The sequence below is a fragment of the Lepus europaeus genome, unplaced genomic scaffold (assembly GCF_033115175.1).
Source record: "Lepus europaeus isolate LE1 unplaced genomic scaffold, mLepTim1.pri SCAFFOLD_138, whole genome shotgun sequence".
NCBI lineage: Eukaryota > Metazoa > Chordata > Mammalia > Lagomorpha > Leporidae > Lepus > Lepus europaeus.
This window is the reverse complement of record NW_026909042.1, coordinates 31628-103716: the sequence shown is the minus strand read 5'-3', so window position 1 is coordinate 103716 and position 72089 is coordinate 31628. Positions and strand designations below refer to the sequence as shown.

The following is a 72089-nucleotide window of genomic DNA, read 5'->3' as shown; positions in this document are numbered from 1 at the left end:
AAAGCAGTAGGAGATGGTTCAAGTCCCTGGGCCTCTGAACCCATGTGGGAGACCCAGAAGAAGCTCCTGGATCCTGGCTTCTGATTGGCACAGCTCCAGCCATTGTGGCCATCTGGGGAGTGAGCCAGCAGATGTAAATCCTCTCTCTCTCTCTCTCTCTCTCTCTCTCTCTCCCCCTCTCCCTCTCTCCCTCTCTCCCTCTCTCCCTCTCTCCCTCCCTCCTCTCTCCCTCTCTCCCTCTCTGCCTCTTCTTCACTGTGTAACTCTGACCTTCAATAAATAAATAAATCTTTTTTTTTAAAAAAAAGGCTGGGTTTATTCCATTACAAAAAGGGATTAAAAGATAATGTGAATTCTCCATAACTTTTCAAAAGGCCCCAACATATCAAAATATCAGGTTGCATACCTTGAATATGCACAAATTTTGTCAACCAAACTCCAACAATATTTGAAAATTTTAGAACAAGCAAAAGTAAACAAGCTCCTATATTAAAATATAATCTCCAAATAACTTAGTAAACTAGATATATCTTTGGGATTGAGAAGGCTTTCATGGAACAGAAATAATTTTTAAAACACTCATAAATTTGAATAGCCAAAATTTCTATTTTGAAAGTACAAAGGCAGATGGCAGCTGGTTGACAGAACAGTAAGGGTTAAGGTGATACCCAAGTGCCAAAGTACAGTATCCTCCTGCCTGTCTAAACCCTGGACAAAAACCCAAAGCTACTGGAAACAGAAAACAGAGCAAGACCTTCCAGAAAGATCTGTGCTGAGAGGTCAGCATCCTGGAGGAGCCCCTGCTGCCCACATATTTAGAACCTCAGGGGAATCAGGTCCTGGCATAGAAGGAAGGAGGAGCCGAGGAAGGAGGAGGACACAGGGCTGCCTCCACACAGCTGCCCAGGGATGGCTCCAGGGCCACGAAGTCACTGCAAGCAGGTAAGGGGCCAGGTGGCGGGGGTCCCAGGTGCCAGGGAGGTGTCTGGGCTTCAGGGCTCCTGGGTGCCATGAGGGGGCTGGGTGGCGAGGGTCCCCATGCCAGGGTTGGAACTGGGTGTCGGGGGTCCCGGGTGCCAGGAAGAGGGCTGAATGATGGGGGTTCCAGGTGTCAAGGATGGGGCCAGGAGTCAGGGATCCTAGGGCCCAGGAGGGAGCTGGGTGATGGGGGTCCCAGGTACCAGGGAAGGGGCTGGGTTCAGGGGGTCCCGGGTGCCAGGGAGGGGGCCAGATGTTGGGGTACTGGGTGCCAGGGAGGGGGCTGGGCATCTGAGGGCCCAAGTGACAGCGATGGGCCAGGCCTTGGGGGTCTCGGGTGCCAAGGAGGGGGCCAGGCATCAGGGATCCTGGTGCCCAAAAGGGAGCCAGGCAATGGGGTCCCAGGTACCAGAGAAGAGGCTGGGTGTCTGGGGTCTGGGGTGCCAGGGAGGGGGCCAGTTGTTGGGCATCCTGGGTGCCAAGGAAGAGGCCAGACGTTGGGGTCCCAGGTGCCAGGGAAGGGGTCAGGCATCAGGGGTCCTGGGTAGCAGGGAGGGGGCATTGCATTAGAGGTCTTGAATGACAGGAAGGGGCCAGGCATCGGGGGTCATGGGTGCCAGGGAGGGGGTCGGGATTCTTGGGTGCCAGGGAGGAGTCAGGCATTGTGGACCAGTTGACAGGGAGGGTCCAGGTGTCGAGGGTCCCGGGTGCCAGGGAAGAGGCCGGGCTTTGGGGTCCCAGGTGTCAGGGAAGGGACCTGGGGTCATGAGTCCTGGGTGCCAGTAAGGGGGCCAGGCATCTGGGATCCTGAGTTACAGGGAGGGGCTAGGCGTTGGGAGTCCTGGGTGCCCAGGAAGGGGCCGGGCAGTGGGGCTGGGCGTCAGGGGTCCAGGGTACCAGGGAGGGGGCTGGATTTTGGGGGTCATGGGAGCCAGGGTGGAGACCGGACATTAGGGTCACGGGTGCCAGGGAGTGGGTCAGGGGTCCTGGGTGCTAGGGAGGGGCTGGCCATTGAGGTCCCAGGAGCAGGGAGGGGATGGGCCTCAAGGGTCCTGGGTACCAGGGAAGGGGCTGGGCGGTGGGAGTCCTTGGTGCCAGGGAGGTGGCCAGGCCTTGGATGTCCTGGGGGCCACAGAAGGGGCTGGGTGTCAGGGTTCCTGGGTGCCAGGGAGGGGGCCGGGCGGCGGGTGTCCTGGGCATCAGGAAGGGGGCCGGAAATCGGGGGTCATGGGTGCCAGAGAGGGGGCCGGGTGCCTGCAGTCCCAATTGACAGGGAGGGGCTGGGCGTCGGGGTCCTGGGTGCCAGGGAAAGGCTGGGTGGCAGGGGTCCCAGTTGCCAGGGAAGAGCCAGGCATTGAGGATCCTGGGTTCAGAGGGGTCCGGGCATCAGGGGTCACGGGTATCAAGGAGGGGGCAAGGCGTCGGGGATCCCAGGGCCCAATAGGGAGCTGGCATTGGGGTTCCCGGGTACCAGAGAAGGGGCTGGGCATCGGGGGTCATGGGTGCCAGGGAGGGGGCTGGGCATCAGGGGTCCTGGGTGTTAAGGAGGGGCTGGGCATCGAAGGTCCTGGGTGCCAGGGAAGGGGCCATGCATCAGGGGTCCCAGGTACCAGGGAGGGGGCAGGGCGTCATGGGTCCCAAGTGACAGGGAGGGGCTGGGCGCTGGTGGTCATGGGTGCCAGGGAGGGGTTCGGGGGTCCTGGGTGCCAGGAAGGGGCCGGGCATTGAGGGTCCTGGATGCCAGTGAAGGGGCCAAGTGTCATGGGTCCCAGGTACCAGGGAGGGGGCTGGGCATCTGGGGCCCCAAGTGACAGGGAGGGGCTGGGCATCAGGAAGGGGCCAGGCATCTGGGATCAGGGGTGCCAGGTAGGGGCCAGATGTCAGGTGTCTCAAGAGACAGGGAGGCCCAACGTCTGGGGTCACAGGTGTGAGGAAGAAGGCCAGGAGTCAGGGGTCCTTGGGTGTCAAGGAGGGGCCAGGCATTGGGGATTTTGGGGCCCAAGAGGGAGCCAGACGATGGAGGTCCCAGGTACCACGGAAGGGGTTGGGCATTGGGGGTCCAGGGTGCAGGGAGAGGCTGAGTGTCAGGGTTCTGGGGTGACAAGGAGGGGGCCAGGTGTCAGGGTTCATGGGTGCCATGGAGGGGGTCGGACATTGGGCATCACGGGTGTCAGGGAGGAGGCCAGATGTCAGGGGTCTTGGGTGTCAAGGAGGGTCCAGGTATTGGGGATCCTTGGGCCCAGGAGGGAGCCAGGCTATGGGGTCCCAGGTACCAGGGAAGGGGCTGGGTGTTGGGAGTGCAGGGTGCATGGGGAGGCTGAGTGTCAGGGTTCTGGGGTGACAAGGAGGGGGCCAGGTGTCAGGGTTCATGGGTGCCATGGAGGGGGCCAGATGTCAGGGGTCACAGGTGTGAGGAAGAAGGCCAGGAGTCAGGGGTCCTTGGGTGTCAAGGAGGGGCCAGGCATTGGGGATTTTGGGGCCCAAGAGGGAGCCAGGCGATGGAGGTCCCGGGTGCCAAGGAAGGGGTTGGGCATCAGGGATCCCGGGTACCAGGGAGGGTTGGGTGTCAGGGGTCCCAGGGGCTGGGGGAGGCTGGGTGTCTAGGGTCCTGGGTGCCAGGAAAGGGACCGGGCATTGGGAGTCCTGGATACCAGGGAAGGGGTTGGAGGCTCCAGGTGCCAGGGAGGGAGCTGAGCATCTGGGGTCCGAAGTGACAGGGAGGGGCTGGGAGTCGGGGGTCAAGGATGCCAGGGAGGTTGTTGAGGGTCCTGGGTGCCAGGGAGGTGTTGAGCATTGAGGTCCAGGTATCATAGAGGGGCCAGCATCAGGGGTCCTGATGACAGGGAAGTGGTCAAGCATCTCAGTTGCCAGAGAGGGCACTGGGAATCTGGGGTCCTAAGAGACAGGGAGGGACCTGGCATCAGGGCCATGGGTGCCAGGGAGTGGGTTGGGGGACACGGGTGCCAGGGATGGCTGGGCGTTGGGGGTCACGGGTTTCAAGGATGGATCCAGGTGTCAGAGATCCCTGGGCCCAGGAGGGAGCTGGGCAATTTGGGTCCCAGGTACCAGGGAAGGGGCTTGGCATCGGAGGACCAGCATGCCAGAGAAGATGCTGGGCATCTGGGGTCCTGAGTGACAAGGAGGGTCCAGGCTTTGGGGGTCACCAGTGCCAGGGAGGGGGTCAGGAGTTTTGGGTGACAGGGAGGGTTTGGGCATCAGGGGTCCCGGGTGCCAGGGAGGGGCCTGGCAACAGGGGTCCTGGGTGCCAGGGAGGGACCTGGCATCTAGGGTCCTAATTGCAAGGGAAGAGTGTTCCAGGGATATACTGGGTGTCGGGGAAGGGGCTGGGTGTCTGGTGTCATGGGTGCCAAGAAGGGGGTCAGGCATCCTAGGTAACAGGGAGGGGCTGGGCGTCTGGGGTCCCGAGTGACATGGAGGGGCTGGATGTTGGGTGCACCAGATGCCCAGGAGAGGCCCGGGCTTCTGCAGTCTCAAGAAACAGGGAGAAGGCCAGACAATGGGGGTCCTGGGTACCAGGGAAGGGCTGGGCATCAGGGAAGGGGTTGGATGTCAGGGATCCCGGGTGCCTGGGAGGGGGCCAGAAGTTGGGGATCCCAAGTGGCATGGAGGGTCAAGCATCAGGAATCACAGGTGCCAGGGAGGCCTGGGTGTCAAGGGTCCTGGGTGCCAGGGAAAGGGCCAGGCGTCATTGGTCCCCGGTGCCAGTAAGGGGGCCTGGCATCTGGGGTCCCCAGTGACAGTGAGGTGCCAGGCATCAGGAGTCCCAGGTGCCCTGTAAGGAGCCAGATGGGTGGGTCCCAGGTACCAGGGGAGGAGTTGGGCATTGGGGAAGTGGCCGGGTGTTGGGGGTCTGGGATGCCAGGGAAGGGGCCAGACTTTGGGGGTCACGGGGGCCAGGGTGGAGGATGGGCTTCGAGGTCATGGGTGCCAGGAAGGGGGTTAGTGGTCCCTGGTGCCAGGGAGGGACCCAGCATCGGGATCCCAGGTGCAGGGAAGGGGCTGTGCGGTGGGAGTCCTGGGTGCCAGGGAGGCGGCTGAACCTCGTGGGTCCTGGGTGCCACGGAAGAGGCCGGGCGACAGGGTTCCTGGGTGCCAGGGAGGGGGCCAGACATTGGGTGTCCCAGGTGTCAGGGAAGGGGTTTGGGGTCCCGGGTGCAATGGAGGGGTCAGGCATCAAGGGTCCTGGGTGCCAGAGAGGGACCATGCGTTGAGGGTCCTGGGTGCCAGGGAGGGGGCCTGGCATCAGGGATCCCATGTGTCAGGGAAGGGGTCAGGTTTCCTGGTTCCAGGGAAGAGGCTGGGAGTCAACATTCCAGGTGCCATGGAGGGCCTGGGCATTGAAGGTCCTGGGTACTAGGGAGTGGGCTGGGTGACACGGGTCACAGGTGTCAAGGAGGGAGCCAGGCTTCGGGGATCCCAGGGCCCAGTAGGGAGCTGGGTGATGGGGGTCCGGGGTAACAGGGAAGGGGCTTGGCATCAGGGGTGCAGTGTGCCAGGGTGGGCAAGTGTCAGCATTCCCGGGTGACAAGAAGGGGGCCAGGTGTTGGGGATCATGGGTGCCAGGGAGGGGGCCAGACTTTGGGGGTCCTAGGTGTTAAGGAGGTGCCAGGTGTTGGGGATCCTGAAGCCCAGTAGGGAGCCAGGTGATAGGGGTCCCAGGTAACAGGAAAGGGGCCTGGCCTCAGGGTCCTGGGTGCCAGGGAAGGGGCCGGACATCAGGGGTCCCATGTGTGAGGGAGGGGCTGGGCATTGGGGGTACCACGTGTCAGGGAAGGGGTCATGGTCCCAGGCATAGGGAAGAGGCCAGGAGTCAATGTTCCGGGTGCTAGGGAGAGGGCTGGGCATCTGGGGTCCTGAGAGACAGTGAGGGGCTGGGCATCATGGTTCGCTGGTGTGAGGGAGGGGTTTGGGGGTCCGAGGTGCCAGGGAAGCATCGGGCTCAGGGGTCCAGGTACGAAGGACAGCTGGGTGTCGGGGGTCATGGGTTTCAATGAGGGGTCCAGGCGTCAGGGATCTCTGGGCCCAGTTGGTAGCCGGGCGATGGGGGTCCTGGGTACCAGGGAAGGGGCTAGGCATCATGAGTCCAGGGTGCCAGGGAAGAGGTAGTGCGTCTGGGTTCCCGAGTACAGGGAGGGGCTGGGCCTCTTGGTTCATGGGTGCCAGGTATGGGGTCGGGTGTCCTGGGTGTCAGGGAGAGGTCAGGCGGCAGGGGTCCCGGGTGTCAGAGAGGGGCCGGGCATTGAGGGCTTTTGGTGCCAGGGAAGGGACTGGGCGTCAGGGGTCCTGGGTGCAAGGGAGGAGGCCAGGCGTCAGGGGTCCCAAGTGAAAAGGAGGGGCTGGACATCAGGTGTCCTGGATGCCCAGGAGGGGCCAGGTCTTTTGGGGTCCCCTGAGATAGGGAGAGGCCAGGCAATGAGGGTCCCGGGTACCAGGGGAGGGCTGGGTGTCAGAGAAGGGGCCGGGTGTCAGGGATCCTGGGTGCCTGGGAGTGAGCCGGAAGTCGGGGGTCCCAAGTGACAATGAGGGTCAGGCGTCAGAAGTTACAGGTGCCAGGGAGGGCTGTGTGCCAAGGGTCCTGGGTGCCAGGGAAGGGGCCAGGTGTCATGGGTCCCCAGTACCAGTAAGGGGGCCTGGCGTCTGGGGTCCCCAGTGACAGTGAGGGGCCGGGCGTCGGGAGTCCCGGGTGCCCAGGAAGGGGCCATATGGTGAGTCCCGGGTACCAGGGAATGGGTTGGGCATCAGGGAATGGGCTGGGCATTGGGGGTCTGGGGTGCCAGGGAGGGTGCCAGATGTCAGGGGTCTTTAGTGACAGGGCGGGCCAGGCGACAGGGTCATGGTTGCCAGGGAGGGGCCAGGCATCAAGGGTCCAGGGTGCCAGGGAAGGGCTGGGTGTCTGGGTCTGAGTGCCAGAGAGGGAGCCAGACCTCGGGGGTCCCGGGTGACAGGGAAGGGGTCGAGGGTCCTCGGTGCCAGGGAGGTGCTGGGCGTTGGGGTCTCAAGTACAGGGAGGGGGCCAGGTGTTGGGGGGCCAGGGTGCCAGGGAAGAGGCTGGGTGTCTGCGATTCTAAGTAACAGGGAGGGGCTGGGCTTCCGGGTTCCTGGGTGCCAGGAAGGGACTGGGTGTCGAGGGTCCTGGGTGCCAGAGAGGGGGCTGGGTGTCAGGGGTACCGTGGGTCAGGGATGGGGTCATGGGTCCCAGGTACCAGGGAAGAGGCTGGGAGTCAATGTTCTGGGTGCCAGGGAGGGGGCTGGGCATCTAGGGTCCTGAGAGACAGGGAGGGGCTGGGCATTGTGGGTCATGGGTGCCAGGGATGGGCTTGGGGGTCCCAGGTGCCAGGGAGGGGTCGGGCGTCAGGGGTCTGGGTGCCAGGGACGGCCAGGCTTCGGGGGTCACGGGTTTGAAGGAGGGTTCCACGCATCAGTGATCCTGGGGCCCAATAGGGAGCCAGGCGTCTAGGGTCCCAAGAGACAGGGAGGGGCCAGGCATTGGGAGTCACGGGTACCCAGGAGGGGGTTGGGGGTCCCGGGTGCCAGGGAGGGGTCGGGCTTCAGGGGTCTGGGTGCCAGGTAGGGCTGGGTATCAGGTGTCACAGGTGCCATGGAGGCGGCTGGTTGTCGGGTTTCATGGGTTTCAAGGAGAGGTCCAGGTGTTGGACCCCTGGGCCCATGAGGGAGCCTGGTGATTTGGGTCTTGGGTACCAGGGAAGGGTCTGGGCATCAGGGGTTCAGGGTGCCAGGGAGGGGCCAGGCGTTGGAGGTCATGGGTGCCAGGGAAGGGGTCGGGGGTCTTGGGTGCCAGGGAGTGTTTGGGCATCAGGGGTCCCAGGTGTCAGGGAGAGGCCGGGCTCTGGGGATCCGGGGTTTCAGGGAGGGGGCCAAATGTCAGAGGTCATGGGTAACAGGGAACGGGGTCAGTGTTCTTGGGTGCCAGGGAGGGACCTAGCATCAATGGTCCCAGGTGCCAGGGAAGAGACTGGGCGTTGTGGGTCCCATGTGTCCAGGTATGGCCTGGCGTCGAGGGTTCCAGGTGCCAGGGAAGAGGCTAGGCGTCATGGGTCCCAGGTGTCCTGGTATGGCCTGCCGTCGAGGGTCCCAGGTGCCAGGAAGGTTGTTGGGTGTCCCGGGTGCCAGGGAGGTGTTGGGCCTTCAGGTCTGGGTGCCAGAGAGGGGCCAGGCATCAGGGGTCCTGGTAACAGGGAAGTGGTCAGGCATCTCGGTTGCCAGGATGGGGCTGGCGTCTGGGGTCCTGAGACGCAGTGAGGGGCCTGGCATTGGGGCCATGGATACCAGGGAGGTATTTGGGGGTTCTGGGTGCCAGGGAGGGGTTGGGCATCAGGTTTCTGAGTGCCACGGACAGCCAGGATTCGGGGGTCGTGGGTTCAAGGAGGGGTCCACACATCAGGGATCCTGGGGCCCAATAAGAAGCCGGGCGATTTGGGTCCCAGGTACCAGGGAAAGGACTGGGCATCTGGGGTCCAGGGTGCCAGAAAAGAGGCTGGGCGTCGGGGGTCACAGATGCCAGGGAGGGCCTGGGCATTGAGAGTTCTGGTTGCCAGGGAAGAGGCCAGGTGTCAGGGTCCCAGGTGCCAGGGAGGGGCCTTGTGTCGAGGATCCTAGTTGCAAGGGAAGAGGCCTGGAGTCAGATTCATGGGTTCTAGGGAGATGCTGTGTTTCGGAGAAGGGGCTGGGTATCTGGGGCATGGGTGCCAGGGAGGGGGTCAGGCGTACCAGGTAACAAGGAGGGGCCCGGGCTTCTGGGGTCCCCAGAGACAGGGAGAGGGCCAGGCGATGGGGGTCCCAGGTACCAGGGAAGGTCTGGGTGTCAGGGAAGTGGCAGGGTGTCAGGGATCCCAGATGCCTGGGAGGGGGCTGGAAGTCGGGGATCCCAAGTGACATGGAGGGCCAGGCATCGGGAGTCACAGGTGCCAGGCAGGGCCGGGCATCAATGGTCCCGGGTGCCAGGGAAGGGGCTGGGCATCACGGGTCCCTGGTGCCAGTAAGGGGGCCTGGTGTCTGGGGTCCCCAGTGATAGTGAGGGGCCAGCCATTGGGAGTCCCGGGTGCCTGGTAAGGGGCCAGATGGTGTGTGTCCCGGGTACCAGGGAACGTGTTGGGCATAGGGGAAGTGGCCGGGTGTTGGGGGTCTGGCATGCCAGGGAGGGGCCAGACTTCGGGGGTCACGGGATCCAGGGTGGAGGCCGGATATTGAGGTCATGGGTGCCAGAGAGGGGACAGGCATCAAGGGTCCCGGGTGCCAGGGAAGAGGCGGGGCGTCAACTTCTAGGGTGTCAGGGAGGGGACCAGATGTCTGAGGTCACGGGTGCCAGGGAGGGTGTCACGGGTCCCAGGTTCTGGGAGGGGCTAGGCATTGGTGTCCTGGTGCCAGGGAGGGGGCCAGACTTCAGGGGTCCTGAGTAACAGGAAGGAGTCAAGGGTCCCAAGTGTCAGGGAAGAGACCAGGAGTCAATGTTCAGGGTGCCAGGGAGGGGGCTGGGCATCTGGGGTCCTGAGACACATTGAGGGGCTGGGCGTTGTGGGTTATAGGTGCCAGGGAGGGGGTTGGGGTTTCTGGGTGCCAGGGAGTGTTCGGGCATCAGGGGTCCAGGTGCCAGGGATGGCCGGGCTTTGGGCATCATGGGTTTCAAGGAGGTGTCCACTTGTCAGGGATCCTGGGACCCAATAGGGAGCTGGGAAATGGGGGTCCCTGGTAATAGGGTAGGGGCTGGGTGTTGTGGTTCCAGTGTGCCTTCGGGGAGGCTGGGCATCAGGGTTCTGGGGTGTCAAGGAGGGGGCAGGTGTCAGTGGTCATGGGTGTCAGGGAGGGGGCCGGATGTTCAGGGTAATGGGTGTCAGGGAAGTTTTCAGGTGTCCCCTGGCCAAGAGGGAGCTGAGTGAGGGGGGTCCCAGGTACCTGGAAAGGGGCCTGGCATCAGGGGTTCCGGTTGCCAGGGAAGGGTCTGGGCCCAGTGTTCCTGAGTGCCAGGGAGGGGGCCAGGCGATGTGCGTCCCGGGTGCCAGGAAGTGATCAGGGGTCCTGGGTGCCAGGGAGGGGATGGCCATGAAGCGTCCTGGGTGCCAGGGAGGGGACAGGCGTCGAGGGTCCTTGGTGCCATGGAAGGCGCCAGGCATCAGGGGTCCAGGGTATCAGGGAGGAGGCCAGGAATCAGGGGTCCAGAGAGACAGGGAGGGGGCTGGGTGATGGGGGTCCTGGGTACAAGGGAGGAGCTGGGCATTGGGGAAGGAGCTGGGTGACGGGGATCAGGGGTGCCAGGGAGGGGGCTGGATGCCTGGGATCTTGAGTGACAGGGCAGGCCGGGTGACGGGGGCGTCGTGGGTCCTGGGTGCCAGGGAAGAGGTGGGGCATCAACATTTAGGGTGTCAGGGAGGATGCCGGATGTCTAGGGTCACGGGTGCCATGGAGGGTGTCGAGGGTCCCAGGTGCCAGGGAGGGGCTGGGCATTGGGGTCCGGGTGCCAGGGAAGAGTCCGGGCAGTGGGAGTCCTGGGTGCCAGGAAGGGGGCCAGACATAGGGGGTAACGGGTGTCAGGGAGGGGGCCGGGTGACTGTGGTTCCAAGTAACAGGGAGGGGCCAGGCTTCCGGGTTCCTGGGTGCCAGGGAAGGGGCCGGGTGCCGAGGGTCTTGGGTGCCAGGGCAGGGCCGGGCATTGGGGTTACCATGTGTCAGGGAAGGGGTCATGGTCCCGGGTACCAGGGAAGAGGCCGGGAGTCAATGTTCCGGGTGCCAGGGAGGAGGCTGGGCGTCTGGGGTCCTGAGAGACAGGGAGGGGCCGGGTGTCATGGGTCATGGGTGCCAGGGAGGGGGTTGGGGTTCCCAGGTGCCAGGGAGGGTTGGGCATCAGAGGTCTGGGTGCCAGGGATGGCCGGGCTTCAGGGGTCACGGGTTTGAAGGAGGGTTCCACGTCTCAGTGAATCTGGGGCCCAATATGGTGCTGGGCGATTTGGGTCTTGGTACCAGGGGAGCTGCTGGGCATTGGAATCCAGGGTGCCAGAAAAGTGGCCAGGCGTCGGGGGTCACGGGTACCAGGGAGGGACCGGGCATCAGTGGTCCTGGGTGGCAGGGAGGGGCCAAGTGTCAGGTGTCCTGGGTGCCAGGTAGGGGCTGGTCGTCAAGGGTCCCAGTTGCCAGGAAAGAGGCCAGGTGTCAGGGTCCCAGGTGCCAGGGAGGTGCCTTGCACCAAGGACCCTAGTTGCAAGGGAAGAGGACTGGCGACAGATTCTTGGGTTCCAGGGAGATGCTGGGTTTCGGGGAAGGGGCTGGGCATCTGGGGTCATGGGTGCCAGGGAGGGGGTCTGGTGTAGGGGAAAGAGGGTGGGGGTTGGGCATCCCAGGTAACAAGGAGGGGACCAGGTGTCTGGGGTCCCAAGTGACAGGGAGGGGCTGGATGTCGGGTGTCAGATGCCCAGGATGGGCCTGGGTTTTGGGGTCCCCAGAGACAGGGAGAGGGCCAGGCGATGGGGGTCCCAGGTACCAGGGAATGGCTGGGCATCAGGGAAGGGGCCGGGTGTCAGGGATCCCAGGTGCCTGGGAGGGGGCTGGAAGTCGGGGATCCCAAGTGACATGGAGGGCCAGGCATCGGGAGTCACAGGTGCCAGGTAGGGCTGGGCATCAACGGTCCCGGGTGCCAGGGAAGGGGCTGGGCATCACGGGTCCCTGGTGCCAGTAAGGGGGCCTGGTGTCTGGGGTCCCCAGTGATAGTGAGGGACCAGGCATTGGGAGTCCCAGGTGCCTGATAATGTGCTGGATGGTGTGGGTCCCGGGTACCAGGGAATGTGTTGGGCATAGGGGAAGTGGCCAGGTGTTGGGGGTCTGACATGCCAGGGAGGGGGCCAGACTTCAGGGGTCACAGGAGCTAGGGTGGAGGCCGGACTTCGAGGTCATTGTGCCAGGAGGGGACGGGCATCAAGGGACCGGGATGTAAGGGATGAGGTGGGGCGTCAATGTCTAGGGTGCCAGGGAGTGGACCAGATGTCTGGCGTCACGGGTGCCAGGGAGGGTGTCGCGGGTCCCAGGTGCTGGGAGGGGCTGGGCATTGGTGTCCTGGTGCCAGGGAGGGGGCCAGACCTCGGGGGTCCTAAGTAACAGGAAGGGGTGAGTGTCCCCGGTGTCAGGGAGGTGCTGGGTGTCAGGATCCCAGGTGCAGAGAGGGGGCCGGCTGTTGGGGATCCTGGGTGCCAGAGAAGGGGCCAGGCAGTGGGAGTCCTGGGTGCCAGGAAGAGGGCTGGACATAGAGGGTCACAGGTGTCAAGGAGTGGGCCGAGTTTCTATGGTCCCAAGTCACAGGGAGGGGCTGAGTTTCGGGGGTCCCATGTGCCAGGGAGGGGCTGGTTGTCAGGGGTCTTGGGTGCCAGGGAAGGGGCTGGGCATCGAGAGTCCTGGGTGCCGGAAAGGGGGCTGGGCTTCTGGGGTCCTGAGACACATTGAGGGGCCAGGTGTCATGGGTTATGGGTGCCAGGGAGGGGATTGGGGTTTCTGGGTGCCAGGGAAGGGTCGGGCATCAGGGGTCCGGATGCCAGGGATGGCCAGGCTTTGGGCATCACAGGTTTCAAGGAGGGGTCCACCCATCAGGGATCCTGGGGCCCAATATGGAGCCGGGCAATAGGGGTCCCAGGTACCAGGGAAGGGGCTGGGTGTTGGGGTTCCAGTGTGCCTTCAGGGAGGCTGGGCATCAGGGTTCCAGGGTGTCAAGGAGGGGGCAGGTGTCAGTGGTCATGGTGCCAGGGAGGGTTCCGGACGTTGGGGGTAATGGGTGTCAGGGAAGTTTTCAGGTGTCCCCTGGCCCAGAGGGAGCTGGGTGATGGGGGACCTGGGTTCCTGGAAAGGGCCTGGCATCAGGGGTCCCAGGTGCCAGAGAAGGATCTGGGCCCAGTGTTCCTGAGTGCCAGTAAGGGGGCCTGGCATCTGGGGTCCCCAGTGACAGTGAAGGGTCGGGCGTCAGGAGTCCTGGGTGCCCAGTAAGGTGCTGGATGGTGTGGGTCCCGGGTACCAGGGAATGGGTTGTACATTGGGGAATGGGCTGGGCGTTGGAGGCCTGGGGTGCCAGGGAGGGTGCCAGACTTCAGTGGTCATGGGAGCCAGGAGGAGGCCAGACTTTGAGGTCATTTGTGCCATTGAGGGGGTCAGTGGTCTCTGGTTACAGGGAGGTGCCTGGCATCGGGGGCCTGGGTGCATGGAAGGGGCCAGCTGGTGGGAGTCCTGGGTGCCAGGGAGGTTGCCAAGTCTCGTGGGTCCTGGGTGCCACAGAAGGGGCCGGGTGGCATGGTTCCTGGGTGCCAGGGAGGGGCCAGGTGTCGGGGTCCTGGGTGCCAGGGAAGGATCTGGGCCCAGTGTTCCTGAGTGCCAGCGAGGAGGCAGGGCTACTTGGGTCCCTGGTGCCAGGAAGTGGTCGGGGGTCCCGGGTGCCAGGGAGGGGACAGGCATCAGGTGTCCTAGGTGCCAGAGAGGGGACAGGCATCAGGTATCCCAGGTGCCAGAGAGGGGACAGGCATCGAGGTTCCTTGGTGCCAGGGAAGACGTCATTTTTCAGGGGTCTAGGGTGCAAGGGAGGAGACCAGGCATCAGGGGTCTAGAGAGACAGGGAGGGTGCTGGGCAATGGGGGTCCTGGGTACCAGGGAAGGAGCTAGGCATCAGGGAAGGAGTTGGGCATCAGGGATCAGGGGTTCCAGAAAGGGGCTGGATGTCGGAGGTCTCGAATGACAGGAGAGCCAGGCAACTGGGTCACGGGTGCCACGGAGGGTGTCGAGGGTCCCAGGTCCCCGGAAGAGGCTGGGTGTCAACGTCTAGGGTGCCAGGGATGGATCTGGACATCAGGGTCCCAGGTGCAGGGAGTGGGCCGGGCATTGGGGGTCATGGGTTCCAGGGAGGGGTTTGGGGGTCCTGGGTGCCAGGGAAGTGCTTGGCATCAAAGTCTAGGGTGTCAGGGAGAGGGCCAGATGTCTGGGGTCACGGTTGCCTGGGAGGGGGTCGAGGGTCCTGGGTGCCAGGAGGGGCTGGGCATCGGGGTCCAGCTGCCAGGGAGGGGGCCAGACCTCAGGGGTCTCTAGTGACAGGGAAGGGGTCGAGGGTCCCAGGTGCCAGGGAGGTGCTGGGTGTCAGGGTCCTGGGTGCAGGGAGGGGGCCAGGTGTTTGGGGTTCTGGGTGCCAGGGAAGGGGTCGGGTAGTGGGAGTCCTGGTTGCCAGGAAGGGGGCCAGACATAGGGGGTCATGGGGGTCAGGGAGGGGTCGGGTGTCAGGGGTCCTGGGTGCCAGGGAAGGACCATGTGTCAAGGGTCCTGGGTGCCAGAGAGGGGGCCTTGCATCAGGGATCCTAAGTGTCAGGGAAGGGGTCAGGTTTCCTGGGTACCAGGGAAGAGGCCAGGAGTCGATGTTCCAGGTGCCAGGGAGGGCCCAGGCATCAAAGGTCCTGGGTGCAGGGAGTGGGCTGGGTGACACAGGTCACAAGTGTCAAGGAGGGGACCAGGCGTTGGGGATCCCAGGGCCCAGTAGGGAGCTGGGTGATGGAGGTCCGGGGTAACAGGGAAGGGGCTTGGCATCAGGGGTTCAGTGTGCCGGGGGTGGGCAAGTGTCAGCATTCCCGGGTGACAAGAAGGGGGCCAGGTGTTGGGGATCATGGGTGCCAGGGAGGAGGCCATGTGTCAGGGATCCTTGGTGTCAAGGAGGGGCCAGGTGTTGGGGATCCTGGAGCCCAGGAGGGAGCTCAGCGATAGGGGTCCCAGGTGCCAGGGAAGGGGCCAGGCGTCAGGGGTCCCATGTGCAAAGGAGGGGCCGGGCATCGGGGGTACCGCATATCAGGGAAGGGGTCATGGTCCCGGGTACCAGGGAAGAGGCCGGGAGTCAATGTTCTGGGTGCCAGGGAGAGGGCTGGGCATCTGGGGTCCTGAGAGACATGGAGGGGTCAGGCATCCTGGGTCACTGGTGTCAGGGATGGGGTTGGGGGTCCCAGGTGCCAGGGAGGCATCAGGCTCAGGGGTCTGGGTGCCAGGGATGGCCGGACTTCAGGGCTCACAGGTTTCAAGGAGGGGTCCACGCATCAGGGATCCTGGGGTCCAATAGGGAGCCAGGTGATGGGGGTCCAGGGTACCAGGGAAGGGGCTGGGCATTGGGGTTCCAGTGTGCCTGGGGGGAGGCCGGGCATCAGGGTTCCTGGGTGTCAAGGAGGGTGGCAGATGTCAGGGCTTATGGGTGCCAGGGAGGGGGCCGGACATTGGGGGCAACGGGTGTCAGGGAAGTTTTCTGGTGTCCCATGGCCCAGAGGGAACTGGGCGATGGGGGTCCCAGTTACCTGGAAAGGGGACTGGCGTCAGGGGTCCAGGGTATCAGAAAGGGGCCGGGCTTCTTCGGTCCCACTGACAGGTAGGGGCCGGGCATCAGGGTTCACGGGTGCCAGGGAGGGGGTCGGGAATCCCAGGTGCCAGGGAGGGGTCGGTCGTTAGGTGTCCCGGGTGCCAGGAAGGGGCCTGGAGTCTAGGGTCCTGAGAGACAGGGAGAGGCCTGACGTCAGGAGTCACGGGTGCCAGCAAGGGGGTTGGGGGTCCCAGGTGCCAGGGAGGGGTGGGACTTCAGGGGTCCGGGTGCCAGGGAGGGCCGGGCATTGGGTGTCACGGGTGCCATGGAGGTGGCTGGACGTCGGGGTTCATGGGTTTCAAGGAAAAATCCAGGTGCCAGGGATACCTGGGCTCAAAAGTGAGCCAGGCGATTTGGGTCTCGGGTACCAGGGAAGGGGCTGGGCGGTTCTTTTTTTGTCCTGCTCTCCCTCCTCCTCCCCCCCTCCCCCGCCCCAGGCCACACCGACTTCCCAATGCAGCTTGGTGTTCTCCGAGTGAGGCAGGAGCATGCATCGGAAGGGAGCGGCCTCTAGCACTTGTCTTCCTCAGTGTCACTCAAGAGGTCGCTCACAGTGCCACACAGGGCGCCCGCCCAGGGCCCCCTACGCCGGCACCGCCGATAGTGCCCGTTGGGGATCTGCCAGCTGTGCCAATGGTGTTGGCGCGGCCGAGGCTGGTGGCCACCGCTGCCTCGAAGGTGATCGTCTCCTCCTCGCCACAGTCCGAGGCGTGGGAGTCCTCCTGCAGCACCAGGTAGGGCTCCGAGATGTAGCGCTGGGGTGGGGGGAGGTGTAGGAGCCCTGGGCGTGGCGCAGCGAGTCAGAGGACTCAGGAAGGCCGACCTGGGTGCTCTCCAGGGCCGGGGAGGCCAGCAGGGAGAAGTTGCTGGGCTGCTGCTTCAGGGAACTGTAGGAGAGGAGCCTGGGTCCAGGGTGCCAGGGAGGGGGTCGGGGGTCTCGGATGCCAGGGAGGGGCCGGGCATCAGGGGTCCCAGGTGCCAGGGAGGGTCCGGGCTCTGGGGATCCGAGGTGCCAGGGAGGGGGCCGGACATCGGGGGTCACAGGTACCAGGGAACAGGTTGGGGTTGTTGGGTGCCAGAGAGGGACCGGGCGTCGACGGTCCTGGGTGCCAGGGAAGAGGCTGGGTGTCGTGGGTCCCGGGTGTCCAGGTACGGCTGGGCATCGAGGGTCCCGGGTGCCAGGATGTTGTTGGGTGTCCCAGGTGCCAGGGAGGTGTTGGGCATTGAGATTTGGGTGCCAGAGAGGGGCCGGGGGTCAGGGACCCAGTGACAAGGAAGTGGTCAGGCATCTCGGTTGCCAGGGATGGGGCTGGGCGTCTGGGGTCCTGAGAGAGGGACCCCAGGGTCCTGAGAGGGCGTCGGGGCCACGGGTGCCAGAGAAGTTGTTGGGTGTCCCAGGTGCCAGGGAAGGGTCAGGCGTCAGGGGTCTGGGATGGCCAGGGCTTTGGGGGTCATGGATTTCAAAGAGGGGTCCACGCATCAGGGATCCCAGGGCCCAATAGGGAACCAGGCAATTTGGGTCCTGGGTACCAGGAAGGGGCCGGGCATCAGGGGTCCAGGGTGCCAGGGAGGGGCCAAGCATCAGTGGTCCCAGGTGCCAGGGAGGGGCCGGGCGTCAAGGTCCTGGGTGCAAGGAAGGAGGCCGAGTGTCATGGGTCCCGAGTGAAAGGGAGGGGCTGGACATCGGGTGTCCCAGGTGCAAGGGAAGGGCTGGGTGTCAGGGTCTCGGGTGCCAGGGAGGGTCAGGCGTCGAGGGTCCCATTTGCCAGGGAAGAGGCTGGGCGTCAGGGTCTTGGGAGCCAGGAAGATCTTGGACGTTGGGAAGAGGCCGGGTGTCTGGGGTCATGGGTGCAAGAGAGAGGGTTGGAGGTCCCAGGTAACAGGGAGGGGGATGGGTGTCTGGGGTCCAGAGTGACAGGGAGGGGGCGAGCATAGGAGGTCACGGGTGCCAGGGAAGGGGTCCAAGGTCTCCGGTGCCACGGAGGGGCTGGGCGTCTGGGGTCTCGGGTGCCAGGGACAGACTGGGCATCTGGGGTCATGGGTGCTAGGAAAGGGGCTGGGCATAGGGGAAGGAGCTGGGCACTGAGAATCTGGGGTGCCAGGGAGGGTGCTGAATGTCGGGGGTCACGGGTACCAGGGAATGGGTTGGGGTTCTTGGGTGCCAGGGAGGGACTGGGCGTCGATGGTCCCAGGTGCCAGGGAAGAGACTGAGCGTCGTGGGTCCCGGGTCTCCTGGTATGGCCAGGCACCGTGGGTCCCGGGTGCCAGGGAGGGGGTCAGGGGTTCCAGGCGGCTTCCACTGGTTCTGCTTCCCCCTTTTCGGGATCCCCAGGCCCACACACTCACCATGCCATGGTCCTCAGCTCCTAGGTACCCAGCGACCCCCAGCTTATGAAGGCGGAGAGCACAGACCCCCCAATTGGCTCTTTTTTTAAAAACTTTTATTTAATGAATATAAATTTCCAAAGTACAGCTTATGGATTACAATGGCTTCCCCCCTCCCATAACTTCCCTCCCACCTGCAACCCTCCCCTTTCCTGCTCCCTCTCCCCTTCCATTCACATCCAGATTCATTTTCAATTCTCTTTATATACAGAAGATCAGTTCAGTATATATTAAGTAAAGATTTGAAAAGTTTGCCCCCACATAGCAAAACAAAGTGAAAAAATACTGTTGGAATACTAGTTACAGCATTAAATAACGTGTACAGCACATTAAAGACAGAGATCCTACATGATATTTTTTAAAACTTAATTAATTTTCTATGCCATTTCCAATTTAACAGCAGGGTTTTTTTTTAATTTCCAATTATCTTTATATACAGAAGATCGATTCTCCATATACTTAATAAAGATTTCATCAGTTTGCACTCACACAGACACAAGGTGTAAAAATACTGTTTCAGTACTAGCTATAGCATCAATTCACATTAGACAGCACATAAAGGACAGATCCCACATGAGATGTAAGTACACAGTGACTCCTGTTGCTGACTTAACAACTTGACACTCTTGTTTATGGCGTCAGTAATCTCCCTAGGCTCTAGTCATGAGTTGCCAAGGCTATGGAAGCCTTTAGAGTTCGCCGACTTTGATCTTATTCCAATAGGGTCATAGTCAAAGTGGAAGTTCTCTCCTCCCTTCAGAGAAAGGTACCTCCATCTTTCCACTGGGATCTCACTTGCAGAGATCTTTCATTTAGGTCTTCTTCTTCTTTTTTTTTTCTTTTCCATGGTGTCTTGGCTTTCCATGCCTACAATACTCTCATGGGCTCATCAGGCAGATCCGAATGCCTTAAGGGCTGATTCTGAGGCCAGAGTGCTGTTTAGGACATCTGCCATTCTATGAGTCTGCTGTGTCTCCCACTTCCCATGTTGGATCCTTCTCTCCCTTTTTGATTCTATCAGTTAGTATTAGCAGACACTAGTCTTATATGTGTAATCCCTTTGACTCTTAAACCTATCAGAGTCATCAATTGTGAACTGAAATTGATCACTTGGACTAGTGAGATGGCATTGGTACATGCCACCTTGATGGGATTGTATTGGAATCCCTTGGCATAATTCTAACTCCACCATTTGGGGCAAGTCCCATTGAGCATGTCCCAAATTGTACATCTCCTCCCTCTCTTTTTCTACTCTTAGATTTAACAGGGATCACTTTTCAGTTAAAATTTAAACACCTAAGAATAATTGTGTGTTAATTACAGAGTTCAACCACTAGTACTAGAACAACAACAACAACAAATACTAAAAAGGATAAAGTATTACATTGTACATCTAAAGTCAGGACAAGAGCTGATCAGTTCATTGTTGCTTATAGTGTCCATTTCACTTCAACAGGTTTCCCCTTTGGCGCTCAGTTAGTTATTGCCGATCAGGGAAAACAAATGATATTTGTCTCTTGGGACTGGCCTAATTCACTCAGCATGATGTTTTCCAGATTCCTCCATCTTGTTGCAAATGACTGGGTTTCATTGTTTCTTACTGCTGTATAGTATTCTATAGAGGACATGTCCCATAATTTCTTTATCCAGTCTACTGTTGATGGGCATTTGGGTTGGTTCCAGGTCTTAGCTATTGTGAATTGAGCTGCAATAAACATTAATGTGCAGATGGCTTTTTTATTTGCCAAATTAATTTCCTTTGGGTAAATTCCAAGGAGTGGGATGGCTGGGTTGTATGGTAGGGTTATGTTCAGGTTTCTGAGGAATCTCCAGACTGACTTCCATAGTGGCTTAACCAGTTTGCATTCCCACCAACAGTGGGTTAGTGTCCCTTTTTCCTCACATCGTCTCCAGCATCTATTATTGGTAGATTTCTGAATGTGAGCCATTCTCACCGGGGTTAGGTGAAACCTCCTTGAGGTTTTGATTTGCATTTCTCTGATTGCTAGTGATTGTGAACATTTTTTCATGTGTCTGTTGGCCATTTGGATTTCCTCTTTGGAAAAATGTCTATTGAGGTCCTTGGCCCATCTCTTAAGTGGGTTGTTTCTTTTGTTGTTGTGGGATTTCTTGATTTCTTTGTAGATTCTGGTTATCAACCCTTTATCTATAGCATAGTATACAAATATTTTCCCATTCTGTAGGTTGCCTCTTCACTTTCCTGACTGTTTCTTTTGAAGTACAGAAACTTCTCAATTTGATGCAATCCCAAATGTTAATTTTGGTTTTGACTGCCTGTGCTCCTGGGGTCTTTTCCAAGAAGTCTTTGTCTGTACCTATATCTTGCATGGTTTCTCCAATGCTCTCTAATAATTTGATGGTTTCGGGTCATAGATTTAAATCTTTAATCCATGTTAAGTGAATTTTTTGTAAGGTGAAAGGTAGGGGTCTTGCTTCAAGCTTCTGCACGTGGAAATCCAATTTTCCCAACACCATTTATTGAATAGACTGTCCTTACTCCAGGGATTGGTTTTGGATCTTTGATCAAATATGAGTTGGCTGTAGATGTTTGGGTTGATTTCTGGTGTTTCTATTCTGTTCCATTGGTCTATCCATCTGTTTCTGTACCAGTACCATGCTGTTTTGATAACAACTGCCCTGTAGTAAGTCCTGAAATCAGGTATTGTGATGCCTCCGGCTTTGTTTTTGTTGTACAAGATTGCTTTGGCTATTCGAGGTCTTCTGTGTCTCCATATGAATTTTAGCATCATTTTTTCCAGATCTGAGAAGAATGTCTTCGGTATCGTGATTGGTATTGCATTGAATGTACAAATTGCTTTTGGGAGAATAGACATTTTGATGATATTGATCCTTCCAATCCATGAGCATGGAAGATTTCTCCATTTTTTGGTATCCTCTTCTATTTGTTTCTTTAAGGTTTTGTAGTTTTCATCGTAGAGATCTTTAACGTCCTTGGTTAAGTTTATTCCAAGATATTTGATTGTTTTTGCAGCTATTGTGAATGGGATTGATCTTAGAAGTTCTTCCTCAGCCATGGCATTGCCTGTGTATACAAAGGCTGTTGATTTTTGTGCATTGATTTTATATCCTGCTACTTTGCCAAACTCTTCGATGAGTTCCAGCAGTCTCTTAGTAGAGTTCTTTGGGTCCCCTAAATAAAGAATCATATCATCTGCCAAGAGGGATAGTTTGAGTTCTTCCTTCCCAATTTGTATCCCTTTAATTTCTTTTTCTTGCCTAACAGCTCTGGATAAAACTTCCAGAACTATATTGAATAGCAGTGGTGAGAGTGGGCATCCTTGTCTGGTGCCAGATCTCGGTGGAACTGCTTCCAACTTTTCCCCATTCAATAGGATGTTGGCCATGGGTTTTTCATAAATTGCTTTGATTGTATTGAGGAATGTTCCTTCCATACCCAGTTTGCTTAGAGTTTTCATCATGAAAGGGTGTTGTATTTTATCAAATGCTTTCTCTGCATCTATTGAGAGAATCATATGGTTTTTCTTCTGCAGTCTGTTAATGTGGTGTATCACGTTGATTGTTTTGCGAATGTTGAACCATCCTTGCATACCAGGGATGAATCCCACTTGGTCTGGGTGGATGATCTTTCTGATGTGTTGTTGCATTCTATTGGCCAGAATTTTATTGAGTATTTTTGCATCTATGTTCATCAGGGATATTGGTCTGTAATTCTCTTTCAATGCTGCATCTTTTCCGGCTTAGGAATTAAGGTGATGCTGGCTTCATAGAAAGAATTTGGGTGGATTCCCTCTTTTTTGATTGCTCTGAATAGTTTGAGAAGAATTGGAGTTAGTTCTTCTCTAAATGTCTGGTAGAACTCAGCAGTGAATCCATCTGGTCCTGGGCTTTTCTTTGTTGGGAGGGCCTTTACTACTGTTTCAATTTCTGGCTCAGTTATGAGTCTGTTTAGGTTTTCTATGTCTTCCTGGCTCAATTTAGGTAGGTTGTATGTGTCCAAGAATCTGTCATTTCTGATAGATTTCCCTGTTTGCTGGCATACAAGTCCTTGTAGTAATTTCTGATGATTCTTTTTATTTCTGTGGTGTCTCTTGTTATGTTTCCTTTTTCATCTCTGATCCTATTGATTTGGGTCTTTTCTCTTCTTTTTTTAGTTAGTTGGGCCAATGGGGTGTCAATTTTGTTTATTTTTTCAAAAAAACAGCTCCTCGTTTGGCTGATTTTTTTGTAATGTTTTTTTGGATTCAATCCTGTTGATTTCTTCTCTGATTTTAATTATTTCTCTTCTCCTACTGGGTTTGGGTTTGGTTTGCTGCAGATTTTCTAGATCCTTGAGATGACTTGAAAGCTCATCTATTTGGTGCCTTTCCAATTTCTTGATGTAGGCACCTAGTGATATAAACTTTCCTCTTAACACTGATTTTGTTTTATCCCATAGGTTTTGGTATGTTGTGCTGTTATCCTCATTTACTTCCAGAGAATATTTGATTTCTCTTTTAATTTCTTCTGTGACCCATTGTTCACTCAGGAGCATGTTGTTCAATCTCCATGTGTTTGCACGTGCTCTAGGGATTCCCGAGTTGCTAATTTCCAATTTCATTCCTTTGTGGTCTGAGAAGCTGCATGGTATGATTCTAATTCTCTTGAATCTGCTGAGACTTGCTTTTATGGCCTAGTATGTGGTCAATCCTAGAGAAGGTTCCATGTACTGCTGAGAAGAATGTAAAGTCCTTAGATGTAGGATGAAATGTTCTGTAGATATCTGTTAGATCCATTTGGGCTATAGTGTCATTTAAATCTGCTGTCTCCTTGTTGATCTTCTGTCCTGTTGATCTGTCTATCTCTGAGAGTGGAGTATTGAAGTCCCCCTGAACTATTGTATTGGGGTCTAAGTCTCCCTTTAAGTCCCTTAACAGATCTTTTAAATAAGCTGGTGCCCTGTAATTAGGTGCATATACATTGATAATTGTTATATCTTCCTGCTGAATGGATCCCTTAATCATTATATAGTGCCCCTCTTTGTCTCTCTTAACCTTCTTTGTGTTAAAGTTTATGTTGTCCGATATTAAGATGGCTACGCCCGCTCTTTTTTCATTTCTGTTGGCATGGTATATATTTTTCCAGCCTTTCACTTTCAGTCTGTATGCATCTTTGTTGGAAAGATGTGTTTCTTGTAAGCAGCAAATAGATGGGTTTTGTTCCTTAACCCAATCAGCCAATCGGTGTCTTTTAACTGGACAGTTCAGGCCATTAATGTTCAATGTGACTATTGAGAAGGAGTTACTTTGCCCTACCATTTGCCAAATATATTTTCTAATATATGGTTTGAGATTCCTGTGATCTTTTGCTGTGAGGTTTCCTTCCTTTACCTTCTTTCATATTGGTGACCGTGTTTCTGTGTTTCTGTGTGTAACACATCTTTAAGCATCTTTTACAGGGCTGGATATGTGGCAACAAATTCTTTCAATTTCTGTTTGCTGTGAAAGGTTTTTATTTCACCTTCATTCACAAATGGGAGCTTTGCAGGATATAATAGTCTGAGCTGGCAGTTTTTCTCTCTTAGTACCTGCGCTATATCTTGCCATTCCCTCCTAGCTTGTAGGGTTTCTGATGAGAAGTCAGCTGTGAGTCTAATTGGAGATCCTCTGAGAGTAATCTGACATTTCTCTCTTGCACGTTTTAGGATCTTTTCTTTATGTTTCCCTGTGGTGATTTTAATTATGACGTGTCGTGGTGAGGATCTCTTTTGGTCATGTTTATTAGGAGTTCTATGAGCTTCCTGTACTAGGATGTCTCTGTCCTTCTCCAAACCTGGGAAATTTTCTGCTAGTATCTCACTAAAAAGGCCCTCTAATCCTTTCACCCTCTCCATGCCTTCAGGAACTCCTAGAACCCAAATGTTGGGTTTTTTGATAGTATCCTGTAGATTCCTGACTATTTTTAGATTTCTGATTTCCTCTTCTTTTCTTTGATTTGACTGTTTCCTTTCCTGTTCTCTGTCTTCTAAGTCCGATATTCTCTCTTCTGCTTTACCCATTCTGTTTTTAAGGCTCTCTAATGTGTTTGTCATTTGATCTATTGAGCTCTTCATTTCATTATGTTTTCTTGTCACTATCACAGTTTCATGTTCTACTAGTTGTTTCATTTCATTTTGATTCCTCCTTAATATTTCATTTTCACGTGACAGATTTTCTATCTTGTCCATTAAGGATTTCTGTAGTTCAAGAATTTGTTTTTGAGAACTTCTTAATGTTCTTATCAATTTTTTGAGATCCGCTTCTTGCATTTCCTCTATCTCTTCATCTTCATAATCTTGAATTGGGGTGTCTTGTTCATTTAGGGGCATCATAGTGTCTTCCTTGCTCTTGTTACCTCGGTTTCTGCGTTTGTTGTTTGGCATGTTGGAGATAATTTATGGGGTTTTTTTTCTGTGTTTTTTTTTATCATTATAGTATGCCTCTAGATTAAGTGGACTGTCTGCTTTGATGGATCCTTAGGCTGTGATGGGTGTGGCCAGAGAGCTCTGTTTGATTCTTCAGGTTTAAAGGTGTGCCAATTGTGACTCACCCAGATTGTTCTCTCCCTTGCTCTTTGTTTGATCTCTCTCTCTCTCTCTTTCTCTCTCTCTCTCTCTCTCTTTTTTTTGACTCAGTTGGGATGTAATTCTGCACAGCTGAGTGGAATTGAGGACAGTTGAAATCTGGCCTCTGTGAGTATTCATTTGATCTACCCCTGGGATCACACAAAGAGTTTATGCAGCCCTCAATGTGTTCTTAAGTTTCTCCACAGTCCCAAGGTTACCGAGTTTGCATGCTCGGTGAGTTCACTCACTCCCTCCCCCTCAGATTTTCAGTCTCAGATCGTTAGCTCCACCTGCTTTCACTAGATTCTAACCTCCTGTTATTTCTCCCGACCAGAGTCAAGTTTTTCTGCTTGGCTACTCGCAGTTGCTGCTTTACATATGTAAAATGGCGCCTGCTCTTTGTCTTGCTCAGCTTTGTAAGGTGAGTGGAGAGAGAGGCTAGTGTCCATGCTGGTTCCCCTGATTTATTCATTTTTTTCCTTTTTTTCTCTCTCCTCAAGTCAGCCTGGTGAACTTTGCCCAGTGGGGCCTCAGGCCTTGTTTTGCCTTTCCCCGCCAGTGTCTCGGGTTTCTGAGGTTTTTGTCTTACCTCCCATTCCCCACACTGGCAATATTCTGTGGCTTGGCTCCCATGGCTGGGCTTCCATGTGGTGGGCTCCCTGTAGGTCCTCTGTGTCACATCCACTAGATCCAGAAGCATTTCCTCTGCAGTTTGTTTCTTGAGTCTTTTCCTGAGGCTACAGTAACTCCACTTTTATTAAACTATCTTTTCCCAGACTATTGGTGCACGCCCTCACTATCTGCCATCTTGGCTCCGCCCCTACTTGGCTCTTTAGCTTTGCATCAGTGCAGCCCTCTCCTAGGACCTCACTCTGCTGAGGAACTCTAAGACCACTGTGATGTCAAGATCCCGTGTGATGACATCACCATGCCTGATTGGACAGGGGTACACACAATGTCACAAAAGACTCAGCCAATCAACATCCTCCAAGGCATGGCTCCCTAACCATTCTGTGCTTGGTGTGAATCAGGAGAGGTGGGAAGCGGACCCCTGCCCTCCTCCTGGGCTCCTCTCCCCGTGGTGCACCTGCCACCCGCTGGGGTTGCCCCCGGGGTCACATTGTGCTTCTCGCAGGTGGATCCTGGCTGCAGCTTGCGGTCACCTGCTTCAGGTGAGTTAAAATTCTGTTTCTTGTCTTAGGGGCTTTCGCTTGGTATTTCTGCTCATTTTTCTGTTGGGCCATTTGTATCATGTTTTAATATTGATTTGAAGAATGCTTAAAGGCACCGCATAATTGAATCCTTTTTTTCCTCCTGTCACTATATGTTTTCCACTCTGCCTACTGACCTTTAATATCTTCTATTTGTTTTTTGCCAGTGCTTGATAATCTAGTGGATTTTAAAAATATTGATCTTTCCTGAAATCTCATCCATTTATCAGTTTTTGTTTTTAGATGTTATGAATTCTCCCTAAATAAAGATCTCCAATATAATGACATTTTATTGCTTAGAAATTGATCTTTACACCTTATTTTTTCCTTTTGTTCTTTTTCCCCCTCCCCCGACTACTCCTCCATTAAGAAGCTGGAGACAAAAAAAAAAAATAAAGAAATGTACCACAGCCTGGATTTGAGGGTTCTTAGGTTCACTAACTCTATGCTAAGGAAGACAAGTGCATGTGTGAATTTCATATGCCTGACTTTCCAGTATAAATATATTAATTCTATTTGGAATAAATGCACATGGAATAAAAAAAGATGAAGTTGGAGACAGTGGAGTCAGCTGGTCTAGGTTTCTTCAGGGAGAAATCTGTCAATGATCCCATATTAATTGTGTTGTTTATTGTAGGATCCTTTTAAACAACCTTGATCAGAGTAAGGAAGCCACAGTTTATTTTTACTAAAAAAGGTAAGTTTTTTAAATTACATGCTGATTTTTTAAATGCTTTTCAACATTCAATCCAAATGTTCATGTGATTTTCTTGAATTTTTCAACTACCTGGACAATCTACATGGCTTATTCAAAATGTTACCACCTCTTGCATTTTTCTTTTATCTCACTTGTTATTGATTTTATTTTCATATGTATTTCATTTATCATAAAACTACTAAGGAGATATGCATGTGTTTTTAAAAGACAGGCTTATACTTAATTCATATTTCAAGTTCTGATCAATTTGCATCATAATCAATGTAATGCTGGCTTTCTAAAAAATGTGAAAATATTCTGTGCTTATTTCTACCTTGGCATGTCTGGGAAATAAAAGTGTGTCTGTTTTTTTTCTTAAATGTATGGAATATTTTGTATTTCTATAACTTAAATTTTGTTTCTGTAACTTTTTACTGGTTGGTAGTCTATAAATTGTGATTCAACTTGCTTAGTTTAATTTAGAGTTTTCCTATTTTATATTTGTTATATTGGATTTGGGAAATTTATATTTGTTCTGTGGGAATTTGATTTCCAAAGTGTAGTAGATTATTATCTCTGGTCAAATTTCTACTGAGTTTTACAAAAATTTTTTCTAGCATCTTGACTAGGCTATATTCTCTGTAAAGATTTGTTTTAATACCTAAAACTGGACATTAGTGTTACTTTTCCCTGTGTTTCCTTAATTACTTTTACTCATGCTTTATTAATTTTATTTGCATTAAAAAGCATATCCGTGTTTGTGGGACTTTTTAATAAGCATTTAATATTATGGCATATATACACTATGGAATACTACTCAGTGGTAAAAAAAAATGAAATCCTGTCTTTTGCAACAACATGGATGCAACTAGAAACCATTATCCTTAGTGAAATAAGCCAGTTCCAAAAAGGCAAATACCATGTTTTCTCTGATCTGTCATAACTAACAGAGCATCTAAAATGTAATCCATAAGAGTAAAATTGACATCTTGAGTTTTGATGATTGTTTACAGCCCTTGTCTCTGTAGTTGAGGAATTTTTTTCTCCTCATACTATTTGTTGAACTCTTTACTTACTGAAGGGTTAATCTTCTGAGTATAAAGAAAACCAAAAAAAAGCATTTCATATCTCCTGTTATCCTTTTGCTTGTCTTTATTTTATGTACTTTCATGTTTTTTTCTTTTTAATTGTTAAAAGGGAATTGTGATGATTGATTTTTAGTATTTTATTCTAATATAGTCACTTAAGGCTATAATTTCTGTATCTATCCCAGACTATGGATTTCCTCTTCTCTTTCCAAACCCTGTGTGTGCAGACACTGTAGGCCTCCTAGTGTTTCCACTTGCATGTGCATATGGGCTACCTGTGTTTTCATTCCTGTGCCTGATACACAAAACAGATGTGATACATATTCAATGGAAGCCATATTCACAGTTTTAATTTTGATTTTTCCATAGCTCATAATCTATGTTATGATACTCTCTTGCAATTCTGGGTGGTGGTAGCAAGTCACATCTCCCCATCATCAGCCAAAAAATCATGAGGTCAAACAAGTGATTCTTTACAATGTGCTGTGTTGTTGAGCTCTAATGTTCAGTTAGACAAATGTATCAAATGCTTTTTTTCTCTTAATGATTTTTCTAATTTCTTAAAAAAAACACAATGGTAAACTGAAAGCAAGGAGAAATCCTGAGGACCTGTCAGAGACAAAGTAGAACAGGGTAATGGGAAGTCCTGAGGTCTTTGGGCACATTGGCTTTGACAAGTACACACACACACACACACACTCACTCACTCACTCACCCACTGAGCACATCTGTACAAAACATTCTGTTAGGAGAAGTAGGGTAAGGTCAAAGGCTCAGAACACACTTTCATATTGGACCAGCCTCCCTTAAGGCTCATTAGCTTGTCCAACATCCAGCCCCTGAGGCTGGCCAGACTTTGCTGTGAGATACTGGAGTTAAAAATGTAGTTCCAGCCTATAGACACAAGGATGCTCCCCACTTGGTTATGCACCTGTGCCACAGACCCCTCACAACACCTACTTGTCTGCCATCTCCTTATTCTCCTGGATGATGTCATGGGGATTTTGGATGAGGGTTTTCTTTTTGCTTTCTTCTTTTCCATTTTGTGCTGTCCTTTGTCTTTCCTTCTTAGATTGCTTCTCTTTGTTTTCAGGTTGCTTTGACCTCCACTCTTTATCTTCACCATTCCCAAATCCCCTTATGTCTTGTCCTTGGATCTGTGGGAGTCAGGCACTCCCAGGCACTCTGGAGTTTCATTTTTTCTTTGTCATTACCACTTGCACTGCTTTTTTATTTCCCCTTGGAAGTGCTAGAGGCATTTTCTTGGGAACCAGTACCATCTCCATCTTCCCCAGCCATTGGCTTCTGCTTTGGCTTGCTCCTGGGGGCCTTCAGTACCAATAGGACCCCAACATCTCCTGCTTTGCAACTACTGCAATCATTCTTGCTGATCTTGGTGATGTCCATGGCCTTTTTCTTTCCTGCTTCAGCAACTCCATCAGGACCTTCCCCACCAAAGCCTGCATCTGGTTTTACTCATGGACTAAGTTTTCCCAGGAGGTGGTGGGAACCATTGATTAGAAGGATTATGCTTTGGAGGCCCATGACCCACTTCTTGGGCTTCTGAGCTGTGGTGCTTCATGTGGCCTCTTTTCTACTTGCATTGGGAAACATAATCACTGTTGCTTGTTGGGACTGAGTCTGCTGCTTGACATCTAGGGAATCTGGTGTCCAGAGTAGAGGGAACTGGAAGGTTGATGTCTGGCCCGGGAGTAGCCTTTGACACCAGAGAACAGGCCAGGGTAAGCCTAGGGTTCCTCTCTGTAATTCACTCCCTCCCAGTAGGGTTTGAACCCAAGCTGGGGGCTGAGTTGGCCATCTGGGGCCATTCCCTCCCTGAATAACTGTTTCTGCTCTTCTCACTATTGTCTGAGCTCCAGGTCTTTAGGTTTGGGGTTCCCTGAGGGTGGGACTCTGGTCCACTGGCCCTTGGTTTTACCAAGCTTTTTGGTCACTCTGGCCTGGACAGAGGCACTCTGGAGTTTCATCACATGCAATTTTCCCATAGCACCATCACCCCCACTTGAAGTCTGGCAGTAGGTGGCTGGGGCTCACTTCATTTCTGGACAAGGATATTCAGGGTAGCTTGGTCAGAAGGAAGGAAAATGGACTCATGCTTGCCTGTTTGGCACCTGCATGGCTGTTGCCTCCTATTTCTTGCCTCTGATACTCAGCTAGACTCCTTTTTCGTGCTGGCCCCAGGGACTGTCTTGGTGGGCTGTGGGCACTGCACTGGTTTTGATGGCAGGAGCCAAGGTCTGCACTGTCAGGATCATGCCTCCCTTCATACTCTTTGGGAAGCTCCTGGCCATGCTCTCTGAGGCCCAGGCATTCCTCAGGAAGCTCCCAGCTTAAGCTTGCACAGGGGTAGCATCTGGACAAGTTGGATTATGATTAGGGCCAGCAAAATCAGAGGGGTTTAATCACCTGGCTCAAAGACAACTCACTGCTCTCTGAAGGTGCTTTGCCTCTTCTGTCAGCGTTCTGGGATCAGGGTCTTTCTTCTGGAAGTTTGGAAGTTACTGTCCTTGTCACAGAAGACATGGTCCAGCTTCAATGTCTGCCTCCTCGTCACAGCTCCTCTGAGTTCTTCCAAATCAGAATTCAGGTTGTAGGAACTTGGCCACACAGTTACAGAGTTCAATAAATAGGCCCCTTCAGAGCCAATGTGGAGTAGTAGCATGGAACCTGGACTCAACCACCTGGGTTTTCATTCTGCCTCTGTCATTTACTTGTTCCTTAGGTCACTTAATGAACCTCAGTTTTCTCATGTGTAAAATGGAGGCATTAAAAGGTGCAATTCCTAGGATAAATGCGAGAAATAAAGCAGCTAATCTTTCTAAAGTGCTTAAAATAAAGCATACAGGAAAATCCCTATAAGTTTTAGGAATACATTTACTTTACTTGCTGTAGAATGTATGAGTGACCATATATATTGAAATACCACCATTGGTGTTGGGATGGAGTGAGGGATGATGTAAGATATGAAAGGGAGAAATGGCTTCTGATCTTATATGACTTGCAGTTATTTGGGGGATGTTAGGGCTGAAAAAATAACCAACATTGCCATTAGGTAAGTGACATTTGAAGGAGTGATAGTTTTAACACTTTTTAAGAATCTCAGTACTTTGAGTTTTTAAAATAATTTTTAAACTTATAAAAGTTGAGTAAATTTCATGAATTTCACATATGCAGATTTAGGTGCATTGTGATACTTCCTACTCTACCCTCCCTTATCATTCCTTTCTTACTCTTTCTTTTAATTTTTACAATGACTTACTTTTGGTTTATTTTATAATCATAAACTTAACCCCCCACTAACACAAGTAGTAACAAGTCACATGTAACAAGCAGTAAGAAGGAGAAACAAACAAAACACTGTTCTTCAAAGGTAGAGACAAGAGCTATAAACAATAATCAAACCACAAAATATCCATTTCACTCATATACATTAAATTTTTGTATTCTGTTAGTTACCACAGATCATGGAAAACATTTTTTCTCATTGGGACTGGTTTATTTCACTAGGTATAATGGATTCCAGTTGCATCCATTTTGTTGCAACCAACAAAATTTCATCGTTTATGGCTAAGTAGCATTCCATAATGTATATGTACCACATTTTCTTTATCTAAACATTGCTTGATGGGCATCTGGGTTGATTCTGTATCAAATTGTAGCAAATTGAGCTGCAGTAAACATAGGGGTACGGATAAACTCTCTCATATGCTGATTTTATTTTTTGGGTAAATTCCCAGAAGTGTGATGGCTGGGTCATATGGTAGATTTGTTTTCAGATTTCTGAGGTATCTTCATACTGTCTTCCACAATGGCTGTACCAGTTTGCATTCCCAGCTTTTCCCTGACATCCTCACTGACATTTATTGTTTATTGATTTTAGGATAGTAGCTATTCTAATTGTGATGAGGGAAAACCTCATTGTGGTTTTTGTTCTCATTTCCTTGATGGCTAGTTATTCTGTGTATTTTTCAGGCGTCTGTTGGCCATTTGAATTTCATCCTTTGAAAAATGCCTAATCGAGTCCTTTATCCGTTTCTTAACTGGATTGTTTGTTTTCTTTTGATGAGTTTCTTGAGCTCTTTATGGATTCTGGATATTAATCTCTTATCAGTTGCATAGTTTGCAATAGTTTCTCCTCTTCTATCAATTGCTTCTTCACTTTTCTGTGTTTCCTATGCAGTACAGAAGATTCTTAGCCTGATGTAGTTCTACTTGTTTATTTTTGCCTTTATTGCCTGTGCTTCTGGGTCTTTTCAATGAAGTCTTTGCCTATGCCAAAATTTCCCCAATGTTCCCTAGTAATTTGCTTGTATCAGATCAGAGATTTAGATCCCTGATCCATTTGAGTTGATTTTTATATAATGTATAAGATAGAGGTCTTGTTTCATACTTCTTCATGTGGAGATTCAATCTTCTTGCAACACTTTGTTTAAGAGACTGACCTGGGGGCTGGCACTGTGGCATAGCAGGTAAAGCCAATGCCTGTGTAGCAGGTAAAGCTAACATCTGCAGTGCCAGCATCCCATATGGGCACCAGTTTGTATCCCAGCTGTTCCACTTCTGATCCAGCTCTCTGCTATGGCCTGGGAGAGCAGTGGAGAATGGCCCAAGTCTTTGGGCCCCTACACCCTTGTGGGAGACCCAGAGGAAACTCCTGGCTCCTACCTTCAGATCGGAGCAGCTCTGGCCATTGCAGCCAATTAGGGAGTAAACCAGCAGATGGAAGACCTCTCTCTCTCTCGCTCTCTCTCTGCCTCTCCTTCTCTTGTATGTAATGCTGACTTTCAAATAAATGAATCTTTTCTTAAAAAGAGAGAGACTGGCTTTTCTTCAAGGATCAATTTTAGTTCCTCTGTCAAAGATTAGTTGGCTATAGAGGTGTGGATTAATTTCTGGGGTTTCTATTCTGTTTCCTCGGTTATATGTCTATCTTTGTGCCTGTACCAGGCTTGTTTTGAACATAAGTTCCTTGTAAGATAACTTGAAGTTTGTTATTGTGATACCTCTGGCTTTTTTCCCCTTGTTTACAATTGCTCTATCTATCTGTGGTCTCTTGTACTTCCATACAAATTTTAGCATTCTTTTCTGTAGATCTGAGAAGAATGTCATTGGTACTTTGATTTGGACCACTTTGGGGTTTTTTTGCTTACCTGTTTTCAGGATAACTGTGAATATGTAAATTGTTATGGATAGTATGGACATTTTAATTATGTTAATTCTTCCAATCTACAAGCGTGGAAGGTTCTTCCAATTTTTTTGTGTCTTCTTTGATTTCTTGCTTTAATATATTGTAATTTTCATTGTAGAGAACTTTGAATTTATTTCAAGGTATTGAAATATTTTGTAGCTATTGTGAATGATACTGATCTTACATGTTCTTTCTCTGCCATGGCATTTTTCTGTGTATACAGGGTATTGATATTTGTGTGTTGATTTCATATCTTGCAACTTTACCAAACTCTCTTAAGAGTTTCAGCAGTCTCTTTTTTTAAGATTTATTTATTTACTTTAAAGTCAGAGTACACAGAGAGAGAAGGAGAGGCAGAGAGAGAGAGTGAGAGAGAGAGAGGTCTTCCATCAGATAGTTCACTCCACAGATGGCTGCAACAGCTGGAGTTGCACCAATCTGAAGCCAGGAGCCAGGAGTTTCTTCCAGGTCTCTCATATGGGTGTAGGGGCCCAAGGGCTTGGGTCATCTTCTGCTGCTTTTCCAGGCCATAGCAGAGACCTGGATCAGAAGTGGAGCAGCTGGGACTAGTACTGGCACCCATAAGGGATGCCAGCACTGCAGGCAGCAGCTTTACCTGCTATGCTACAGCACCAGCCCTGAGTTTCAGCAGTTTTTAGTGGCATCTTGTGGTTTCCCTATATATATGATCATGTCATCTGCAAATAGGGATAATTTAACTTTCTCCCTTCCAATTTGTATCACATTAATTTCTTTTTCTTGCTTAATGGCTCTGAATAAAACATCTAGAATGCTATTGAATAGCAATGGTGAGAGTGGGCATCCTTGTCTGGTTCTATGCCTTAGTAGAAATGCTTCTAGCTTTTCCTCACTTAATATGATACTGGCTGTGAGTTAGTCATGTATTTCCTTGATTGTGATAAGGAACGTTCAAGAACAAATAATAGGAGAAAACCATGCTGATAATATCATTGACCAGATTTCTTGGATACCAAATAAATACATGCATCACAGCAGGAAATGGTAGTATATTAAACTTTTAATATTTCACTCCTCAGAAAACACTACATTATGTGATGTACTTGATAACACAGCTTCAGTGAATGACAGCCCACCACATAGAACCCCGGTTATCCTATAAGATTATATTGACTAGTAATGGCATAAATCTTGGCTTGTGTAGATATATTTTATGATATGCATCAGTTACTAAATTACCTAATGCATTTCCCAAAATGTATTCTCATTGTGATGTGATACATGACCATTATATGGAAGCCATTTACTTGGGGAATAATTTGGAAAAATTTGAATAATGTATTTACATTTATTTGGTTTGAAAGATAGAGACACATGGAGAGAAAGATATAGAAAGAGAAATAGGGAGATACAGTGACAGAGGGAGCTGTCCCTATGCTGCTTCATTCCCCAAATGATGGCAATAACCTCACTAATCAAAAATCACAGCCCTGGACTCAATCCAGGCTCCCATGTGGGTAGTAGTCCCAAAGTGCAGCCAAGACTTAGAAGCAGGCATTTGGATATGAACGTGAGTGTCCCAAGCAGCACCTTACCCACTACACCAAATATCCACTGTCATGCCAATCTTTCTTAAACAGGCCATATGAGGAACTCTAATAATTCAATAATAATAAAACAATAAGTCCTTTGACAAATAAAACATTCATCCTTTGATGAAGTGATCCCACATACATAAAATGTGTCCCAGAATTATGTAAACTAACAAAAATAAGGATGATTTCTCTCTCTCTGTCATTCTCTCTGTGCACACTGTCTTTCAAGTAAATAAATAAACTAATACACTTTTAAAAAGACAATGGAAAAGGAATGTAGCAAAATTGCATCCTGTGTTAATGTGAGATATATTAATAAAATTATAAGAAATTATCCAAAAGAAATTAACATAATTACATGAAGGAGAGAATCTGTATAGGGACAAAATTAAATAAAAGCATTATTTTGTGTTTTCCATGTCAAAATCCTATGGCCATTTTTCAATGACTTTTATATCCTTTACGTTTCCAAATATTTCAAATTAGAGAGAGAGAGAATGAATCTTCCATGTGCTGGTCCACTTTTGAAATGACCACAACAATTGGGGTGAGGTGGACTGAAGCCAGGAATCTAGAATTGAATTTAAGTTTCCTGTGTGGGTGCAGGGACCACATACCTGCTGCCTCCAAGGGTATGTGTTTGTCGAAAGCAGAATTGGAAATGGAACCTGGGCTCAAACCCAGGTACTCTGGGATGTGGTCAACCCAAGCATTGGTGGGATGTAACATGGGGTCAGGGGTGGCGGTTTCTGCAGTGGGATGTCAGATGTGGCAAGGGCAGGGTAGGGAAGGCTGTAACAGTATTTCAGATGGTGCAGGGACCTCTTAGATACCAAAGAGAGAGAGATGCACAGAATATAACTCTCATTCTAACTCCACACTCTGTATTCAGGGAAGGTCCATGGTCTGGCCTTCTGGTTTGATGTCTTTCTTACTGGCTCCATAATGACCATGTGGCTATGCCTGGCCATGACAGGTCCCCTATCACACTGTCACCAGGTCTTGTGCCTGCTCCACTGACCACCACTTGCCAAGGCTGGAGGAATGCTTTCAGGAACATATCTGCTTTGTTAACCTGCAACTTTCTATACCATGTGGGCAGCTGCTGATGCCCATGCCCTGGGCCTCAGCACAAGTCATTGTCATATGTTACATAAGATAATATCAGGGAAGCCTTCATCACCAACCCCCATCCTGTCCTCCACAACCTGACCTTGCTTGGACATCTGCTGCCACAGGCCTGTTGGGCCTGACAGCTGCACATGGGTGAGGTGGGAGGAAGGGAGTGACTTCTAATGAGCCCAGCTGGCTGGACACCCCATTTCAACTACCAAGCCTGCATCACCATGGGTTTGGCAAGCTGCTTTTTAGTAAATCATTTATTTTTGGAAATGAACCAGTTCAGTTGACAGATCCTCTGAGAAACCCAGCCAGGTGGCCTCAGCCACCACCCCTTCTCTGATTCAGAGGCTCAGTGGTGAGGGGTGGCCCTGATGAGTGTTCAGGGAAGGTTGAGGGTCATTTGGGGGTAGACAGAAAAACATCAACGTCTATCAGAAGGTGCCCTATCCTCTTTCCTCACACTAATATTAGGCCCATGTTTCCCTACAGTCCCTATAGCCATGATGACATTTTGCTCCCCCTCCATCCTTGGAAGGGACCAGGCAGCGACCTCTCCCTACAAGAACAGGAATAATAGAAAGATAAAATAAACATAGAGGAAATGCATGTTTCAAACAATAAGTATGGTAGTTAAATGTAGCACCATGTGACATTTGAAAAGATTACAAAAGCACTTTTATAGAATTATAATAAATATATATCAGTTGGATACAATAACAACATGGAGACCAGTAATTTATTATTCTATTGTTGGCTCTAAAACAGACGTGAGGTGTAGACTCATGTGTTTGATGGGTGGAATGTCTCTGAAAGAGTGGATATTGAAGTGATATCACGCACTGCATTTAAGGGTCAATGCATGCATAACTGAACAGCAAGGAAGATTGCTTGCCACTACATTGATGTCTTACAAAAATAAATAAAAATGTTTGTAAATCATCAGATTAAAATTAGAACATCTTTTTTTTCAAATTTTATTTAGTAAATATAATTTCTTTTTTTAAAAACTTTTATTTAATAAATATAAATTTCCAAAGTATAGCTTATGGGTTACAATGGCTCCCCCCCTCCCATAACTTCCCTCCCGCCTGCAACGCTCCCCTTTCCCGCTCCCTTTCCCCTTCCATTCATGTAAAGATTCATTTTCAATTCTCTTTGTATACAGAAGATCAGTTTAGTATATATTAGGTAAAGATTTCAACATTTTGCCCATATAGCAACATAAAGTGAAAAAACTACCATTGGATTACTAATTATAGCATTAAATAGCAATGTATAGCACATTGAAGACAGAGATCCTACATAATTTTTTTTTTCAAATTAATTGATTTTCTATGCCATTTCCATTTTTCCACCAGGTTGTTTTTTTTTTTCATTTCCAATTCTCTTTATATACAGAAGATCAATTCAGTATATAATTAGTAAAGACCTCATCAGTTTGTGCCCACACAGAAATGCAAAGTATAAAAATACTGTTTCAGTACTAGTTATAGCATCACTTGGCTTTAGACGACACATTAGGGACAGATCCCACATGGGGTGTAAGTACACAGTGACTCCTGTTGCTGATTTAACAATTTGACACTCCTGTTCATGGCGTCAGTAATCTCCCTAGGCTCTAGTCATGAGTTGCCAGGGCTATGGAAGCCTTTAGAGTTCGCTGACTTTGATCTTATTCCGATAGGGTCACAGTCAAAGTGGAAGTTCTCTCCTCCCTTCGGTGAAGGGTACCTCCTTCTTTGATGGCCCCGTTCTTTCCACTGGGATCTCACTCACAGAGATCATTCATTTAGGTCTTTTTTTTTTCCATGATATCTTGGCTTTCCATGCCTGCTATACTCTCATGGGCTCTTCCGCCAGATCCGAATGCCTTGAGGGCTGATTCTGAGGCCAGAGTGCTGTTTAGGACATCTGCCATTCTATGAGTCTGCTGTGTATCCCACTTCCCATGTTGGATCTTTTTCTCCCTTTTTGATTCTATCAGTTAGTATTAGCAGATACTTGTCTTGTTTGTGTGATCTCTTTGACTCTTAGACCTATCAGAGCTATCAATTGTGAGCTGAAATTGATCACTTGGACTAGTGCAATGGCATTGGTACATGCCACCTTGATGGGATTGTGTTGGAATCCCCTGGCACATTTCTAACTCCACCATTTGCGGCCAGTCCGATTGAGCATGTTCCAAATAGTTCATCTCCTCCCTCTCTTTTTCCGCTCTTAGATTTAACAGGGATCACTTTTCAGTTAAAATTTAAACACCTAAGAATAATTGTGTGTTAATTACTGAGTTCAACCAATAGTACTAGAACCACAACAACAACAACAATACTAAAAAGGATAAAGTATTACATTGTACATCTAAAGTCAGGACAGGAGCTGATCAGTTCATTGTTGCTTATAGTGTCCATTTCACTTAACAGGTTTCCCCTTTGGCGCTCAGTTGTCACCGATCAGGGAAAACAAATGATATTTTTCTCTTTGGGACTGGCTTAATTCACTCAGCATGATGTTTTCCAGATTGCTCCATCTTGTTGCAAATGACTGGGTTTCATTGTTTCTTACTGCTGTATAGTATTCTATGGAGTACATGTCCCATAATTTCTTTATCCAGTCTACTGTTGATGGGCATTTGGGTTGGTTCCACGTCTTAGCTATTGTGAATTGAGCTGCAATAAACATTAATGTGCAGATGGCTTTTTTATTTGCCAAATTAATTTCCTTTGGGTAAATTCCAAGGAGTGGGATGGCTGGGTTGTATGGTAGGGTTATGTTCAGGTTTCTGAGGAATCTCCAGACAGACTTCCATAGTGGCTTAACCAGTTTGCATTCCCACCAACAGTGGGTTAGTGTCCCTTTTTCCCCACATCCTCGCCAGCATCTGTTGTTGGTAGATTTCTGAATGTGAGCCATTCTCACCGGGTGAGATGGAACATCATTGTGGTTTTGATTTGCATTTCTCTGATTGCTAGTGATTGTGAACATTTTTTCATGTGTCTGTTGGCCATTTGGATTTCCTCTTTCGAAAAATGTCTATTGAGGTCCTTGGCCCATCTCTTCAGTGGGATGTTTGTTTTTTTGTTGTGGATTTTCTTGATTTCTTTGTAGATTCTGGTTATCAATCCTTTATCTGTAGTATAGTTTGCGAATATTTTTTCCCATTCTGTTGGTTGCCTCTTCACTTTCCTTACTGTTTCTTTTGAAGTACAGAAACTTCTCAATTTGATGCAATCCCAAATGTTAATTTTGGTTTTGACTGCCTGTGCTGTTGGAGTATTTTCCAGGAAGTCTTTGCCTGTGCCTATATCTTGCAGGGTTTCTCCAATGCTCTCTAATAATTTGATGGTTTCGGGTCATAGATTTAAATCTTTAATCCATGTTGAGAGAATTTTTTTGTAAGGTGAAAGGTATGGGTCTTAATTCAAGCTTCTGCACATGGAAATCCAATTTTCCCAGCACCATTTATTGAATAGACTGTCCTTATTCCAGGGATTAGATTTGGATCTTTGGTCAAATATAAGTTGGCTGTAGATGTTTGGATTGATTTCTGGTGTTTCTATTCTGTTCCATTGGTCTATCCATCTGTTTCTGTACCAGTACCATGCTGTTTTGATAACAACTGGCCTGTAGTATGTCCTAAAATCAGGTATTGTGATGCCTCCGGCTTTGTTTTTGTTGTACAGGATTGCTTTGGCTATTCGAGGTCTTCTGTGTCTCCATATGAATTTCAGCATCATTTTTTCCAGATCTGAGAAGAAGGTCTTCGGGATCTTGATGGGTATTGCATTGAATGTATAAATTGCTTTTGGGAGAATAGACATTTTGATGATATTGATTCTTCCAGTCCATGAGCATGGAAGATTTCTCCATTTTTTGGTATCCTCTTCTATTTGTTTCTTTAAGGTTTTGTAGTTTTCATCGTAGAGATCTTTAACATCTTTGGTTAAGTTTATTCCAAGGTATTTGATTGTTTTTGTAGCTATTGTGAATGGGATTGATTTTAGAAGTTCTTCCTCAGCCATGGCATTGCCTGTGTATACAAAGGCTCTTGATTTTTGTGCATTGATTTTATATCCTGCTACTTTGCCAAACTCTTCGATGAGTTCCAGCAGTCTCTTAGTAGAGTTCTTTGGGTCATCTTATCAACCCCATTACACCACACTCCTTCTCAAACTCCCATATTCACCATATCTGTATATAGGAAAATGACTTTTACCTAAAAGTATGCACACTATAATATTTTTTATTTTCAATGTCTATGTTGATCTGATTTATTTCAGTTTGTCTGTTTTCAAATACATTTATTTTCCATCCATAATCAGATTTTTTGGCTCTTTGCTTTTAATTTTCCATGTTATACCTTCAAATGTATTAATATCTGATTATCATTTTCATTATTTTTTGACAGAGTTATAGACAGTAAGAGAGATAGAGAGAAAGGTCTTCCTTCTGTTGGTTCACTCCCCAAATCACCACTATGGCTGGCGCTGTGCCGATCCGAAGCCAGGAGCCAGGTGCTTTCCTCCTGGTGTCCCATGCGGGTGCAGGGGCCCAAGCACTTGGGCCATCCTCCACTGCCCTCCCAGGCCACAGCAGAGAGCTGGACTGGAAGAAAGGCAGCTGGGACTAGAACCCGGTGCCCATATGGGATGGTGGCACTGCAGGTGGAGGATTAACCAAGTGAGCCACACCACAGGCCTGATTATCATTTTCAATTCATTTTTGCCTTTTTAATTTTATTTTTAAATAAAGACCAGTTAACATTTTTGATCATTTGCTCTATTTTTTCATGTGTATCAACATGACATGTAAAATCTGTTAGCATACCTTGATTAATAACTGATACTGTAGTTCACAATACATGAACAAAAATATCTGTTGTGATGTATTCTCTTGAAAAATAAGATGAAAGTGGAAGTCATTGAGATAACTTTTTTGGAATGCTTATTATATAGGAGGAAGCTTTAACTGCAAAATCATTTTCCTTATTCCTTCCTGAAACACAGATAGTGTGTTGGTTATACAGCAGCTATTATGTATCTATGAGGTAAGAATATAGATAATATGACACATTTTCAGGATCATGTCACTGCTTACACTCTCAGTCTACCATATTAGCCCTAGATCATGTAGTTTTGTGAGATTGTTACAAAGAAAAATAAATATGATTTAGATAAGTCCATGAGTTCAATTATCTATTATACTCAATCAGGTTTATTCTTAATAGAAATAATGTCTTTTATTTTATTTAGTAAGCATCATTATTATCAATCATCCTCCTTGTCTCTTACCCAGGTTGTAACTTATGGTACTTCTGTCTCCAACAAATGATGCATGAAGTCTCTGGTATTAAGGAAAAGACTTCCCAGTGTCTGACCCCCTCACCTCAGCACAATTCTAACATTACTTTAGGAATATAACTTTGAGAAAGATCTACTAAGTCATATAGATACCTTGCAGACTACAATTTTTTAGTCTACAATGATGTTTGTTCCTCTTATCCATTCTATTAGAAGATACTATTGATTATAATTCATCTAAACCAAAACAGCAGTGATATTTTTACTTCAATATAAATTTACTTTTGTTTTTTCTACAAAAAATGAAAGTGTAGAGAAAGCAATTTTAAAGACATTTCTTAAAATGTTCCCTTTAGATTAATGAATAGATGGCAGTCAGAAAGCTAGAGAAATTAAGAAAAGATATTATAATTTAAACAAATACCTATGAGGGGGCATACTAACAGTTGCCTGTTAAATATCCATGTTCAATTCCTGCTAGTAATGCCTGGCTCATTTTAACATTAATATTTATCCACAGAATAATTGTTATCTTAGAGTGACTGTTGTAGCACTTTAGGTTAAGCTGACACTTAGAATGCACACATCAATCTACCTTCCTGATAATTCACTTGTGAGGAAGCAGATATTGGGTTAACTAGATGGGTTCCTGCCACATACCTAGGAGACCTGGATGGAGTTTCTGCCTCCTGGCTTTGGCTTGGCCCAGCTGAAGCTATTGAGGGTATTTGGGGAATGAAACTGAAAAAAAGATTCATTCTCATTCTCATTCCCATTCTCATTCTCATTCTCATTCTCCTCATTTCTCTCTTCTTCTTTTCTGCCTTCTCCTCCTCCTCTCTCCTCCCCCTCCTCCTTCTCATCCTTCTCCTTCTCTCTCTCTCCTCCCCTCTCCTCTTCATATTCTCTCTCTCTCTCTCCTCTCCTCTCCTCTCCTCTCCCCTTCTCTACCATTCTGCCTTTCCAAGAAATCATGGGATTGAGCTTAATTCAGATGTGGTGGACTATGCCAGGGGAAAACAGGAGAGCTTCATCAAACTTAGTGATAGCTTTGATAAATTTGAGTTGTGTGATCCTGTGTTTGTGGTTGGTAATTGCCTCCAGAGAGCGTCTGACATTTATCAGTATGATCAAATTATTGTGTTGCTGGGGTCCAGAAAGACCATGAAAGCTACATGAAAATTTTACTGAACATGGGAGACCTACTAGTCATTTCTGTAGAAGATCAGTTAACACAGATTATGCAAACTGAACAAAACACTTGGAAAAGTAAAAATATCCTTGCTGTTTCATTTGCTCCACTTGTGCAGGAAAGAAAGAATGATTACAGCAAACCTGATTCTGTGGGACTCCCCCACCCCCACTCTGTGCTCTGAGGAACCTGTAGGACTTGTCCTGTATTTACATTCACTGCACTTAGAAATTTTATAAATGATGAGACACAGGCCAAAGGGATTCCCCAAAAGGCTCCACCCAAAATGAAAAGAGAATGAAACAGAATTAACACGTAGGTCTTTGTGGGTAATCAGCTCTAGACAGTGAGGATTACAAATAAGAGGAGGAGAAAGACCACAGCAAAACCATGAAGCCAGAAGAGTCTCCTCAGAATTTACTGAGAAAATCATGAAGCTGCCCCTCCCTGAGTCTTTAAAAGTTTACTTGACACATTTTAGAGACAAATAACAAATTAAGAAGAAAGAATGCCTACTGATAATTCCTGTAGTCTTGAATATGTAGTAGCATTTTTTACTTGAAAGAATTATTCCTTTCATCAGAGTGGTGGGGGAGAAGTATAACCTGTTTCTGTCAGTAACAGAAATGATGTATTCAGTCATTTAAAAGGATCCCTTTTATAAAATCTATTTTTCTTTAACTTTTGGGAAAATGCTGTTTTGTCTCAGAGTGATTTGAAAGTGGAATGCAACCACAGTCAAGACATTGTGTCCTATAAATTGTTTTCTGACTCCTTACAGATTTATAGGGGTAAATGTTAGATATAATTTTATATAAGGTTTAAACCATTGTTAAGCATATAAATTTGATTTGAATTGCAGTTATTTTATTTCCTCTATGAAAGGCCCTTATAAAGAAATAAAATGCTTTGTAGACCTATTTACCTTTTTTAAAAGATTTATTTATTTGTTTGTTTATTTGTTTGAAATCAGAGTTACACAGAGAGAGGAGAGGCAGAAAGAGAAAGGGAGAGAGAGAGAGAGGTCTTCCATCTGATGGTTCACTCCCCAATTGGTCGCATTGGCCAGAGCTGCACCGATCTAAAGCCAGGACCCAGAGAGCTGGATCAGAAGTGGAGCAGCTGGGTCTTGAACTGGCACCCATGTGGGGTGCTGGCACTTCAGCCCAGGGCATTAACCCACTGCAACCTACGTCACTGGCCCTGACCTATTTACCTTACTTTTGTTGCAATCACTATTTATGAGTTGCTAGAGACATATTCTAGGCAAAATATGAGTGCAATAATAATGTAACTTAATAAGTAATTTAGCTTTTAAATAAAACACAAATTTCATGAAATTTTACAGTCCTGCAACTTTTGGTTTTGAATCAGTTGACCAATGACCTGGGCAGGAGTGGGAAGGGATATCTGCTTCTCTCAGAGAGATTTTTAATAGCACAGCAAGTGAATATTAGAAAGTACACATTTACCACAACTCTTAGTTTGTATGGACCCTTTACATTTTCAGTATTTAAAGTTAATGAGATCATATTGACTCTCTCGAGAACTTCAAGGTCTATTAAGGATTATTTTTTCTGTGGTTCACTGTATAAAGTATTTGGTTTAAGAGCTCCAGTGTTGTGTGTGACTCTTAGCATAGACAGTGAGTGAGTGAATGAAATAAGCATGTGTGACTGCCACTTTCCTGGAAAGCTCTGAGTTTCAGGGCTACAGCAGGCATGTGGGTAGCAGATGCACTTCAGTAAATGGGACTTCCCGTTTATCTGAATATTTATCTTTGACAAAAGGGGGGTGCTGAGCTTACAGCATTTGCTTTGGATCTTTCTAGTATAAGAAATAATCACAGAACTTGTATGTAGACAACTTCCGTTTTGAAAAGCCAGTTCAGAATCACAGTATAAACTTTGAGATCTACAACATGCTCATCTAACCACTCACTTTTTAATGTATTTTTTAGCAAAATTATAATTTTTTGCATAATATCACGTACTTAATGTACTCATTATGTGAATTTTGTTATAGCTTATCAGTGGTAAAACTGGCAGGAAATGTCATTATGACTTTGTTTCCCTAGGAAGGCATGTAAACAGTCATGCCTTGATAATAAAGTATACACTGTAACTTGCCACTTAATGTTAACATGGGTTACATATTTTCAAAAGGAAAAATTTGAAGGCATCCCTACCATCAGCATTATTATTATAATCATTATTCAGATTTGCTTTAGGAAATCCAAGCATTGTATATTAAACAGATTTTTATTTCTCTACTGTTACAAATATTGATTCAAAAATCTCAGCTCTAACAATTCTACACACCTGAAAACAAGCAGCTCAAATAATGCAAGTATGACATTGCTCCAGATAATTGAGGATGTTTTAGCAATGTGAAGGACAGTTTCAGGGAAAGTACTGCTCCCAGTGGTTGGGAGTAGGCTGGGGGGTACCACTGCATTTTACTTATATGATTGTTAAGCTGATACTAAGAAATGCTTCATCAGGTTTCTGTCTAGGAAACAGCTTCATATTGTTGTCATCTGTTGGAAATGTCATTTTATTTGGAATCAAGTGCTTGTTTTAAAAGTGTAGCTGTCAACATGTTTTTATCTTGAAATCCTGGGGAGAGTGGAAAGAAGGGACCTGCAAAGAAGGAGATACCTTTTTTGGAAGGGAGGAGAGAACTTCCACTTTGATTATGGCCCTGTCAAAATAATGTCAGAGTTTGTGGACTCAAAGGCTTTTCATAGCCTTGGCAGCCCATGACAAGAGACTCGGGTAATCAGTGACATCATAAATAAGAGTGTCAAAACAGGAGTCACTGTGCATTTGCTCCCATATAGGACCTTTGTCTTTAATGAGTTGTACTTTGAGAGTTAACAGTAAAATTTGTCTTCAGATGGTGCTTTATATGTTGTGTGTGGGTGTCTGGGTGGGTGCAAACTGTTGAAATATTTACTTAGTATAGAGTTGATCTTCTGCATAAAAGATAATTAAAAATGCGTCTTAATGAAGAATGGGATGGGAGAGGGAGTAGAAGGTGGGATGAGAGTGGGAGTGGAAGGGCCAATTTGAGGGAAAGAACTGCTATATTCCAAAAGCTGTACCTGTGAAGTCTATATTTATTAAATAAAAGCTTTATTAAAAAAAAGATGTCCAGTTTGAAAGGGAACTTCTGGAATTACAGAAGGAGGGCCTCTGTAAATACACTTTTCCATAAAAAAAAAAAGAAATCCTGGGGAGACTTAGCCATCTTTTCTCATCCTTCTCTCCCTAATTTTATTGGAGCTGGTGTCCAGATATGTAAAAGTACATGTTCTTAAATAATGGCTTTACTATTTAGGAGAGCATTTTTGCTAGGCATATATTTGAAGACTAACTTTTCATAATGTCTTTCATTCTCTCATTCTTGTTAGAGTGTACAGATTTTTCATGATCATTGAATACTTTTTGTCATGGAAATGTATCTTTCATGTATTTAAGTACTTTCATTTTACAGTTGTGAAGTTATCATTGACTTTAAAATAGCGGTAGAAATAAAAAAAAGGAACAAATAATTTTTTAATAAATTTTATTTATTTGCCAGGTAGAGTTATAGACAGTGAGAGAGTGAGACAGAGAGAAAGGTGTTCCTTCCATTGGTTCACTCCCCAAATGGCTGCTATGGCCGGCGCTGCACCGATTTGAAGCCAGGAGCCAGGTGCTTTCCTCCTGGTCTCCCATGCGGGTGCAGGGGCCCAAGCACCTGGGCCATCCTCCACTGCCCTCCCAGGCCACAGCAGAGAGCTGGACTGGAGGAAGAGCAACCAGGACCAGAACCAGCACCTAAATGGTGCCACAGGCAGAGGATTAACCAAGTGAGCCATGGTGCCAGCCCCAAATGAACAAATAATTTTAAAAAGAACATTCAATATACCAGAAGGAAAAACTGCTGTTTTATATTTTTGTGCAGGAATTAAAGCTGAAAGCAGTTTGAAAAATGATTTGTTTACTTTTGTCTGGAATAAATTAGAAGTCATTAAAAAATGAATCTAAGTCCAACCAATGACTAATTCTCTTTCTTGTCACTGGGAGTCATTTTTAGGTTGTTAGCAAATCAATAAAATTATGCTTATTGATTACTTTCTACTAGTGTGCATTTTGAATGAAGAGTAGTTGTTAAAAGCATTTGTTTGACCTCTGTTAGAGGGGATGGTTTAAGTATAAATAATTTCTGGCACCTTGAATGATAAGCAGTAGAAATATGAAAGACAATTTAAAGCTAAGATCAGAAACATTTTTATGAGGATAATGGTGCCAGAAGTGAGTCCACTTCTAAGAAAAATGTATAAAAGCTTTATTATTTGATGAGATCCTTCAAGGTAGGCTGGGCAAAGCACCTGGAAAGCTTTCTTTAAGGCAGTGCTGCTGTGATAGGATAGTGGACTGCAGAAAAAAAGGTAGTCCAACTATGCGTTGGATTTCACCATTTAAGTGCAGTTTGCTGAAGTAAACACTGCCCAAGAAGGAAAAGCTAGAATATAGCTGTTCCTGAGCTTGAGCTCAGGTGTTGCAGCATAAAGTAGTCATTCTATGCTGTTATCATTTCTTTGCATTGTGGCCTGGATCATTTGAGTAAAGCAGGTGTATCCAACCCCCAAAATACAAAGTTCACTCCACACATGGCTTATCATAAACACTCAATGTCTTCCACTCCAGTTTCAATGTCTGGGTCATATAGAAAGATTAGGTTATCACAGGTGATAAGATTCAAGATAACAAAATACCAAGGATAATTCATACTTAAAGGAGGATGTTGGTATACTACTTTGCTTGGTAACATATTAAGTATAAATAGATTTTTGTTGGCTTTTATCTATTTAGAAATAAGAATTAGAATAATATGATGTATTAGCCCAGTGTGCCACAATGCTGCCCCAACTTGGGTGTTTTTTAAATAAATGACTAAGATGATTACAACAAGCCACTGTACTGATATAAATCTCAAAATGTAATTCAGTATAACTGATACAAAAGGTACAAAGAGTGATAACTTATTCATAAAGTTAGAGTCCACCAATAAGATAAAATAGTTGTGAGTTTTTATATACTTCTCAGCATTCTCATGATTCACAAGAACTAATTTGATGAATACAATTTGATATTATATAAAAACAGTACTATTTTTTTCATTGAAGAGAATATTTAATAATGTTAAGATGGTCATACTCCCAAATTAATCTAGATTCAAGACAGCCCTATCAACATACCAGCTCTTTAAAAACAGTACTATGACAGATAAATTTAGCATGTACTGACAACAAATGAACAGAACAAAACTGGTAAAAAGGTTTATAAAATAAGACTCAACTAGTTCATCTTCAAGTACTAACAAAACAATGTATAGTTCCATGAAACAAATTTTTTGTATCACTGATCAGCATGCAATATTGAAATTATAGCAGAAATATAAAGCACACATATAATTGTACTTCAGATAGTTCATGAAGAATGGAATTAAAGATGTGTTTTGAAATCCATAAATAAAATTTTTCAAAGCATGAATATATCATGAAAATTTTCAAACATCTGTTGTATACATGGATTTCAAAATTCCATTTGCTGTTAAATTATTTGAAGTATGCTTATACAATACACCTTTATAGTTAAATTTTAAAATATATTTTATATTTTATACATTTGCCAAAGTGCTCCTCAGGGAAATTTATAATATCAAATGCATTATTTCAATAAATTACAAAACAATGTAAATTGTCATAAAAGATATCAAAACAGTAAATTTTTTAAATGTGAGAAATCATGTATAAGTTCACAAACATAAAAGAAACAAAAGTACATAATTAAACTGATATCTAAAATCAATAAACCACAATTAAAAAGTTAAAACATGTATCTTTCATCCTGTGTTCCTCCTTATCTTTATTTATTTATATACTATTTCTCATTTCAATTATATTCACTTTCACAAACTTAGCTTTCACAATACAAATTCATATTTCTAAAATTTCTGTCATTAGAGTTGTTTTCCACCTGTAACTTTCACTGAAGGATTATCCCTGCCTTTTACAGATTCGAGAAGGTGGACACTAATCTTGGCTCATGATCATCATTGAGCTTCAAAGTCAGGAGAGGCATCATTCCAACTTCTGCTTCCTTTATCATAGCTCCTTCTCTGGATCCTCTCTCCTCTTCTCCATTATAAAGCTCTGTGATTACACTGGAACCACCAAACAACCCAGAATAGACTTCCCTTCTTAACATGTTTACCTTACATCCTCAAAGAGCCTTCAAAGCTTGAGGAATTAGAATCCAGTATACCAGGAATAGGGTTGAAAATAAAGGCCATATATAGCAAACTTGTGACTAACATATTGAATGAGGAAAAAGTGAAAGTTTTCTAAAATCTAGAGCTAGACAAGGATGTGCACTGTCAGTCTGCATGGTACTAGAAGTGCTGGGTAGAGCTGTGAAACAAGAGATGGGGCTGAGGGACATCCAAGCTGGAAAGAAGAAAGTTGGGTCTTACAATGTGGAGTAATAGGTTAAGCTGCCATCTGTAGACCTGGAATCCAATATAGGAATTGGCTTGAATCCTGACAGTTCCACTTCTGATGCAGCTGCCTACAATTGGGACTGGGAAAGCAGTGGAACATGGACCAAGTGCTTGGGCCCCTGTACCCATATGGGAAATAAAGATTAAACTCCTGGCTTCAGCCTGGAACAGCCCTGGCCCATTGCAGCAATTGGGAGAGTGAACCAGTGGATAGAAGATCTCTGTGTTTCTCCTTCTAACTCTTTGAAATAAATAAATAAATAGGTAAATAAATACATCTTTATTAAAAAAGAGAGTGTTCAAATTGCTACTGTTTGTAGACAATATAATAGACAATATTGTAGACAATATGATCTTCAGCCAGATCCGAATGAAGTAGACTAAAGTAGCAACAAAGCAGAAAATGAACTGAGGGAAGTTTACTGGTTTTTACACTATTCTGAATGTTTCTGTCTCCCCATTTCACTGTGTTGATGTTTGGATCCCCATGTGATGGTAATAGGATAAGGAGTATTGGTCATGGGAGTGGAGCTCCATGGATAGGATTTGTGCCCTTGTAAGCAAAGATGAGAGATGTTCTCCCTCTGCTCTCTGCCATGTGAGGACACAGAAGGAAGACAGCCATCTAGGAATTAGATGCAGGCCCTCTCCAGATTATAAGCTGCCAGCACCCTGAAGCTGGCCTTTCCAGCCTCCAGAACTCTGAAAAATGTTTGTTGTTTAAGCCACTTAGCCTATGGCAATTTGTTCCAGCAGCTCAAACTGACTAAAACAGTTTACAATTATTCCTACTGGTTCAGAGTTTGGGTGCTGGAGCATTGTTGGATACAGGTATGGTTTTCAACCAAGAGACTTAAATTGGAATACTGTGCCTACCACTGCAAGCCCTTTAAGTAAAAAATCAGTTCGCTGCTGTGCCTCAGTATTCTCATATGTGAAATTGAGTTAATAAGTCTACCAAGTTCATCCTGGCAGGTTGTGGCAGTGCACAAAAGGGCATAGCCCAGAAGGGAGCACACAGGATATTAAAAGACAATGATGGAAGGCTGGTGCCACAGATCACTAGGCTAATCCTCTGCCTGTAGTGCCAGTACTCCAGGTTCTAGTCCCAGTTGGGGTGCTGGATTCTGTCCTGGTTGCTCCTGTTCCAGTCCAGCCTGGGAAGGCAGTGGAGGATGGCCCAAGTCCTTGGGCCCTGCACCCACATTGGAGACCAGGAGGAAGCACCTGGCTCCTGGCTTCAGATTGGTGCAGTGTGAGCTGAACTATGGAATAGCTTCCAATCTTACCATACTTTCCTGTCCAGGACTGAACATAATCAATATCCCACACCTTCGTAAGAGCACTCATGAGGTGACTGGCTTTACACTTCTTTTAGACTTTTTTTCAGGGGCCTACCTGCACTGTCATGCAGTGAGTGGGTTGAGCTGCAGCCTGCAATGTTACCATCCCTTATAGGCATCACAGCCTTAGCTGCTGTGCTTGCAATCCAGCTCCCTGCTAATGCGCCTATGAAAGCAACAAAAGATGGCCCAAGACATTGGGCCCCTGCACACATGTGTGAAACCCAGATAGAATTCTGTGCTACTGGCTTCAGCATGGCCCAGTCCTGGCCATTGAAGTCTTTTGGGGAATGAACCAAAAGAATGAAGATCTGTTTTTCCTTCTTTGTAACTGCCTTTCAAATAAAAATTTTTAGCCAGTGCTGTGGCTCACTAAGCTAATCCTCCACCTGTGGTGCTGGCACCCCAGGTACTAGTCCCTGTTGGAGTGCTGGATTCTGCCCCAGTTGCTCCTCTTCCAGTCCAGCTCTCTGCTGTGGCCCAGGAGTGCAGTGGAGGAAGCCCCAAGTGCTTGGGCCCTGCACCCACATGGGAGACAAGGAGAAGCACCTGGCTCCTGACTTTGGATCAGCTCAGCGCACTGGTTGTAGTGGACATTTAGGGGGTAAACCAATGGAAGGAAGACATTTCTTTCTGTTTCTCTCTCTCACTGTATAACTCTGCCTGTCAAAAAATTTTGAAAAAATAAAAAAATTAAAAACAAAATAAGTATTTTTTAAAAATCTGTGTAGGATACAAGACACTGCTTCTTAATTCCCTATTTAGTACAATTAAATCACAACCTTTACTTTATTTAAGTACACCTGATTTTTTTAGAGGAATTAAATGATTTAGGTGAGATAACAGGAAAATTTTATCACTCATGTTTTTGTCTAAATTTCAGAAGTGTATAATGCATTCTTTTCACTTTAGAGAAGGGTTTATATGGGCATTTTCTTTTATTAGGTTCCATGATCAACTAAAGCACCTTGATTTATTTTAATTAAGATGGTTGAAGTAAAGTGAATCTTTTACTGCCTTATTGTAAAATGAATATAAAACATTAATAACATTCTATTCTTTAAAAGACTCTTTATCAATTAGTATCAGAGAACATTTACTGAGAGTTATCTATTTTAATGATTTCCTCTCGAGGGGCAGGTGCTGTGGCACATTGAGTTAATCCTCTGCCTGTGGTGCCAGCACCCCATATGGGCACTGATTCTAGTCCCAGCACTCCTCTTCCAATCCAGCTCTCTCCCACAGCCTTGGAAAGCAGTAGAAGATGGCCAAAGTGCTTGGGTCCCTGCACCCATGTGGGAGACCAAGAAGAAACTCCTGGTTCCTGGCTTTGGATAGGCCCAGCTCTGGCTGTTGCTGCCATTTGGGAAGTGAACCACATGATGGAAGACCTCTCTCTGTGTCTCTCCCCCTCACTGTCTGGAACTCTACCTATCAAATAAATAAATAAAAATCTTTAAAGGAAAAGATTTCCTCTTGAGCAATATGAGTTTAGGATAAAACTGGGGTTATGTATTGCTCAAGTCTTAACCATCACCACAAGGGTAGATATATCTTATTAGAATCAAGGAAAAAGAAAAACTGAAAGATACCTTACAAATACATTAACAGGAAAAGGCATTTTTGATAGTCCAGGGATACATATATTTCTGTGATAAGAGTCTGAAAAAAAAAAAAACACCAGAACAGCTATCAGCACTAGGCATACCCTTTTCACATAGATCAAGCAGATGCACTTGATGGTATGGAGACAGGTGTGGGTACCAACGTGGATACATTGATTTGATAGTGCTTAGATGGAAACTATTGTGTAAAAGCTTCTTGGAAATAGATTTTACATGCAACATGAAGATTTCACTGTCCATATTTGTCCAAAGCTGCCAAGGAAATGCTGAATTCTTTATCACAAAGGTGTTTGTGACAAGGTTTATAGATTTAAACATACTCCAATCTTCCCTAAAATCATTCCAAGGGTAATATCACAAAATACGGTATAAAATGATTATTTGATGAGAAGTTGAAACTCTCAGTTTTAATCAAACTAACTCATTTATGAAGTGATTAAAAATAATCTCTAACATTAAAATATAATGCTTCTTAAGTTCTGTTTGTATTCATAAGCTGACAACCTTTTTAAATTGTTGACTGAAATCTGAGAGTTTGGATGCATAGGACACACAAACATGCACACAGAAAACATGCAAATGCTGTTTGAGAAAAAACGTAGTGTTTTAATTTGATAAAGGACAATCAAGAGGGAATAAATAAAATTGAAATTAACTGATTAGAAGTGATACTGTTTATTTCTGATGTGTTTGGGGTACCCATGCATTTTGTGCTGATACATAATTTCAAATAATATGTGAGTACAAAATAAAAAAACAAAATTGGCTTCCCTGACAATTTACCCCAATTTTTCACCCATGATTGAATAAATATGCATCTCTTTTCCTTAAATCATTTATTGACTTTATTTTTAAACTGAGTTTTTAAAAAAAATTTAATTATTTTAAAAAATCCAGAAAGTTGGAGACAGATCTTCTATCTGCTGGGTTACTCCCCAGATCTCTGCAATGGCCAGGAGCTTCATCTGGGTATCCCATAAGGGTGGCACAGGACCAAACAACTTGGGTAATCTTTTGTTGCTTTTCCCATGTTATTAGCATGGGGCTAGAAAAGAAGTGGAGCAGCCAGGATTCAAACTGGTACTCATATGGGATGCTAGCATCACAGGCAGCAGCTTAGCCATCCATAGCATAAATTTTATTGCATGGTGTGTGTATATGTGTATATATATATATATATATATATATATATATATAGTTTTGTCAATCTTGATTGAGAATATGAACATCAAATAGGAATAATCAGAACAAAAAAAATACTGTTATTAGTGAGAAAAATAGTCCTTAGTTCAAATATAAGTAGCAATTCATTGTAGGCTATCTACCTGTACTCATTCTCAGGTTAAGACTATTTCCTGCTGGTGCCACAGCTCAATAGGCTAATCCTCTGCCTGAAGTGCCAGCACACCAGGTTCTAGTCCTGGTTGGGGCACCAGATTCTGTCCCGATTGCCCCTCTTCCAGTCCAGCTCTCTGCTGTGGCCTGGGAGTGCAGTAAAGGATGGCTCAAGTGCTTGGGCCCTGCACCCGCATGGGAGACCAGGAGAAGCACCTGGCTCCTGGCTTCAGATCAGTGTGGTGCACCGGCCTCAGTGGCCATTGGAGGGTGAACCAATGGTAAAGGAAGACCTTTCTCCCTGTCTCTCTCACTGTCCACTCCGCCTGTCAAAAAAAAGACTATTTCCTTAGATAATTACATTCTGTTTCTCTTACTGTAAATGTATGTGTAATTTAATTTTATACTTTTGATTCACATATTTTTAGATCATATGGCTTTTCACTATGTTCTTAGAATTAAGTAAACATTTCCCTGATTGCTAGTGATCTTGAACATTTTTCATGTGTCTGTTGGCCATTTGGATTTCCTCTTTGGAAAAATGTCTATTGAGGTCCTTGGCCCATCTCTTAAGTGGGTTGTATTGATGTTGTGGAGTTTCTTGATTTTTTTGTAGATTCTGGTTATCAACCCTTTATCTGTAGTATAGTTTGCAAATATTTTCCCATTCAGTCGGTTGCCTCTTCACTTTCCTGACTGTTTCTTTTGAAGTACAGAAACTTCTCAATTTGATGCAATCCCAAATGTTAATTTTGGTTTTGACTGCCTGTGCTGCTGGGGTATTTTCCAGGAAGTCTTTGCCTGTGCCTATATCTTGCAGGGTTTCCCCAATGCTCTCTAATAATTTGATGGTTTTGGGTCATAGATTTAAGTCTTTAATCCATGTTGAGTAAATTTTTGTGTAAGGTGAAAGGTAGGGGGTCTTGCTTCATGCTTCTGCACATGGAAATCCAATTTCCCAGCACCATTTATTGAATAGACTATCCTTACTCCAGGATTGGTTTTGGATCCTTGATCAAATATAAGTTGGCTGTAGATGGTTGGATTGATTTCTGGTGTTTCTATTCTGTTCCATTGGTCTATTCATCTGTTTCTGTACCAGTACCATGCTGTTTTGATAACAACTGCCCTGTAGTATGTCCTGAAATCTGGTATTGTGATGCCTCCGGCTTTGTTTTTGTTGTACAAGATTGCTTTAGCTATTCGAGGTCTCCTGTGTCTCCATATGAATTTCAGCATCATTTTTTCCAGATCAGAAAAGAATGTCTTCGGTATCTTGATTGGTATTGCATTGAATGTATAAATTGCTTTTGGGAGAATGGACATTTTGATGATATTGATTCACATCACCCCAGTTAGAATGGCTCACATTCAGAAATCTACCAACAACAGATGCTGGAGAGGATGTGGGGAAAAAAGGACACTAACCCACTGTTGGTGGGAATGCAAACTGGTTAAGCCACTATGGAAGTCAGTCTGGAGATTCATCAGAAACCCGTATATAACCCTACCATACAACCCAGGCATTCCACTCCATAGAATTTACCCAAAGGAAATTAATTTGGCAAACAAAAAAAGCCATCTACTCATCAATGTTTATTGCAGCTCAATTCACAATAGCTAAGATCTGGAACCAACCCAAATGCCCATCAACAGTAGACTGGATAAAGAAATTATGGGACATGTCCTCTATAGAATACTATACAGCAGTCAAAAACAATGGAATACAGTCATTTGCAACAAGATGGAGGAATCTGGAAAACATCATGCTGAGTGAATTAAGCCAGTCCCAAGAGATAAATATCACTTGTTTTCCCTGATCGGCGACAACTGACTGAGCACCAAAGGGGAAACCTGTTGAAGTGAAATGGACACTATGAGAAACAGTGATTTGATCAGCTCTTGTCCTGACTGTTGATGTACAATGTAATACTTTATCCATTTTAGTATTTTTTGTTCTAGTACTAGTGGTTGAACTCTGTAATTAACACACAATTATTCTTATGTGTTTAAATTTTAACTGAAAAGTGATCCCTGTTAAATATAAGAGTGGGAAAAGAGAGGGAGGAAATGTACAATTTGGGGCATGCTCAATCGGACTTGCCTCAAATGGTGGAGTTAGAAACATGCCAGGGGATTCCAATACAATCCTATCAGGGTGGCATGTACCAATGCCAACTCACTAGTCCAAGTGATCATTTTCAGTTCACAATTGATCACACTGATAGGTCTAAGAGTCAAAGGGATCATACAAACAAGACTAGTGTCTGCTAATACAAACTGATAGAATCAAAAAGGGAGAGAACAATCCAACATGGGAAACGGGAGACACAGCAGACTCATAGAATGGCGATGTCCTAAATAGCACTCTGGCCTCAGAATCAGCCTTAAGGCATTCAGATCTGGCTCAAGAGCCCATGAGAGTATTTTAGGCATGGAAAGCCAAGACACTCTGGAAAAAAAAAAGAAGACCTAAATGAAAGATCTCTGTGAATGAGATCCCCGTGAAAGAACGGGCCATCAAAGAAGGAGGTACCTTTCTCTGAAGGGAGGAGAGAACTTCCACCTTGACTATAACCCTGTTGGAATAAGATCAAAGTCGACAAACCCTAAAGGTTTCCATAGCCTCGGCAACTCATGGCTAGAGCCTAGGGAGATTACTGACGCCATGAACAAGAGTGTCAAATTGTTAAATCAACAACAGAAATCACTGTGTACTTACGTCTCATGTGGGATCTGTCCTTAATGTGTTGTCCAATGTGAAGTAATGCTATAACTAGTACTGAAACTGTATTTTTACACTTTGTGTCTCTGTGTGGGTGCAAACTGATGAAATATTTACTTAATATATACTGAATCGATCTTCTGTATATAAAGATAATTTGAAAATGAAAAAAAAACTTGGTTTTAAATTGGAAATTGCATAGAAAATTAATCAATTTTTAAAAAGTAGTCATGTAGGATCTCTGTCCTTAATGTGCTGTACATTGTGATTTAATGCTATATCTAGTACTCCAACAGTATTTTTCACTTTGTGTTGCTATGTGGGTGCAAACTGTTCAAATCTTTACTTAATATATACTAAACTGATCTTCTGTATATAAAGAGAATTGAAAATGAATCTTGATTGAATGGAAGGGGAGAGGGAGCGGGAAAGGGGAGGGTGTGGGTGGGAGGGGAAGTTATGGGGGGGAGCCATTGTAATCCATAAGCTGTACTTTGGAAATTTGTATTCATTAAATAAAAGTTTAAAAAAAACAGAAAAAAAAGAAAAAAGGAATTAAGTAAGCAAATATTAAATATCTATTATTAACCAAATTATTCATATTATCTTTTTCCTTGATATATTATTTTCATTGGCACTATTTTGGTAGATATTTTTACATCATTAAGTATGAGTAGTTTTGTCTATTTGCAGTCTTATTTGATTTTGACTTCAGGCAATGCTTACCACACAAAATGAGTTGAGAATTATTAGTTTTTCTTCCAATTTCTTTTTAGTATGTATTTATGATTACTATTTTAACTAGCAGGCAATCTAGACAAATATACACGTTTCTCTCCTCATATTTATATAAGTATTGAGTTAAATCTATATCTTCAGTACATTGACTGAAACTACTGACACTCTCTTCCATTCTCTTATTTGTTTTGCATACAATTAGTGTTGTGGGGCATCCACCAGTGACACCAGCATCCCTTAAGGAAAACTGTTTGAAATCTGGCTGCTCCACTTTCTTCTTTTAGAGATAAGAGGCAGAGAGAGAGAGAGAGGTCTTCCATTAGATGGTTTACTCCCCAGATGGCCACAACGGCCAGAGCTGCACCGATCTAAAGCCAGGAGCCAGGAGCCAAGAGCCAGGAGCCAGGAGCCAGGAGCCAGAAGCTTCTTCCAAGTCTCCCCACACAGGTGCAGGGGCCCAATGACTTGGGCCATCTTCTACTGCTTTCCCAGGCCATAGCAGAAAGATGGATTGGAAGAGGAGCAGATGGAACTAGAACCGGTACCCATATGGGATGCCGGTGCTTCAGGCCAGGGTTTTAACAAACTGTGCCAGAGTGCTGGCCCCATGGCTGCTCCACTTTCAATCCAGTTCCCTACTAATGTGCCTAGGAAAAAACTGCTTGGGCCCCTGAACCCACATGGGAGACCTGGGAAGAGCTCTTGACTTCAGTCTGGCACTTCTCTGGCTATTGCAGCCATCTGGGAATTGAACTAGCAGATGGGCGATCTCTCTGTCTCCCCTCGCTCTGTAATTCTGTCCTTCAAATAAGTTAAAATAATATTTTAAAAAAATCAGTGATGTGGGGGCCAATGCTGTGGTGTAGCAAGTAAAGCTACTGCCTGCAGTGCCAGCATCCCATATGAGTGCTGGTTTAAGTCCTGGCTGCTTCACTTCCAATCCAGTTCTCTGCTTATGGCCTGGGAAAGCAGTAGAGGATGGCCTAAGTCCTTGGGCCCCTGCAACCATGTGGGAGAACCGGGAGAAGCTCCTAGCTCCTGTCTTTGGATCAGCTCAGCTTTGGGCATTAAGACCCACCTGGCGAGTGAACCAACAGATGGAAGACCTTTGTCTCTCTCTCTCTCTCTCTCTCTCTCTCTCTCTCTCTGCCTCTGCATCTCTGTAATTCTGTCTTTCAAATAAATAAATCTTTAAAAGAGAAATAATTCAAAATGAGTCTTCCCTCTGCTCAGAAGCTTCCTGCCTAAAGTGTACCCTAGGAGACATCAAATGATGGCTCAAGTCCCTGGCTCCCCTGCCACCCATTGTGAAACCTGGACAGAGTACCTACCTCCTGGCTTTAGCCTACCCCAGCCCTCATTATTACAGGCATTTGGGGAGTGAACTAAATTATTGAAGATATTTCTACCTGTGATTATACATTTCAAATAAAAATAAGTAAATATACTTTAAGAAGATACTCTATCCTATCAGATGGTGCTATGAATGCAACTATATAGACCAAACCATGCATATATACATACTCACATTTATCTCTCTCTCTCTCTCTCTCTCTCTCTCTCTCTCTCGTGTGTGTGTGTGTGTGTATTTGCTTGTGTATGTGTTTTGAGTATGAGGTTATAATTATACCTCAAACTCCAATCCAGCATATGAGGTTCACATCAGAAGTATTAAATGATGAGTAGAATTTATTAAGCATATCCTTAGTAAGATTTTGTTCTCTTAATTGAATCTTAGTAATTTTTCTGAAGGAATTCCTTCAGTTATTATAAGATTATCACACTTGATTTAAAACTTAAATTTTATTTTAGTCTGACACTTAAAATGGTACAGTAATTGTGCATATTTCTGGGGCACAGCATGCTATTTTCATGTAGGAATATATGCAATCAACTCAGGTTAATTAGCATATACATCACCTTATATAATATTCAAAAACCTCATTAGCTATTTCAAAATACGCAAACTACTAGTTAACTCTAGTTGTGTTTTGATATTGAAGTAACACCTTGACAGTAGGGACTCCATATTGGAGCACTTGAGACTCCATTCTGGGAAGGTACCCCCCACACACTGTGAAACTCTGGTCTGAAACTATGATCTAAAACAGTTGGACAATAGCAGTCCAGTACATCACACTTGGCAGAGCGTAGAAACCCCCTAGCATGATTGCTCAAGCTTGGAAGTGGATAGGCTACACCTGGGTTAATGATAAAAATGTAATTTGTCTATGTCCTACATATGATTAAAACCAATACCTGGATTAATGTCAAGATTATAATCAAAATTATTAATATTGTAAATGGTATTGTCAAGATTATAATTGATGCTAGTTTTGCATAGGTTTTAGGTCAGCTTGACCCTGGTAACATTATATTCCCCCCTGTTCCTAGCAACCATGAATTCCCCTCCAGATTTTGTGTTTTTTTGCCTTTATAAACCCTGTTGCTTTGGGCTTCAGGGTCGAGAGTTCTTAAGGGCATGAGCCCACTCTCCACCGCCAGCAATTAAGGACCATCAAATTTGATCAATATGTGGTTCTCCTTTGTTTACACTCTCTCAGGTACAACAATATAATGTAAAACCAAAACTTATTTTTCTATCTCCCTTTAACTTTTTTAAAAAGATTTATTTATTTATTTATTTGAAAGTTAGTTACACAAAGAGAGAAGGGGAGGCAGAGAGAGAGAGTCTTCCATCCTCTGGGTCACTCCTCAAATAGCCACAATAGCTGGGGCTAGACCAGACAGACGCCAGGAGACAGGAGCATCCTCTGGGTCTCCCACATGGGTGCAGGAGCCCAAGGACTTGGGCCATCTTCTACTGCTTTCCCAGACCATAAGCAGAAAGCTGTGTGGGAAGTGGAGCAACAGGACTTGAACCAGTGACTATATGGGATGCCAGCACTGCAGGTGGCAGCTTTACCTGCTATGCCACTGCACTGGCCCCTTCCCTGTAACTTTTAATGTTAATCAATGTCTCAAGCTTTTCTCCTTTTCCACTACCCTCACCAGCTTGTGGCAACTGCTCTCTACTCTATTTCTCTATGAGGGCAACTTTTTTAGATTCCATGTAAGAGTGACATATCATAGTATCTGTCGTTCTGTGTCTGGATTAACATAATATTCTCTAATAACATTGCTGTGGATGACAGAATTTCATTAGTTTAATGGCTTCAAAGTAGTCCATATGTTTTATTTTACATGGATTTTTCTTTATCCATTCATCCAATAATGGATACTTAGGTTAATTAAGTCTTGGCTATTTTGAATAACACTGCAGTGAACTCTGAAGTGCAGAAATCCATTTGACATAATGACTTCTCTTTTTTTTTTGGATATATACAACAGAATTCCTAAATGCCTAAAAACAGTATTTCTGTTTGTATTTTTTCAGTAACCTCTGTCCTGTTTTTCATAATGGATATACTAATTTATATTTCAACCAACAGGGTGCAATGATTCCCTTTTCTCCATTCCTAATGAATATCTTTAAATTTCTCATGGTAGATTTCATTTGTATTTCCATGATAGTGATGTCAGGTCTTTTTTCATGTATCTCTTGGTCATCTGTGTCTTAATAACTGTATATTGAAGGTTTTTTAAAAATCATTTTTACATCTTGTATTTTGTATGTTGTCATTCACTTGTTTCAATTATGTATATATTTTAGATAACAACCTCTTATCAGATGTATGGTTTGCAAACACATCTTTCCCATTCTGAAGGTGGTCTCTTGGCTCTGTTTTATTTGCTGTGAAAGGCTTTTTTAGTTTCATGTAGGTTTATTTATCTGTATTGGCTTTTGTTGTCTGTCCTTTGGGGGTGCTATAAAAATGCTTACTTAGACTAAAGTCTAACGTTTACCTTTATAACATTTATGTATTTGAAAGGAGAACTGAAAGAGGTAGGGCAGGCTGAAATCAAGAGCCTGGAACTCCATCCAGACCTTCCACATGGGTGGCAGACTCAAGTACTTTCGTGATCATCCAGCACTTACCAGGAATATTAGCAGGAAGTTGGATCACAAGACTAGCTAGGATTTAAACTGATACTCTGAGGTAGGCTGTGGACAACTCAAATAGTTGCTTAATCCATTGCCCTTCTTTTTATTTTCTTCTAGTATGTTTGTAATTTCACATCTTATACTTATCTGGAACACTTTAATTTTGTATATGTTGAGAAGAGGCTAATTTCATTCTCCTGCATGTCAATATCATTTTCTCAGCACCATTTATTAAGAGTTTGCATTTTCCACAATGTGTACTTTGCACCTTTGTTAAAAGTTAGCTTGTGGTAGATGCATAGACTTACTTTCTATTGTTTTCTCTATTCTGTTCCACTTTTTCATGTATCTGCTTTTTATCTAATTCCATGTAGTTTGTGTTACTAAACTTTGCAGTATATTTTTGTTAGGTAGTGTGATGTTTTCAGAGCTATTCTTTTTTTCAAATTGATGTGTTTGCCTGAAGTCTTTTGTACTTTCATAATATTTAAGAATTTTTTAAATGTTTATTTTATTTATTTGAAAGGCAGAGTTACAGAGAGAGGCAGAGAGAGAGAGAGAGAGAGGTCATCCATCTGCTGGTTCACTCCCCAGATGGCCGCAATGGCTGGAGCTGCACTGATCCAAAGCCAGGGGCCAGGAGCTTCTTGTGGGCTTCGCACATGGGTGCAGGGGCCCAAGGACTTGGGTCATCCTCCACTGCTTTTCCAGATGCATTAGCAGGGAGCTGGAGTGGAAATAGAGCAGCCAGGACTAGAACCGGCATCCACATGGGATGCTGGTGCTGCTGGCCAAGGCTTTAATCCACTGCACCACAGTGCCAGCCCCCATATTTTAGAATTTTTAAAAAAATCTCTAAGAAGGATGTCGTAGGCATTTTAATGGAGATTACATTGGATCCATAGATTGTTTTGCACAGCATGGTCATTTTAACTATGTTTTATAATCCATGAATATAAAGTTTTTTGGTGCCCTCTTCTATTTCAATTATTTGTAGTTTTCATTGTAAATACATGTCATATCCTTTGTTGATTCCTAGATATTTTATTTTTGTGTAACTGCTATAAATGCAATGCAATTTTGTTGGTTTTTCTCTAATAATTCACTATTGGAATATAAAACAGTTGCTGACTTTGTCCTAAAAATTCACTGAATTTGGTAATTCTAATAGCTTCATGGTGGATTCTTTTTTTTTTGACAGGCAGAGTGGACAGTGAGAGAGAGACAGAGAGAAAGGTCTTCCTTTTGCCGTTGGTTCACCCTCCAATGGCCGCCGCGGTAGCGCGCTGCGGCCGGCGCACCGCGCTGTTCCGATGGCAGGAGCCAGGTGCTTATCCTGGTCTCCCCTGGGGTGCAGAGCCCAAACACTTGGGCCATCCTCCACTGCACTCCCTGGCCACAGCAGAGAGCTGGCCTGGAAGAGGGGCAACCGGGACAGGATCGGTGCCCCGACCGGGACTAGAACCCGGTGGTGCCGGCGCCGCAAGGCGGAGGATTAGCCTGTTGAGCCACGGCACCGGCCTCATGGTGAATTCTTCATGAGAGTATTTTAGGCATGGAAAGCCAAGACACACTGGGTAAAAAAAAAAAAGAGGACCTAAATGAAAGATCTCTGCAAGTGAGATCCCAGTAGAAAGAACGGGCCATCAAAGAAGGAGGTACCTTTCTCTGAAGGGAGGAGAGAACTTCCACTTTGACTATGACCTTGTATAATTAAGATCAAAGTCGCCGAACTCAAAAGGCTTCCATAGCCTTGGCAACTCATGGCTAAAGCCTAGGGAGATTACTAACACCATAAACAAGAATGTCAAATTGTTAAGTCAACAACAGGAGTCACTGTGTACTTACTCCTTATGTAGGATCTCTGTCCATAATGTGTTGTTCAATGTGAATCAATGCTATAACTAGTAGTGAAATGATATTTTACACTTTATGTTCTGTGTGGCTGCAAACTGATGAAATCTTTACTTAATATATACTAAATTGATCTGTATATAAAGATAATTAAAAATGAATCTTGATGTGAATGAAATGGGAGAGGGAGCGGGAGATGGGAGGGGTGCAGTTGGGAGGGAAGTTATGGGGGGGGAAAGCCATTGTAATCTATAAACTGTACTTTGGAAATTTATATTTGCTAAATAAAAGTTTTAAAAAATAAGATGACATTCTCAAGTTATCTTCCTTTTAACACTCAATCTATAATATGGTAACAGGTGCTCTGGGGAAAATTTATATTCATTAAATAAAAGTTTAATAAAAAAGGAGAATAGTTTGCAAACTGATGGATTAAACTCTTTTGGAAATATTTCTTAATTGTAGGGTCTTTCAGATTACTTAATATGCTACAATTCACCATAAATTTATTAGAGGCTGATCAACTGATTATTTGGCCAGTAAACTTTTTATTTTCCATAAGTAGACTAACAACTTGGAAGTGTGAAGGAGGCCTACAAAAAGCAATTTGGGAAGTGTTCTTCATGTGATGGATAGATTTATTTTTCAGTTCTTTAGGCACATTTTTGGAGAAGCCACAAAACTGTAGACTGGGTCGTATTTGATTAATAAAGATCTTTTACTATTTTATATGAGGCAAAAGATTCAGAACAGAGTTTTATCCTTTTTCTCTTTTTGATTTCAATTTCTATAGTACTCTAACATTTCTTAGAATCCAATTGTGAATAGGCTAGATATGTGTTCAGTAACAGTGAAATTAGTCCTATAAATGTAAATTAGGAAAATTGCCTGCAGTCTTCAAAATGAAAGGCTGATAATTAGATGATTTTAGATGAAAGTACAGGCAGGGGATGACACTGTGGCATAATGGGTAAAGCTACCGCCTGCAATGCCGGTGTCCCATATGGGGATGGTGCCAGTTTGAGTCCCAGCAGCTCCTCTTCTGATCCAGCTCTCTGCTGTGGCCTGGGAAAGCAATGAAAGATGGCCCAAGTCCTTGGGCCCCTGTGCCTGCATGGGAAGACCAGGAGTAAACTCCTGGCTCCTGGCTTCAGATGGCACAGCTCCGGCAATTGTGGCTAACTGGGGAGTGAACCAGTGAATGGAAGACCTCTCTCTCTTGCTTTCTCTCTCTCTCTCTCTCTCTGCCTCTCCTTCTCTGTCTGTTTAACTCTTTCAAATAAATAAATCTATTTTTTTTAAAAAAAAGTACAGACATTGAACTGAAATGCCTTTCACAAGTTGTGTACAGGATAATAAAGACAGGAATTTACTGTCACTGCTTCAGGCATTTGGGCATAGAATATGCATTTAATGCAGTTTTATGCTCTCTGGATATTTTTCAAAAGATCTTTAAATTAAAAAAAACATGTTTAGCAAATACACTATTACCAAATGCTACTTAACTTCCTAACATACTTATTAAGATTCACGTATTAGCAGAATTTTCCTTATTTATATAGGAAAAGTGAAAAAACTCTTAGCAGGGCTAGTGCTGTGGGGTTTAGTAGGTTAATCCTCCATCTGTGGTGCCAGCATTCCATATGGAATCTGGTTCAATCTAGGCTGGCCCACTCATGATCCAGCTCTCTGCTATGGCTTAAAAAAGCAGTGGAAGATGGTCTAAGTGCTTGGGCCCCAGCATCTGAGTTGGAGATCCAGAAGAAGCTCCTGGCTCCTGGCTTCAGATTGGCTCAGCTCCGGATGTAGTGGCCATTTGAGGAGTAAACCAGCAAATGGAAGACCTTTCTCTCTGTTTCTCCTTTGCACTGTCTGTAACTCAAATAAATAAATAAAATATTTTTGCTAAAAAACCTCTTAGCTTGCTCTTTTTACTTATTTCATCAGGAAGAAACTGGTTTCCAATTTTCTAATTTGGGGATTTTGACTATCCTTGAGAAATAATTTCATAAAACTAATATCACACATTTCAAAAATTAAATACTTTTGATGACCATGCAAGGGGATGACTAAAGCATGCTTTCAAAGTGAGTAATAATTATTTACCAGGAAGTTGGAATTTGCTTGAAACCACTTTGCCACAACTCTGGTTCTCATATTCCAACATCTGTGGATTTAGACATAATAAAGAGACAGTAAATAAATGTATCTCCAATTCCCTTAGCAAAGCATGTTTTTTTTGGGGGGGGAGGGGGGGAGATGCCTGCAACTGCCAGAATTGAATCCATGCAGAGCAAGCATTCTAACCTAAAAACGCAGGAAAAACCACAATTGTAGGCCATGAGCTATGTTTGTGGTTCAATGACGTTCACTGCCAAAACCAATGCATTTATTTTGGTATTGATTCCGCCTTAGAGATGCATCTAGCTTCTGATTCCTTGCAAGTCCTGAACTCACCCCCACTATTTTCCATATGAAACAGGATGCCCTTCTCAGGAGAGGGTGGTCTGCTCCTGGTTTTGGCCCTGTGAACACATGAGCCCATTGCCCTTTCTCCCAGTGCTGAGCGCTGACACAGAAGAGAAGTGCCTGGCCTATGGGGGGGAGGGGGAGAGTCCCTCTGTGGATAGGGCTGCATTTAAGCCAGTGCAATTCACGGTCAGTGGTTTGGCTTCTCATGAAGCACTGTGCCACAACAGGTCCTTTTCAAAATCCCCCAACCGCTTTTACTGGCTATGTTGAGAAAGAAAGTTTACGAGAGTTCCTAACGTGACTGATGTTGGAAACTGAGAGACCCAGACATCAAATTTGTCCCCCTTAAACCTAGCCTCTGGTGGCTGTGAAGCTTCAGGCAATATAGGAACTTCAGGGGGGTGGCAGCGGTTTGTTCCCTGTTCTCTCCCAAGCAGAAGGGAGGGAAGCAGTGAAAGGGGAAGGAAAGTAAAGGAGCAGAGGGGGCAGGGAGAGAAGGAGTAGGGGAGAGGAGTAGAGAGAAAGATGAGGGCTGGCAGCTGGGTTCACCTTTGCTGTACACAGTGTGTATGCTCCTGGCCTGTGCTTTCTCCCCTCTGGAAAATACTTCGTTGTTTTCCAAGTCACTCCAGCAATTGTGGCAGGGAATGTAGCATGGTTCCCACACACTGCACCTCCTACCTCCAACCCCCTGCATGCAGCCCCAGGGAGCTCAGGACCTCCTAGCTTCAGCTCATCCCAGGCATGAGAATGGCAGGATGACCGTTAGATCAACCATCCCCTGCAAGGGTGCAGACTCTCTAAGCACTGCTTTAGGAAAATGCTGTGGGAAGAAGTCTTCCTGAGTTCTGCACAGGGGCAGGTCAGCTGCTGCCCTGGGGTGCAGGCTCAGCTGCCTTGGCCCTTGGAACCACCTCTGACCAGCCAGTGTCACTTCCAGAGCCAGGGTCATGAAATACTGCGTAGTCACCAGGCTCTTGGTTGGCCTCAGCCTCATGAGAGCTCCAGCTTGACAGAGGTGAGGTGGCCAAGAGACCCTGGCATGTGCTCTCGGGGAGCCAGAGGTAATCCAGGTACAGGCCACAGAATGCAGCTTCACAGATGGTGAGGCGATGGCAGCGCCCCCGGGGCACCCAGAGAAAGTGTTAGCAAAGTACGACTGGATTCCTTCTGCACTTGGATCATTTACAGGGAAGAACTGCAGGCAATCCGGTCTCCTCCCTCCTTCCCCACCTCCCAACAGGAATGCACATTCACCGCCCTCCCGCCACCCCTCGCTGGGTGCAGGTAGATGTGTAAGGGCACATGGCTGGAAGAAGGGAGAGTGACCCCGGCGCACCACTCTGGTCTGTGCAGATGATGTGGACAGCCATGGGCTCCACACTCTGCATTCACAGAGGGGCTTTTCTCATGTAGAGAGGGAAAGAGGCTTTAGGAAAGGAGCAGAGCATTTTGTGTTCACTGTGCTTGTTAAAACTTAACGCCTCTCTCATTTTTTTTCCTCCATTGCTTCTGCGGAAGGCAGAATGCAGCTTGTGTGACATCTCTAAACAAACTGGGTACTGAAACCACTGTTAACACTGAGAGTTTTCCTTATCACATCCCCCAATCTTTTATTCGATGTTTCTAATGCCTTGTGGGAATTGGTGCTTCCTCCATGTGTGTGTGACCATTTACATACATTTTTGTCTAGGATTTGATGAAGATATGCAACACCTTTATTAGTCGCCTTTATTTTTTTTAATTAAACTTTTATTTAATGAATATAAATTTCCAAAGTATAGCTTATGGGTTACAATGGCTTCCCCCCTCCCATAACTTCCCTCCCGCCCGCAACCCTCCCCTTTCCCGCTCCCTTTCCCCTTCCATTCATGTAAAGATTCATTTTCAATTCTCTTTGTATACAGAAGATCAGTTTAGTATATATTAGGTAAAGATTTCAACATTTTGCCCATATAGCAACATAAAGTGAAAAAACTACCATTGGATTACTAATTATAGCATTAAATAGCAATGTACAGCACATTAAAGACAGAGATCCTACATATTTTTTTTCAAATTAATTAATTTTCTATGCCATTTCCATTTTAACACCAGGTTGTTTTTTTTTTCATTTCCAATTCTCTTTATATACAGAAGATCACTTCAGTATATAATTAGCAAAGACCTCATCAGTCTGCGCCCACACAGAAATGCAAAGTATAAAAATACTGTTTCAGTACCAGTCATAGCATCACTTGGCTTTAGACGACACATTAGGGACAGATCCCACATGGGGTGTAAGTACACAGTGACTCCTGTTGCTGACTTAACAATTTGACACTCCTGTTCATGGCGTCAGTAATCTCCCTAGTCGCCTTTATTTTAAAAATAAACCAATGGATCGGTAAGGTAAACTATTTTATTAACTCAAATTATTCATCATTATGTATTGCTCTAAAAATGCAATAATGTGCACACTGTTGCAGTCAGCATGTGGCATCTTATGTAATTGTTGTTATGCCAGTAGTTTGCGACGGAAGTCTTTAGGCAAATGGTACTGTCTAAAAGTGTCTAACATGTCCAAAATGCTATGAGTCACTGGCATTTGCTTTTCTTTTTCTAATCAGAGGTGGTTTGTAGTTAATTCTACTTGAGAATAAATTGATACTTGAACAATCTTACTCCTCTCTCTCTTTTGTTAGTTGAAGCAATTGTCATCCTATAAGTCCACTGTGTGAACTGCTTCCCATGTTGGACATTCTCTCCTTTTTAATTCTATATTATTACTACCAGGCACTTCATCCTATTTATAAATTCTCTTTAACAATTAATCCTATACATATGTTCACTTTAACACTTAATATTATCACTTTAACAATTAATATGGCACTTTTACCACCAGGATTAATGGGATTTGGGGTCCCATGACAAATTTTTAAACTGTATCCTTAGAATTAAGTCCATAGGAATGTATGCAGAACTATACAGCTTTACAGTTACAAACTTCTTTCTCCCTCTCTTATTTCCATTATTACTTTTTAAAGAGATCTATTTTCTTTTTTCTTTTTTTTTAACTTTTATTTAATGAATATAAATTTCCAGTATACAGCTTATGGATTGCAATGGCTTCCCCTTCCCATAATTTCCCTCCCACCCGCAACCCTCCCCTCTCCCGCTCCCTCTCCCTTTCCCTTCACATCAAGATTCATTTTCAATTCTATTTATATACAGAAGATCAATTTAGTATAAATACTTCAACAGTTTGCATCCACATAGAAAAACACAGTGAAACATACTGTTTGGGTACTAGTTATAGCATTAAATCAAAATGTACAGTACATTAAAGACAGAGATCCCACATCAGCAGCAAGCGCACAGTGGCTCCTGTTGTTGACCCAACAAATTGACACTCTAGTTTATGGCACCAGTAACCACCCTAGGCTGTCGTCATGAGTTGCCAAGGCTATGGAAGCCTTCCAAGTTCCCCGACTCTGATCATATTTAGACAAGGTCATAAAAGACAGGTTGAGGATAGTAACCAATGATCCTAAGAGTGGCCTTAACCAGGTCTGAACAATTATACAGCATTAAGTGGGGAAGAGGACCATCAGTACACACAGGTTGGGAGTAGAGCCATTGGTGGTAGAGTAGAGGTTATGATTACAAAGGAATGAGGCCCAAGTGGACTAGACAGGGTCTAGAACAAAGGACAGAGTCATTATTAGAGGAGCTAAGAAAGGTGCTGTCTAAGCTACAAGTAATTTTTCTGATTGAGAGGCAAATAGAACCTGATAGAAGGGGCTTGATAATAATCTGTTGGGCTTTAGGCCTTGTAAGTTAAGAGGCCCAGACCTATCTATCTCTTCACATGGGGAATATCCTAAGGGAGGTGTGAACCTCCTAGGGGAAGGCACTCTGTTGACTTTCATGACTTGGCTGGCCTGGGAGGAGAGCTGGCCAGGTAAAGGCAGGGGGCATCTCTAACAAGAAATTTACAGTTCTGCCTGCAATGTTGCTGACCCTACTTGGCTGTCCCCTCAACTGCAGTGGTCACTTTGGAAGTTGGGCTGAGTGAAGGGCTTTTCAGCTTGGAGCCAATAAGATCTGTGGCTCTGACCTGGGCATCCTTCGACTCCAGGGCAGGTCCATTTCCAGTGATCCAACTCTTGGCAGAGCTGCCAGGGCTCTTCACAAGCTGACTTCTGCTGAAGCCCAGGCTTACCACATTGCAAGCCACTGCAGTGGACTGGCCTGTTGGGTCTCCTTGAGGGCAGATCACTGTACAGATCAGCCATTAATAGGCCTGCCACCCATTGCTTCTGATGCCTAGCTTTCTTTTCCTCCTGGTTTGTGTTAAAGCAGACCAGACGATGCAAGTCAAGGTAGTGCCCGTGTCCCATCTCTAATCTTTGGTGGCCTGAACTACAAGTCTATAGTCACAGGTATGTTCTGTAGTAGTTTTTCTAAGGTAGACAATGCCCATGAGGAAAATTATATTCTCACTTTAAAACTTTCTTTCCCTTTGGTCTGAAAGGGAGGTTTTTTTTTCTACTTACTGTATACTTCACTGATGGCGATGTGAATCTAGCTATGAGATTATTAGTTAAGTTCTTATTTTGGCTATGCTATTACAGAAAAATGTTAGCCATCTCTTATAAGTTCTAAAGATTAAATTGTGCATCCTACAGATTCCTTCATAATAGAATTAGTTCCCTACCTTGAAGAGAATAGAGAAGTGAAAGAACAAGTTGGGCTTAGAATAGAGAAATGAGGGAGCAAGTCCTAGATCACTTGCTGACAATAGCAATATTACATGAATACTTAGCAAACCGTTTCAACCCTTAGATAAGAACTTAATAAAACATTTACCGGAAGGTCCAATGCCTTCTATAAATTTTAAGAATCATGTATTTGAAAACACGTCTTAAATATCTAACATGGTGTAGTTTCTTAACCAGTAAACTTAAGCACAACCATATAAAATGTTTTTAGTTTTTTTCTACCAACAAGTTTAAAACATATGATACACAGATTCAGGTCATACAAATTAAATTGTATCTTTGATTGATTTTAGCAGCTTAAATTTATGGACAATCTTATCTAAAAGCCATTTAAAATAAAACTCTTAATAAAATTTCCCCATGTGGACATACAATATGTACGCACATATAACATAGCATATTTTGGATTTTGATATTGGTCTATTATGCTATGTTATATGTGCGTACATATTGTATGTCCACATGGAGATCTATTTTCAATTGACGTTAGACACATATGACTACCTCTATGTTAATTAGAGAGTTCCACAAATAGTATGAAAGAAGGACAAGTTCCACAAATAGTATGCGGGGGGCGGAGCCAAGATGGCAAATAGTGAGGACGTGCGCCTTAGTTTGGGAAAATAAAGTTTCATAAAAGTGGAATTACTGTAGCCTCAGGAAAAGACTCAAGAAAAAAACTGCAGAGGAAACGCTTCCAGATCTAGTGGATGTGACACAGAGGACCTACAGGGAGCCCACCTTGTGGTAAACCAACCTCGGGAGCCAAGCCGAGCCGCGGGAGACGAGCCACAGAATCTCGCCAGCACCGGAACCAACGGGAGGTAAGACAAAGACCTCAGAAACCAGAGACATTGGGGGGGCAGGGGGAACAGAGGCCTCTCCCTTCACTCACCAAGCAAAACAAAGAGCACCGCCATTTTACATATGTAAAGCGCAGCCAAACTCAGTAACTTAGGCGAAACTGGAGAACACATTGAGGGCTGCATAAACTCTTTGTGTGGTCTCAAGGATAGATCAAAAGAATACTCACAGAGGCCAGATTTCAACTACCCTCAATTTCAAAGAAAAGAAGAGGAAATCAGAAATCTAAAAAATAGTCAGGAATCTACAGGATACTATTAAAAAAAAAACCAACATTCAGGTTCTAGGAGTTCCTGAAGGCATGGAGAGGGTGAAAGGATTAGAGGGCCTTTTTAGTGAGATACTTCAGAAAATTTCCCAGGTTTGGAGAAGGACAGAGACATCCTAGTACAGGAAGCTCATAGAACCCCTAATAAACATGACCAAAAGAGATCCTCACCACGGCACTTCGTAATCATGGAACCTTCTCTAGGATTGACCACATACTAGGCCATAAAGCAAGTCTCAGCAAATTCAAGAGAATTAGAATCATACCATGCAGCTTCTCAGACCACAAAGGAATGAAACTGGAAACTAGCAACTCGGGAATCCCCAGAGCACGTGCAAACACATGGAGATTGAACAACATGCTCCTGAATGAACGATGGGTCATAGAAGAAATTAAAAGAGAAATCAAAAATTTTCTGGAAGTAAATGAGGATAACAGCACAACATACCAAAACCTATGGGATACAACAAAAGCAGTGTTAAGAGGAAAATTTATATCAATAGGTGCCTACATCAAGAAATTGGAAAGGCACCAAATAGATGAGCTTTCAAGTCATCTCAAGGATCTAGAAAATCTGCAGCAAACCAAACCCAAACCCAGTAGGAGAAGAGAAATAATTAAAATCAGAGAAGAAATCAACAGGATTGAATCCAAAAAAACATTACAAAAAATCAGCCAAACGAGGAGCTGTTTTTTTGAAAAAATAAACAAAATTGACACCCCATTGGCCCAACTAACTAAAAAAAGAAGAGAAAAGATCCAAATCAATAGGATCAGAGATGAAAAAGGAAACATAACAAGAGACACCACAGAAATAAAAAGAATCATCAGAAATTACTACAAGGACTTGTATGCCAGCAAACAGGGAAATCTATCAGAAATGGACAGATTCTTGGACACATACAACCTACCTAAATTGAGCCAGGAAGACATAGAAAACCTAAACAGACTCATAACTGAGCCAGAAATTGAAACAGTAGTAAAGGCCCTCCCAACAAAGAAAAGCCCAGGACCAGATGGATTCACTGCTGAGTTCTACCAGACATTTAGAGAAGAACTAACTCCAATTCTTCTCAAACTATTCACAGCAATCAAAAAAGAGGGAATCCACCCAAATTCTTTCTATGAAGCCAGCATCACCTTAATTCCTAAGCCGGAAAAGATGCAGCATTGAAAGAGAATTACAGACCAATATCCCTGATGAACATAGATGCAAAAATACTCAATAAAATTCTGGCCAATAGAATGCAACAACACATCAGAAAGATCATCCACCCAGACCAAGTGGGATTTATCCCTGGTATGCAAGGATGGTTCAACGTTCGCAAAACAATCAACATAATACACTAAATTAACAGAGTGCAGAAGAAAAACCATATGATTCTCTCAATAGATGCATAGAAAGCATTTGATAAAATACAACACCCTTTCATGATGAAAGCTCTAAACAAACTGGGTATGGAAGGAACATTCCTCAATACACTCAAAGCAATATATGAAAAACAAACGGCCAACATCCTATCGAATGGGGAAAAGTTGGAAGCATTTCCGCTGAGATCTGGTACCAGACAGGGATGCCCACTCTCACCACTGCTATTCAATATAGTTCTAGAAGTTTTAGCCAGAGCTATTAGGCAAGAAAAAGAAATTAAAGGGATACAAATCGGGAAGGACGAACTCAAACTATCCCTCTTTGCAGATGATATGATTCTTTATTTAGGGGACCCAAAGAACTCTACTAAGAGACTGCTGGAACTCATCGAAGAGTTTGGCAAAGTAGCAGGATATAAAATCAATCCACAAAAATCAAGAGCCTTTGTATACA

General features: G+C 45.4%; 1 pseudogene; it reads left to right on the top strand.

Moving 5' to 3' along the window:
• Positions 1 to 15849: 15849 nt before the first annotated feature.
• Positions 15850 to 42210, top strand: LOC133754524 (protein-L-isoaspartate O-methyltransferase domain-containing protein 1-like; annotated as a pseudogene).
• The last annotated feature ends 29879 nt before the right edge of the window (positions 42211 to 72089 follow it).